This window comes from Eleutherodactylus coqui, chromosome 4, assembly GCF_035609145.1.
Source record: "Eleutherodactylus coqui strain aEleCoq1 chromosome 4, aEleCoq1.hap1, whole genome shotgun sequence".
In the NCBI taxonomy this organism is placed as follows: domain Eukaryota; kingdom Metazoa; phylum Chordata; class Amphibia; order Anura; family Eleutherodactylidae; genus Eleutherodactylus; species Eleutherodactylus coqui.
Genome location: NC_089840.1, coordinates 115,115,107 through 115,187,195, shown reverse-complemented (window position 1 = coordinate 115,187,195; position 72,089 = coordinate 115,115,107). Strand labels below are relative to the sequence as shown.

General features: G+C 46.6%; 1 long non-coding RNA gene across 1 annotated transcript; it reads left to right on the top strand.

Moving 5' to 3' along the window:
* The first annotated feature begins 46,580 nt into the window (after positions 1-46,580).
* On the top strand, positions 46,581-52,377 carry LOC136624709 (uncharacterized). The gene is made up of 3 exons (XR_010792396.1): positions 46,581-46,618; positions 47,793-47,873; positions 52,160-52,377. It is a non-coding gene; the product is annotated as an uncharacterized lncRNA (long non-coding RNA).
* Positions 52,378-72,089: the final 19,712 nt, after the last annotated feature.

Here is a 72,089-nt window from a genome sequence, read left to right as displayed (position 1 = left end):
GTACTGCAAAGTACACTTTATTAATGCTGCTATACAGGACACATACATCCTTCAATTCCAAAAGCCTTTTAAAAGACCTAATATTCTAGACGCCAGCACTTTCCTCAAAGTCAGAACTCTTGTCTGGGCAGAGATAGTTAAGGGTGACATACTCATAGGTCTTTTACACCCGTGGATCCAACTACCTTCAGCCTATCAAGAAAAAAAAAACATACATCAGTTATAAAAACAATAAAAATATCGATAAAACCTACATGCATCAAAAAAAGGCGTTGTTATACTCACATCCCTATGTCTAATACCACCACTGGTAACCCTCTCTTCAGAGAAATGGGATAACATTATACTCGAGGTTCAAAACACTAAGCCTCAACGCATCCAACTTGTAGATCCATCTGAGTTCAAGTAGACCCAACTTACCTTCCCTGTTACCTCCCCTAATGTTAGCAGGAACACTGTTAATCACCTGAAACCTCAGCTGACTGACAAAGTGTCCTGCCTCCACAAAGTGCTTAGCAACCGGTAAATCATTTTTTTTTGTTCGGATCGTGCTCTTGTGGTTCATAATTCTGATTCTCACTTCCGTGGTGGTCTCTTCCATGTATAATAACCCACATAGTGAAGAAACATTGGCCTATTTTGGAACTGGGTCATCCAGAGATCCCAGGGTTTAGGGAACCACCTCTAATGGCATATAGGAGGTGTCATAACTTGAAGGACAAAGTTGTGTTCACCTCTGGGAGAACAACTGATCGATCATGACAGCATGGATCTGCCATATCTAAGAAGGGGTGCTTCCCATGCATGGTCTGCACTTGCTGCCATAATCTATTTAGAGGGGATAGATTCATACATCCTAGGGCGGGAAAAGAATATTGGATCCACCGAAGATTTACATGTCGCTCTACATATGTGGTGTATTTGATTTGTTGCCCATGTGGGTTATTATACGTGGGAGAGGTCCTTTTACATGGGACGAATGACTGGCAGACAATGCCTGACATTCGTCCCTGTGTCTCCACGCTCCTGCACGGGAGCTAGCAGAGCTGGCTCGCACATGGAGCGGCCAACAGGGGGGGCGGGGCAGTGCAGGAGATTTCTCTCCTCTCGCTTCCCCGCCCACTCTCCATTGAGATAATACAGTGGCCGTTCGCTACTGACTGGCTGCTGTTTAAACTTCACGATGAGCGATGAGCTTCATCGCTAATCTTTTATGCTGCATAAAAGATGCGGCGGTTTGTTTTATTCCCCTGCATCTCGTGTGACATTTATTTTTTGTTCGTGAATACACTTGAAAAGAAACTAATGGATTTGCCTTCCTCCCATCGTCTTCTATGATTTCTCCTGCATTATTTGTTAATGGGCCAGTGCTCTCAGTGCAAATCCTTTTGTTGTTAATATAATGCAAGAATAGTTTAGGGTTGTTTTTGCTCTTTTTGGCGATCAGTCTTTCTGTGTCTTCCTTAGCAATTTTGATCTTTTCTTTACATATTTAGTTTTTCTCATGCTTCGCCCTTGGTGACGTCATTGCTCTGCTCCCTGGTGACATCATCACAGGTCCTACAAATATAAAACATAGAGCCTGACAGACAGAAGAACAACAAGGTTAAGGCTCTTGGAGGGCAAAAATAAGAAAATGAAAATACAACTAAGCGGCTATCCAAATCTGGTTACTAATCCCCGAAGTAACTCTCACACCAACAATACTGTCCCCATGTAGCCCTTCGCTATCCATCTAAAGCTTGCCCTGCCTGCTAATCATTAGTAAGGCCCCCTGTCCAAGGCTGGGACAGAATATCTCTAGCGATATTCCGACGGGGGTGGGGGTGGAGGGGGGAGCACTGACAGGTTTCCTTTAATAGATAGGCTTACCGCAGAAAATCACGGCAAATCGTAGCATGCCACAATTTAAATCCCCCGAGCAGAGAATCGCTATGATTCTCTCCTTGTGGACGTCAGGCTGCACTTTCCATTGTTAGCCTATGGAAAGCGTGTCATGTGAGGTCCATGGGCAATTTATCGCCGAGAATCTCGCAATGACAACTCACCCATAGACAGGGGGCCTTACAGTAAGTGCTACTTCACAAGATGATTGGAATCGGTTGGCTTGGCCCATGATTACTGTAATGAATTATACCACAAATAACAAACAGCTATTTGTTATAAGCATGCTATACATCTAACAAAGAAAGGAATGGAGAAAGACTGTTACTTGTACTTAAAATGTTTTTTCTTTTAATAGAGGCATTGTAATATAAAAGAGATGCCAGAGATGGTATAGGACAATAAGGCTTTCTATCAGACTAATTATTAGTATTATTTATAGTACCAGTGTTTCTGGTGGCACAATGCACCACTTACTACTGTGTTTCCCCGGTAATAAGCCCTACCATGATAATAAGACCTACCCAATTTTCAGGGGGTGGGGAGGGTGTCTTATAATATATATGCCCTTTCCCCGAAAATAAGCCATAGCTAGGCTACATGTAAAAAATAAAAACAATACTCACCTAGCAGCCGGTGTTCGGGACCTCAAGCTGGGCTGTGGCACTGCTGCAGGCGGCCATGTCCTCCTTTACGCCGACAGAGCAGTTCTTCATGGAAGCAGGGCTTGAATACCCTGCCTCCAGCAAGCTAATGCTCTGATTGGTTAATCCAGTCAGCCAATGAAAGCTAGCACTCAATTAACCAATTACAGCCATTCAGTTACATAATTTGACCAATTTGAAAAGAGGGGCATCATGTTACGTCCATGTGGGCAAGTGGCATCGGGCTCACACGAACGTTACCGAAGAGAATGACTGCCAACAGAACCAAAACACTAACCTTGCATACCAGCACACATAACAGATGGAAAAGCTATGAAAGTACAAGGTATTGGTTTGTGGATTAGCCAAGTCACTTAAGCCCGCAAGCCACATCTTGCGGGACCCTACACTAGCAAGACAACTGACCCCAAGCTGCAGAGAGAGCAGCAGAACCCTACCTGTAAGCAAGGCGATCGCCTTGATAAAGGCAGCCCCATGCTGGAACCTCGAACCTTACTATCCCTAAGGGAGTAATACATAGAACCAGACAGAACTCGCACGCAAACAAATGCTGGACAGAACGAGGGCAAACTGACATGAAACTGACAGAAAATAAACCTAAGAACAGATGCAGATATGCAGGAAGCCTCATACAGGACAGAAGGTCATGAAATAGACCCAAGACACAGGCAGATAGGATACAGAGCAGATATAGCAAGCATGAAGGGAAACCAAACCAACAAGGCAGAAGGTGGATATTCATCTGCAAACAGACTAGTGTTGATTGGCTAGCAGGAGAACACCACACCCAGCCAACTCAATCATTCCACACCTGTGGGGCTGTGCTGCTAGAAACCTGTGGTACAACAGATCCCAGCCAGCACAACCCTAACCCAACTCATATAAATTGTCATTACTCCAGCTTCTTTACTCAAGTCGTAGACGATAGTCGTCAATCATGCAGAGCTTGTAGTTATTCCAGAATACCTCTCCATTGTGAATTGTGTATGACAGAAACATTGTTGCCTATAGTCGAAATAAAGCTCTGGGCGTACGTAAATCCTTCACACTCTGAAACGCATTGATAAAAACCTAATCTTTGCATTTGAGATTGAGTGCTTGGGCGGCTTCACAGAATGTGTGGAACAGTTCTACATTGAAGACTTTCAGTGCATCGAAGCTGGTTGGTCCTCTTATGTGCAACAGTAGGAGGTGAAGTGCAAATTTTTAGAAGCAGTTTGGACTAACATCTTAAATTCTTGCCAGCATTCGATCTCTGGTATCCATCTATGCTGACGCGGATTGAATACAAAATTCTGAGGAAAGTCAGCATAGAAATATTGACATTTTAGTGCAAATTCAGGATAAGATGCCATAAGATTGAAAAAAAGACGTCAACATTGTTTTTGCCTGATCTGCTTCCCTTTCTGGTTGAACGTCAAAACCATCTTCAAAGAGATACTCAGGGGGACTGGGGAGGTGGATAGGAAGTCATGTTACTGCATGAGAGTAATAATGCATCTGGAACTCAGTGATTCTCCAGTGAGCCTCACGTGCATTGACATATCGACATGAAATGATGAAGTTTTGAATTTCATCATGCATGACTTGACCATCTCGCATGAATACCAAGCAAGCAATATCAAATCCCTTGAAGATGTACTTATAGATGTATTTGATTGCCGACTTCATATTAGCCACACATTCAACGTTAATATGAGCACTGTATTTCAATGCCAGGTAGGAATTGTATGGAACAACATACTTGTTACCAGTAGAACTCCTACTAAACTATATTTGTGGATGATCACGACAATGGTACAGAGGATAATCGTTTAATACCAACATGGTTTCATTACCAGTGATCTTGGGAAATCGTTTCTTGCAATCCCTTTCGGTAGTGTCTTTATAAAGTCCTACTTTGCAGGGTCCGAGAATATACAACTTTGTCACAATTTCATATAGTAGGGGATTGTGTAGTAGATCTGCAATTTCAGCACAGATGTAATGATCGATGACCTGAGGAAGGACATCATGGGGAAAATTGCTGTTCAACAGCGATTAAAATATGAGCATGGGGCAAACCACACTTTTGGGACTCAATGGTGTACATGTGCACAACGCATGTACCAAAGAGTCCATCTTTGATCTTATTTAAGAAGTTGTGGAGCTTGATGCTGAAGATGTGATTAATGATGTCTGGTCTTTGCCAATGATGTTTCAATTGTAGTGCCGCCAAGTGAAATTTGGGCCAGTTTGGATTTGCAGTGAATGTGATGAAATAATGTGGCGCTCCCTTTTGTCCAAATATTGCATTTGCATCAAGACACATCTGGGACGTGTCTTGGTGACCCAGTGAATGTAGATGGCAATACAATAGCTGGTGCAGCAGTATGTCCTTTAGCTTCAGCCTATCGTTTAATGTGTGATAGTACTGAGCCTTGATGTCTCCTTGATGGAACTTGACCCATTGCAATCTTTGTGACTCAATCTTCGTATAGGCATCCACAAGCCATAGAAGAAACAGTGCAGCAGAATAAACATGTGGCCTCTATGCCGGAGCAAAAGGATCATCATCTGGATTCCATGAATTTGCTGGACCATTGCGAACCCGCATATGGCGCTGTACCACTCCTGCATAGAAAGACGTGGTTTGTTTGGCAAATGTCCTCCTCCAGTATATGGCTCAGGGTTAGAGATGAGCGAGCACACTCGTCCGAGCTTGATGCTCGTTCGAGTATTAGGGTATTCAAGATGCTCGGTACTCGAGACGAACACCACGCAGTACTCGAGTCAATTTCATTTCCCTTCCCCGCATGTTTAGCACCATTTTTTAGCCAATAAACATGCAGGGAAGGCATTACCACTTCCTGCTGTGACGTGCCAGCCATCTGCCTGCCAACAGCAGTGAGTGGCTGTCGGGATCAGGTGACCGCCGAGTACTTAAACTGGTCCCACCTGCGGCTTGCCTCAGACGCATGCTGGCAAAGGTTAGGGAAAGTGCTGCTGCTGATATAGAGAAAGTGTTAGAGTAGGATCCTTTCATCAAGAACCCTAGCAGTCCTTCTTAGGGCTACTCCTCATTGTATGCATTACTGTTGTGGCTGGCTGGGAGCAGTAGTGCACCAATTTTTTTTTAAGCATCTAGGCCGGTTCAGAGCATTTTAGCTATACTGTTCCATGTGTGCAGTGCATTAGGCAAAGGTCTCATCACTAAACAGTACTCTAATATTTCCTGGACCACTGCAGACCATTTCAGCTATACCGTTCTATGTGTACAGTGCATTAGGCAGAGGTCTCATCGCTAAACAGTACTGTAATATTTCCTGGGCCACTGCAGACCATTTCAGCTATACTGTTTTATGTGTGCAGTGCATTAGGCAGAGGTCTCATCGCTAAACAGTACTTTAATATTTCCTGGGCCACTGCAGACCATTTCACAGATACCATTCTCTGTGTTGGGTGAAGTATCTGCAGTTACCAGCACTATCCACTGGCTTAAGAGTTTTCTGCCCTGTGCAGAGCGTCTCACAATACCCTTTCCTTGGGTGCGGTGAAGTAGCTGCAAGTATTAGCACTGTCCACTGCCTGTATAGCTTTCTGCCCCTGTGCAGAGTGTTTCACAATACCCTTTCCTTGGGTGTGGTGAAGTAGCCGCAGTTATTAGCACTATCCACTGGCTTTAGAGTTTTCTGCCCTGTGCAGAGCGTCTCACAATACCCTTTCCTTGGGTGCGGTGAAGTAGCTGCAAGTATTAGCACTGTCCACTGGCTGTATAGCTTTCTGCCCCTGTGCAGAGTGTTTCACAATACCCTTTCCTTGGGTGTGGTGAAGTAGCCGCAGTTATTAGCACTATCCACTGGCTTTAGAGTTTTCTGCCCCTGTGCAGAGTGTCTCACAATACCCTTTCCTTGGGTACGGTGAAGTAGCCGCAGTTATTAGCACTATCCACTGGCTTTAGAGTTTTCTGCCCGTGTGCAGAGCGTCTCACAATACCCTTTCCTTGGGGGGTTGAGTTAGCCACAGTTACCAGCACTATCCACTGGCTTTCTAGTTTTCTCCCACTCCATACAGCCACTCTATTATATACGAGTCTCTGTGAGCGGTAAATGACCCCTCGGTATCAGCGCAAGACAGCAGTTACATTTTTTCCGCTCACAGCATATAGCCTCCGGTATCTACAAGTCTTTGTGTGCGGTGAATTAGTCACAGTTCTCAGCGCTATACGGTGGGGTAATTTATTTGGGCCCTGCTCTATCCTTAATCCGACATGATGAGGAGTAGAGGTAAAGGTCGTGGACGCGGGCGTCCAAGTGAGGGTGTGTGCACAGGCCGAGGTCCTGAGCTGCTAAGGGATTAGAAGAGCGCCAAGTCCATACGCTCCCCAGCTTCATATCACAATTTGCAAGTCCGCATGGTAGACCTTTCTTTCAAGCAGAGCAGCGCGAGAAGGTCCTGTCGTGGATGGCAGATAACGCATCCAGCAATGTATCAAACCCCCAGTCTTGTACGCAGTCCACTACTCCCGGCCTAGGGACTGCACCTCTGAATCCTCTGGCTGCTTCTCCTTCCTCCCAGCCTCATCACTCCTGGAAAATGACAGATTCTGAGCAGGCAGACTCCCAGGAACTGTTCTCGGGTCCCTACCTTGAGTGGGAAAAAACGTTTCCTCTCTCACCTGAGGAGTTTGTCGTGACCGATGCCCAACCTTTGGAAAGTTCCCGGAGTCTGGGTAATGAGGCTGGGGACTTCTGGCAACTGTCTCAAGAGCTTTTTGTGGATGAGGATGATGAGACACAGTTGTCTGTCAGTGAGGTAGTAGTAAGGGCAGTAAGTCCGAGGGAGGAGCGCACAGAGGATTCGGAGGATGAGCTGACTGACCCCACCTGGATTGTTAAGCCTACTGAAGACAGGGCTTCAGAGGGGGAGGCAAGTGCAGCAGCAGGACAGGTTGGAAGAGGCAGTGGGGTGGCCAGAGGGAGAGGCAGGCCCAGAGCAAAGAATTCCCCAACTGTTTCCCACAGCACCGCCTCGCGGCAAGCCTCCGTGCAAAGGGTTAGATGTTCAAAGGTGTGGATGTTTTTTAATATCAATAATTTTTATTGTGCATCTTGGTAATAACATAATAACATGCAAATCTTCATACATTGTTCATACACAGTGTATTGGTTTACAATTAGAGATGAGCGAACACCAAAATGTTCGGGTGTTCGTTATTCGTAACGAACTTCCCGTGATGCTCGAGGGTTCGTTTCGAACAACGAACCCCATTGAAGTCAATGGGCGACCAGAACATTTTTGTATTTCGCCGATGCTCGCTAAGGTTTTCATGTGTGAAAATCTGGGCAATTCAGGAAAGTGATGGGAATGACACAGTGACGGATAGGGCAGGCGAGGGGCTACATGTTGGGCTGCATCCTAAGTTCACAGGTCCCACTATTAAGCCACAATAGCGGCAAGAGTGGCCCCCCCCCCCCCTCCCAACAACTTTTACTTCTGAAAACCGCTCATTAGCATGGCATACCTTTGCTAAGCACCACACTACCTCCAACAAAGCACAATCACTGCCTGCATGACACTCCACTGCCACTTCTCCTGAGTTACATGCTGCCCAACCGCACCCCCTCCCCCCCACAGCGCACACCAAACTGTCCCTGCGCAGCCTTCAGCTGCCCTCATGCCACACCACCCTCATGTCTATTTAGAAGTGCGTCTGCCACGACGAGGGACCGCAGGCACACACTGCACAGGGTTGGCACGGCTAGGTAGCGACCCTCTTTAATAGGGGCGGGGCGATAGCCCACAATGCTGTACAGAAGCAATGAGAAATACAATCCTGTGCCACCGCCATCAGGAGCTGCACACGTGGGCATAGCAATGGGGAACCTATGTGCCACACACTATTCATTCTGTCAAGGTGTCTGCATGCCCCAGTCAGACTGGTTATATGCACCTTAACAGTAACCGCGTTGGTGGTAATGTGGTGGTGACTGCGGACCTAGTACCACGGTTGTATTTTGTTGGTTTTCGGAATGTGGCCAGGATTAAGTGGGCCGTGGCGGGGGGATGGTGGGGGGGCTGTCTTGTAGTGTCGGTAAAGGTGAAATTCTTGGACTGCCACCAGACGAACCAATGCAAAGGCATTTGCCAACAATGTTTTCCCTGTTGGAGGAGGAGGGGGATGTTTTTGAGGCACTACGTGTCCTCTCCACGTGTCCGTGGTTATATGCACCTTAACAGTAACCGCGTTGGTGGTAATGTGGTGGTGACTGCGGACCTAGTACCACGGTTGTATTTTGTTGGTTTTCGGAATGTGGCCAGGATTAAGTGGGCCGTGGCGGGGGGATGGTGGGGGGGCTGTCTTGTAGTGTCGGTAAAGGTGAAATTCTTGGACTGCCACCAGACGAACCAATGCAAAGGCATTTGCCAACAATGTTTTCCCTGTTGGAGGAGGAGGGGGATGTTTTTGAGGCACTACGTGTCCTCTCCACGTGTCCGTGGTTATATGCACCTTAACAGTAACCGCGTTGGTGGTAATGTGGTGGTGACTGCGGACCTAGTACCACGGTTGTATTTTGTTGGTTTTCGGAATGTGGCCAGGATTAAGTGGGCCGTGGCGGGGGGATGGTGGGGGGGCTCTCTTGTAGTGTCGGTAAAGGTGAAATTCTTGAACTGCCGCCAGACGAACCAATGCAAAGGCATTTGCCAACAATGTTTTCCCTGTTGGAGGAGGAGGGGGATGTTTTTGAGGCACTACGTGTCCTCTCCACGTGTCCGTTCCATGTAAGCAATAGTAGCACTCAAGACAGGCCCCAGTAACAATTCTGAAGCAGCAGTATAGCGGGAGCGCAGTCTTCGTTCCATGTAAGCAATAGTAGCACTCAAGACAGGCCCCAGTAACAATTCTGAAGCAGCAGTATAGCGGGAGCGCAGTCTTCGTTCCATGTAAGCAATAGTAGCACTCAAGACAGGCCCCAGTAACAATTCTGAAGCAGCAGTATAGCGGGAGCGCAGTCTTCGTTCCATGTAAGCAATAGTAGCACTCAAGACAGGCCCCAGTAACAATTCTGAAGCAGCAGTATAGCGGGAGCGCAGTCTTCGTTCCATTTCAGTAGCCTTAGTATAGCCAAGGCACAAGTGACATTTATGTAGCTAAACTGTAGGCCAACCCCACACACCTTTCTGTACCATGAGTGCAGGCGAAGAACATAGAAATTACTATGATTACACTGTAGGTGAGGGCCCCAAAAAATTGGTGTACCAACAGTACTAATGTACCTCAGTAAAAATTGGCCATGCCCAACCAAGATGGCAGGTGAATCGCTTTGGTTAATGTGGCTTAAGTGGTAACTAGGCCTGGAGGCAGCCCAGTGTAACGAAAAATTGGTTCAAGTTAAAGTTCCAACGCTTTTAAGCTAATTGAAACTTATAAAAATTGTTCTGAAAAATTATTTGAGTGAGCCTTGTGGCCCTAAGAAAAATTGCCCGTTCAGCGTGATTACGTGAGGTTTCAGGAGGAGGAGCAGGAGGAGGAGGAGGAATATTAGACACAGATTGATGAAGCAGAAATGTCCCCGTTTTGGATGGTGAGAGAGAACGTAGCTTCCATCCGCGGGTGCAGCCTACGTATTGCTTACGTATCGCTGCTGTCCGCTGGTGGAGAACAGAAGTCTGGCGAAATCCAGCCTTTGTTCATCTTGATGAGTGTTAGCCTGTCGGCACTGTCGGTTGACAAGCGGCTACGCTTATCGGTGATGATTCCCCCAGCCGCACTAAACACCCTCTCCGACAACACGCTAGCCGCAGGACAAGCAAGCACCTCAAGGGCATACAGGGCTAGTTCAGGCCACGTGTCCAGCTTCGACACCCAGTAGTTGTAGGGGGCAGAGGCGTCACCAAGGATGGTCGTGCGATCCGCTACGTACTCCCTCACCATCCTTTTGCAGTGCTCCCGCCGACTCAGCCGTGACTGGGGAGCGGTGACACAGTCTTGGTGGGGAGCCATAAAGCTGGCCAGGCCCTTAAAGACTGTTGCACTGCCTGGGATGTACATGCTGCTCGATCTACGCACATCCCCTGCAACATGGCCCTCGGAACTGCGCCTTCTGCCACTAGCGCTGTCGGCTGGGAATTTTACCATCAGCTTGTCCGCAAGGGTCCTGTGGTATAGCAACACTCTCGAACCCCTTTCCTCTTCGGGAATCAGAGTGGGCAGGTTCTCCTTATACCGTGGATCGAGCAGTGTGTACACCCAGTAATCCGTAGTGGCCAGAATGCGTGCAACGCGAGGGTCACGAGAAAGGCATCCTAACATGAAGTCAGCCATGTGTGCCAGGGTACCTGTACGCAACACATGGCTGTCTTCACTAGGAAGATCACTTTCAGGATCCTCCTCCTCCTCCTCCTCCTCAGGCCATACACGCTGAAAGGATGACAGGCAATCAGCCGGTGTACCGTCAGCAGCGGGCCAAGCTGTCTCTTCCCCCTCCTCCTCATCCTCCTCATGCTCCTCCTCCTCCTCCTGTACGCGCTGAGAAATAGACAGGAGGGTGCCCTGACTATCCAGCGGCATACTGTCTTCCCCCGCCCCCGTTTCCGAGCGCAAAGCAGCTGCCTTTATGGTTTGCAGGGAATTTCTCAAGATGCATAGCAGAGGAATGGTGACGCTAATGATTGTAGCATCGCCGCTCACCACCTGGGTAGACTCCTCAAAATTACCAAGGACATGGCAGATGTCTGCCAACCAGGCCCACTCTTCTGAAAGGAATTGAGGAGGCTGACTCCCACTGCGCCGCCCATGTTGGAGTTGGTATTCGACTATAGCTCTACGCTGTTCATAGAGCCTGGCCAACATGTGGAGCGTAGAGTTCCACCGTGTGGGCACGTCGCACAGCAGTCGGTGCACTGGCAGCTTAAAGTGATGTTGCAGGGTGCGCAGGGTGGCAGCGTCCGTGTGGGACTTGCGGAAATGTGCGCAGAGCCGGCGCGCCTTTACGAGCAGGTCTGACAAGCGTGGGTAGCTTTTCAGAAACCGCTGAACCACCAAATTAAAGACGTGGGCCAGGCATGGCACGTGCGTGAGGCTGCCGAGCTGCAGAGCCGCCACCAGGTTACGGCCGTTGTCACACACGACCATGCCCGGTTGGAGGCTCAGCGGCGCAAGCCAGCGGTCGGTCTGCTGTGTCAGACCCTGCAGCAGTTCGTGGGCCGTGTGCCTCTTATCGCCTAAGCTGAGTAGTTTCAGCACGGCCTGCTGACGCTTGCCCACCGCTGTGCTGCCACACCGCGCGACACCGACTGCTGGCGACATGCTGCTGCTAACACATCTTGATTGTGAGACAGAGGAGGAGGAGGAGGAGGAGGGTGCTTTAGTGGAGGAAGCATACACCTCCGCAGATACCACCACCGAGCTGGGGCCCGCAATTCTGGGGGTGGGTAGGACGTGAGCGGTCCCAGGCTCTGACTCTGTCCCAGCCTCCACTAAATTCACCCAATGTGCCGTCAGGGAGATGTAGTGGCCCTGCCCGCCTGTGCTTGTCCACGTGTCCGTAGTTAAGTGGACCGTGGCAGTAACCGCGTTGGTGAGGGCGCGCACAATGTTGCGGGAGACGTGGTCGTGCAGGGCTGGGACGGCACATCGGGAAAAGTAGTGGCGACTGGGAACTGAGTAGCGCGGGGCCGCCGCCTCCATGATACTTTTGAAGGACTCCGTTTCCACAACCCTATACGGCAGCATCTCAAGGCTGATGAATTTTGCGATGCGGACGGTTAACGTTTGAGCGTGCGGGTGCGTGGCGGCGTACTTGCGCTTGCGCTCGAACACTTGCGCAAGCGACGGCTGAACGGTGCGCTGAACTACACTGCTGGATGGGGCCGAGGACAGCGGAGATGAGGGTGTGGGTGCAGGCCATGAGGCGGTAGTGCCTGTGTCCTGAGAGGGGGGTTGCATCTCAGTGGCAGGTTGGGGCACAGGGGGAGAGGCAGGGGTGCAAACCGGAGGCGGTGAACGGCCTTTGTCCCACCTTGCGGGGTGCTTGGCCATCATATGTCTGCGCATGGTGGTGGTGGTGAGGCTGTTGGTGTTGGCTCCCCGGCTGAGCTTTGCGCGACAAAGGTTGCACACCACTGTTCGTCGGTCGTCAGGCGTCTCTGTGAAAAACTGCCAGACCTTAGAGCACCTCGGCCTACGCAGGGTGGCATGGCGCGAGGGGGCGCTTTGGGAAACACTTGGTGGATTATTCGGTCTGGCCCTGCCTCTACCCCTGGCCACTGCACTGCCTCTTGCAACCTGCCCTGCTGATGCCCTTGACTCCCCCTCTGAAGACCTGTCCTCCTGAGTAAGCGTTGCACACCAGGTGGGGTCAGTCACCTCATCGTCCTGCTGCTCTTCCTCCGAATCCTCTGTGCGCTGCTCCCTGGGACTTACTGCCCTTACTACTACCTCACTGCAAGACAACTGTGTCTGATCGTCATCGTCCTCCTCACCCACAGAAAGTTGTTGAGACAGTTGGCGGAAGTCCCCAGCCTCTTCCCCCGGACCCCGGGAACTTTCGAATGGTTGGGCATCAGTGACGATAAACTCCTCTGGTGGGAGAGGAACCGCTGCTGCCCAATCTAAGCAGGGGCCCGAGAACAGTTCCTGGGAGTGTTCCCGCTCCTGAGCAGGTGTCATTGTAGTGGAGTGAGGAGGCTGGGAGGAAGGAGGAGCAGCAGACAGAGGATTCGGATTGGCAGCAGTGGACGGCGCAGAACTGCGGGTAGACGATAGGTTGCTCGAAGCACTTTCTGCCATCCAGGACAGGACCTGCTCACACTGCTCATTTTCTAATAACCGTCTCCCGCGTGGACCCATTAATTGGGCGATGAATGTGGGGACGCCAGAAACGTGCCTCTCTCCTAATCGCGCAGCAGACAGCTGCGACACACCTGGATCAGGAGCTTGGCCTGTGCCCACACCCTCACTTGGCCCTCCGCGTCCTCGGCCACGTCCACGTCCACGTCCTCTAGGCTTACCCCTACCCCTCAGCATGCTGTATTACCAGTGATTAGATTTCCCAGGCAGGAAATAAATTGGCGCAAGACTGCAGGCCAAATATAATTTTTGCCCTTTTTGGAAAACGAAAGGCCCCACTGCCTCTAGTGAATGAATTATCTAAGTTTAATAACTGTGCTGTGTCCCTGCTTATGTGTCACAGAACGTGAGGGTAGCAGAGTTATTATAACTCTTGGAGAGCAGGTATTTTTTTTCCCAATTAAGGAAAGCAAATGGCGAAGCCAGCAGTAAAGCGTAGCTGGCTGCGTATGATTTAGCAATGTTTTTCACGCAGCTCACACGTCTCCACAGGCGTAAGGACGGACACAGGCTGGACAAATAGATTTCTTTTCAGTTTTTTCCCACCAACAGGCAGCACTGCGTATATTCAATGAACCTGAGAAGTTTAATAACTGTGCTGTGTCCCTGCTTATGTGTCACAGAACGTGAGGGTAGCAGAGTTATTATAACTCTTGGAGAGCAGGTATTTTTTTTCCCAATTAAGGAAAGCAAATGGCGAAGCCAGCAGTAAAGCGTAGCTGGCTGCGTATGATTTAGCAATGTTTTTCACGCAGCTCACACGTCTCCACAGGCGTAAGGACGGACACAGGCTGGACAAATAGATTTCTTTTCAGTTTTTTCCCACCAACAGGCAGCACTGCGTATATTCAATGAACCTGAGAAGTTTAATAACTGTGCTGTGTCCCTGCTTATGTGTCACAGAACGTGAGGGTAGCAGAGTTATTATAACTCTGGCAGAGCAGGTATTTTTTTTCCCAATTAAGGAAAGCAAATGGCGAAGCCAGCAGTAAAGCGTAGCTGGCTGCGTATGATTTAGCAATGTTTTTCACGCAGCTCACACGTCTCCACAGGCGTAAGGACGGACACAGGCTGGACAAATAGATTTCTTTTCAGTTTTTTCCCACCAACAGGCAGCACTGCGTATATTCAACGAACCTGAGAAGTTTAATAACTGTGCTGTGTCCCTGCTTATGTGTCACAGAACGTGAGGGTAGCAGAGTTATTATAACTCTGGCAGAGCAGGTATTTTTTTTCCCAATTAAGGAAAGCAAATGGCGAAGCCAGCAGTAAAGCGTAGCTGGCTGCGTATGATTTAGCAATGTTTTTCACGCAGCTCACACGTCTCCACAGGCGTAAGGACGGACACAGGCTGGACAAATAGATTTCTTTTCAGTTTTTTCCCACCAACAGGCAGCACTGCGTATATTCAATGAACCTGAGAAGTTTAATAACTGTGCTGTGTCCCTGCTTATGTGTCACAGAACGTGAGGGTAGCAGAGTTATTATAACTCTTGGAGAGCAGGTATTTTTTTTCCCAATTAAGGAAAGCAAATGGCGAAGCCAGCAGTAAAGCGTAGCTGGCTGCGTATGATTTAGCAATGTTTTTCACGCAGCTCACACGTCTCCACAGGCGTAAGGACGGACACAGGCTGGACAAATAGATTTCTTTTCAGTTTTTTCCCACCAACAGGCAGCACTGCGTATATTCAATGAACCTGAGAAGTTTAATAACTGTGCTGTGTCCCTGCTTATGTGTCACAGAACGTGAGGGTAGCAGAGTTATTATAACTCTTGGAGAGCAGGTATTTTTTTTCCCAATTAAGGAAAGCAAATGGCGAAGCCAGCAGTAAAGCGTAGCTGGCTGCGTATGATTTAGCAATGTTTTTCACGCAGCTCACACGTCTCCACAGGCGTAAGGACGGACACAGGCTGGACAAATAGATTTCTTTTCAGTTTTTTCCCACCAACAGGCAGCACTGCGTATATTCAATGAACCTGAGAAGTTTAATAACTGTGCTGTGTCCCTGCTTATGTGTCACAGAACGTGAGGGTAGCAGAGTTATTATAACTCTTGGAGAGCAGGTATTTTTTTTCCCAATTAAGGAAAGCAAATGGCGAAGCCAGCAGTAAAGCGTAGCTGGCTGCGTATGATTTAGCAATGTTTTTCACGCAGCTCACACGTCTCCACAGGCGTAAGGACGGACACAGGCTGGACAAATAGATTTCTTTTCAGTTTTTTCCCACCAACAGGCAGCACTGCGTATATTCAATGAACCTGAGAAGTTTAATAACTGTGCTGTGTCCCTGCTTATGTGTCACAGAACGTGAGGGTAGCAGAGTTATTATAACTCTTGGAGAGCAGGTATTTTTTTTCCCAATTAAGGAAAGCAAATGGCGAAGCCAGCAGTAAAGCGTAGCTGGCTGCGTATGATTTAGCAATGTTTTTCACGCAGCTCACACGTCTCCACAGGCGTAAGGACGGACACAGGCTGGACAAATAGATTTCTTTTCAGTTTTTTCCCACCAACAGGCAGCACTGCGTATATTCAATGAACCTGAGAAGTTTAATAACTGTGCTGTGTCCCTGCTTATGTGTCACAGAACGTGAGGGTAGCAGAGTTATTATAACTCTGGCAGAGCAGGTATTTTTTTTCCCAATTAAGGAAAGCAAATGGCGAAGCCAGCAGTAAAGCGTAGCTGGCTGCGTATGATTTAGCAATGTTTTTCACGCAGCTCACACGTCTCCACAGGCGTAAGGACGGACACAGGCTGGACAAATAGATTTCTTTTCAGTTTTTTCCCACCAACAGGCAGCACTGCGTATATTCAATGAACCTGAGAAGTTTAATAACTGTGCTGTGTCCCTGCTTATGTGTCACAGAACGTGAGGGTAGCAGAGTTATTATAACTCTTGGAGAGCAGGTATTTTTTTTCCCAATTAAGGAAAGCAAATGGCGAAGCCAGCAGTAAAGCGTAGCTGGCTGCGTATGATTTAGCAATGTTTTTCACGCAGCTCACACGTCTCCACAGGCGTAAGGACGGACACAGGCTGGACAAATAGATTTCTTTTCAGTTTTTTCCCACCAACAGGCAGCACTGCGTATATTCTATGAATAATAACTGTGTTGTGGCCCTGCCTATACAATTCTTTCCCTGCAGTATCAATGGAGGGTGGAATGCTCTGCAGAGGCGATTTTGAGAAGCCCAAAAAAAATGCAGCACAGCCAACAGCAGCCTGGACAGTACTGCACACGGATAAATATGGCCCTAGAAAGGACCGTTGAGGTTCTTGAAGGCTACACTCACTCCTAACACTCTCCCTGCCTATGCAGCACTTCTGTCCCTAATGCCAGGTGCAACGGTCTGCAGAGGCGATTTTGAGAAAAAAAAATCCCACTGCTAACAGCAGCCAACACACAGCTATCAGTGGCCCTAATAAGGACCTTTGGGGGGTCTTGAAGCCTACACTAACTACCAATTCTTTCCCTACAGCAGCTCCGGTATAAACAGCACTGTCCCTCATCTAACTCACACCGCATCTGAGGCGAGCCGCGGGAGGGGCCGACTTTTATATTAGGCGAACACCTGATCTCGCCAGCCACTCACAGCAGGGGGGTGGTATAGGGCTTAAACGTTGCAGGGGGAAGTTGTAATGCCTTCCCTGTCTTTCAATTGGCCAGAAAAGCGCGCTAACGTCTCAGGGAAGGAAGTGAAAGTAACCAGAACACCGCATGGTGTTCGTCACGAATAACGAACATCCCGAACACCCTAATATTCGCACGAATATCAAGCTCGGACGAACGCGTTCGCTCATCTCTATTTACAATATAACTGACATGTATTTCTTCATACATTTGTTGTACACAAACTATCAATTTACATTTTATTTGTCTAACTTAACAGTGTGCCTTTACCTATTTCTTTATTTCTTTATTTATTTTTAATTAAACTTCGGGGGTTGAGGTGGGGGGGTGGGGGGTGAGGGGTATGGGGGGAGGTAACGGAGGAAGTAACGGAGGAGATTGGGGAGGAGGGGAAATACTAGGAGTGCGGAGGTGTTGTATTAGCTTTCAACCACAACCTTTTTGTCATTATATTCTTTTCTTAATGGGCCGCCTCTCTGTCCCCCTGGGTATCCTTGCTGTATTTACTCTGGGATTAATCCTTTTTTTCTGCTGTCTGTCCAAGGTTGCCAGATTTCTTTATACTTGTTCATTTTATTTTGTTTTATTGCGTATAGTTTTTCTAGTGTGTTGTGTTCTTCTAGCAACTTTGTGAGATTTTGTATTGTTGGTATTTTTGTAGTTTTCCAGTTTTTGACTATCAGGAATTTCACACACAGGAGCATATGAGTTATAAATTTTCTACTCTGAGGTGGGAACTTTTCGACCTCTAGCAATAGAATCGCTGTTTGGGGTTTTATTTTGATTCTGGTGCCCCAAATTATTTGGGTGATTGCAGGAATCGCGTCCCATAATGGTCTGAGGTGCGGGCAGTCCCATATTATATGCCGTAGAGATCCTTTTCCTTCACATCCTCTCCAGCAGTTTTCCGGGGCACCCGGAAACATCTGGGCCAACTTTAGAGGGGAATAATACCACCTTGTTATTGTTTTTTGGTGAACCTCCAGCAGTTTAGCGCTTAAGGTGCACTTAAATGCCCAGTTGCATGTTTTTTCCCAGTAATCTAGTTCATATGAGGTTTTTAGGTCCTTTTCCCAATTGAGTATGTGTATTTTTTTTTGTTTGTTTGGGTCCCCTTTCGCTTCTCCATTGTGGATTTCATACCATTGTTTGAGTTTATTTTGTGGTAGGTTCTGAGCGCAAAGTAAATTATAGAGACTGAGGGGTAGCGTCAGTGTGAGGTCTTTGTTTCCCGATAAATAACTTTTTATTTGTCTATATTGGAATGAGTCTGCTTGAGTGAGCTGTGTTTTTTCGCACAGTTCGTCGAAGGGCAAAATTTTGTCATCTCTCTGGATGTCTGATATAAATTTTATTCCTTTTTGCCTCCAGCTTCTCAGTGAGACGTTGGGGATTAAGATTTCCATAACTTCTATCGGAATTGGTATTTGCCTTCTCGGGATGTGTGGTTTCGTAATTTCAAGGGAGGCTCGCCATATTCCTATTGATGCTTTAATAGAAGGATGTTCTGGGATTTTTATGTTAGGCTCTATTGCCGCCCCGAGTAGCAATGTGCTAAGGTCCCCCCCCCCATATGTTTCTCTATCTCTGGCCAACTGATGCTTTGTGGTGTAGTCCAGGCTCTCAGTTGTTGTGTAATTGTGGCTCTGTAGTATGCTGTGAGGTTGGGGACTCCCATCCCTACTTTTCCCCTAGAGGTGTAGAGTATTGATGCTGCTATTCTTGGCCTCTTTTTTTTCCAGATGAAGGTCAGCATTTGCCTTTGTAGGGTGTTTAGGAGATTTTGGGGGATGGGCAGTGTCATTGTCCTGAAAATATATAAGATCTTCGGTAAAACCATCATTTTGTAAAGCACAACTCTACCCAGCCATGTGGGTTCTGCTTTTTCATAATTATCTAATTCTTTTTGAAGAGAGGTGGTCAGTGGGCCCAAGTTGGTTATTGGCATTTTGCTTAACGGGGTCGCAAGTTTAAGCCCCAAGTATGGGACTTCCTCAGTGTCCCATGAGTATGGGAACTCTGCCTGTATTGTTTGTTTTGTGCTTTTGTTTATGTTTATTCCCAATATTTGGGATTTGTGTGGGTTGATTTTATAATATGATACTTGTCCAAAGTTTTTAATATTTTTTGTAATGGCTCTGAGGGAGGTAATTGGGTGGGTCATAATTAGTGCCACGTCGTCGGCAAAGAGGCCGATCTTATGTTGGCGCATCGGGAGGGGGATACCTCTTATCTCTAGGTCCGTTCTTATTTTTTCGGCAAAGGGCTCCATTGTTAGGACGAACAACAATGGAGATAGGGGACACCCCTGTCGTGTGCCATTAGTTATAGTGAAGCTGTTGGATAGGGATTCATTAGTCAACACTTTCGCTGATGGGGATGAGTATAACGCTTGTATGGCTCTAAGTATGTTCCCCTGAAATCCAAATTTCTCAAGTGTTGCAAACGCGTAGCCCCAATGTATTCTGTCGAACGCCTTCTCTGCATCCAAAGTTAGGAGCAGAGAAGGCGTACGCATCCCCTCCGCCACCGTCAAGAGATCCATAATTCTTCTCGTGCCATCTGATGCCTGTCGGCCCAGAGTGAAGCCGACTTGATCGCTGTGTACCAGGTGGGGAACAAATTTCATTATTCTCTGGGCCAGGATTTTCGCGTATATTTTAGTGTCGCTGTTAAGTAGGGATATTGGTCTGTAATTAGCCGGGAGGGAGTGGTCCTTGTCTGGTTTTGGGATTGTGACCACTGTCGCTTGTAGCATTTCTGTGGGGCGTTTTCCTGTTTCCATGGCTGTGTTAAATGTCTTAGCTAAGTATATGGACAATTCTTTTCCAAAGAGTTGGTAGTACTCATTAGAGTACCCGTCGGGTCCCGGGGCTTTTTCTTTTTTTAGGGTTTTAATTGTTTGGAGTATTTCCTGGGTGGAGATTGGGATATTAAGTTTTTCTAGGTGTTCTGTGTTGAGTGTTGGGAGGCTGATATCCTTTAGGTAGTTTTTTATATTTGCTATTTCTGGTTGTATGGTTTTGCTATCTTCTTTTAAGTTATAGAGTTTTGCGTAAAATTTTGCAAATTCCTCTGCTATGCCTTGTGGGCTGTTAATTCTTTGTTTTGTGTCTGAGTTTATGATATAGGGGATTCTAGCTTTTATTCGTTTTTGTTTGACTTTGCAGGCCATGTATTTGCTGAGTTTGTTGTTGTCTGTGTAATAAGTAGTTTGAAGTGTTCTGAGATGTTTTTCGTGATCTAGCATTAAGTGGTCCCTAAGTTCCTGTCTAGTTCTTAGAAGTTTTCGATGTTTTTCTTCTGTTGGGTTTTGCTGGATAGAGCTCTCTAATTCCCTTGCTTGGGTGAGTAGTTCCTCTAATTTTTTCTTTTTTTCTTTTTTATGGCGAGAACCTTGCTGAATCATCGGTCCCCTTATTACTGATTTATGCGCGGTCCAGAGTGTATGTGGAGTCACCTCTTGTGTGTCATTTATTGCAAAATATTCATGTATTGCATTGCGGATCTACATATTGTAAGGGTCAACTTTCATTAGGTAGCTGTTGTTTTTCCAAATTTTTTGGAGATGTTCTTGTTTGGATAATCTCAGGTTTAGGAACACTGGCGCATGATCTGACCATGACGTAGTGCCTACCATGGCTGACCTTGCCCTCGGGAGGAGAAAAAAGCCTGCCAAGAACATATCTATTCTAGTGAATATTTTATGTGTTGTAGAGTAAAACGTGTACTCTCTTGAATTTGCATTTAGACATCTATATACATCATATAATTCTTCTCTTAGGATCCATGGGGATAGTGTGGGGGCATTTGCTCTCACTTTACTGTTGGTATCTAATGTTTTGTCGATAATTATGTCGCCACATAATAAAAGCTGACCCCTTTGACATTTCTTTACCTTGCGCATAATTTTGTTTAGAAAATTTATTTGGGAGGAATTTGGTGCATATATATTAACCAGCGTCATTGGGCATCCATTAATATCACATACTAGTATAATATATCTCCCTTTTTCATCTATCACTGATTCATGCAATTTGAAATCTATTGAGTCCCCTATTGCTATAAGGGCCCCTGCCTTCTTCTTTTCTATGTTGGACATAAATATTTCTGGGTACTTGGGGTGCGTAAATTTAGGGTGTTTTCCTTTTACAAAATGAGTCTCCTGGAGACAGAGAATATCTGCCAGAGCTTCCATAGCATCTTTCCACAGTGAGGCTCTCTTGTAAGGGGAATTAAGACCTTTAACATTAAGGGACATTAGTTTTGTGTCCATTGTGGAGGTTTTTTACCGTGCTTCAGCAGGGTAGACGTGTTCGTCCTTCCTTTCTTCTTGTGGTCGGATGAGGTGTGGGTTTCTTTTCTGGGTTTGTCTTCTTCTGTTTGTTGTGGTAGTGGTTGGGTCAAATTCTGTTTTGAGACGTTCCTCCGTTTCTTGGGGTGCTGGTGAAGAGGGGAGGAAAAACCTAAACAGGGGGGAAGAAAACTTGTGAAAGTTAGAGCATCGGCTGCCCCTCCTGGACGCAACGTTGTCCACATGGGGGAGCCGTTTTTTCTTGTGGGGGTAAACAGTCCAGCCATTCTTTGGTCTCGGCTAGCGTCGGGTTGTCATGAAGAGATTCTGTGGGTTATCAAAAACATTTCAACATGTCAAGACACAGTTCTCAGAAGTTATCTCATCTTCTGTTTCAAGGGAGGAAGTGGTCCCTGACGTATTCAGCGATTGGGCACTCTTTCCCATTCTGTATTTAGATGAGTTGGTGCGGTCAGGTTTTGTGGCGTGGTGCCCCATCTGCTCAACAGTTGCTGACCTTCTTCTGGCCTTTGTATGATGTGGGTTTTCCCGTCTCTTATAATGATCAGTTTGGGCGGGAAGCCCTATTTGTATAAGATCTTGTTTTCTCGTAGTGTTTGTGTGGTACTTCTAAATTTTCTTCTGTTTTGCAGGGTAGCTTGAGAGAGGTCTGTGAACATTTTTATCTGTTCATATGGCGCAGGGAGATTTGCATTCTTCCTCACTGTGTAGAGTAGAGCTTCTTTTACGTGGAAGAAATTAATTCTTATGATTGTGTCCCTGGGCAGGTGGACAGGGATCGCTTTCGGGCGGGGGAGTCTGTGCGCCCTGTCTATGATTCTTTCCTCTTCTGAGGTGTTTGGAAGGATGTGTTTTATTACCTTCTGGATATATTCTTTCAGTTTGGACTGGGGAACTGTTTCAGCTATTCCTCTTATTTTCAAATTATTTCGCCGGTTCCTGTCCTCAATGTCTGCTACTTTGCTTTTTAAGGCTTCAATTTCCTCTTCTACGCTGTAGTGCGCATCTATGAGGTCGTTGTGGGAAGAGGTGAACTCGGCAAATTTATTTTCAATGTGGTCTACTCTTGTACCCAGGTCAGATATTGAGGAGTTAAGGGCTGCTGTTACAGATAGTAAGTCCTTTTGCAGGGACCCCCTTAGTGCTACTATCATCTGCTTTATGAATATTTCAGATGCTGCTTGTTCTGTGCAGCTCATGCTCTGAATAGGGTCTTCAGCATCTCCAGGGTCTGAGGCTGATTCACTGTTATGTATGGACTGGGGCTCTTGTTCTGGGGAATGCAGGGTGCTGTGAGCATCTGGCTCTGCTGCCCCTTGTTGTTTATGCTTTGGGGGCGCGGGAAGTCTCTTCCCTGTGGGCGCCTCAGGCGCCATCTTGGCATGTCCTGCCTGCCTTTCTGCAGCTCTAGTGAGGGGGCTTGATGGTGAGGGGGTGACGGGGGGTCCCTTACCTCTTCCCCTTTGCAGCCCGGTCTCCTTGTTCGCCGCTTCGGCGGGGGTCCGCTGCTCCTGCTTGTCGGCGTCTCCTTCCTTTCCTGCTGTGTCGCTCGTGCGGGTCGTGAAGAAGGCGGTAAGCCACTGCGGCCCCGTTTTTGTCTTCCTCCGTGCTGCCATCTGTGTCAGACCTTTTTCTTTTGTGCTTGACTTCTCGTCTCTCTTCTTTTTGTAGCTTGCTGTCGCTTGTAATAGCCGGGACCTGCGGAGCTCAGAGAAGTGCGACTGCTCCGGTCTCCATCTAGGCCACGCCCCCAAGGTGTGGATGTTTTTTAGTGAGAGCGTGGATGACCGACGAACAGTGGTGTGCAACCTGTGCCGCACCAAGATCAGCCGGGAAGCCACCACTACCAGTCTCACCACACCAGCATGCGCAGGCATATGATGGCCAAGCACCCCACAAGGTGGGACGAAGGCCATTCACCGCCTCCGGGTCACACTACTGCCTCTTCCCCTGTGCCACAACCTGCCACACGGATCCAATCCCCCTCCCAGGATGCAGGCACGAACGCCTACCGGCCTGTACCCACACCCTCACCTCCACAGTCCTCCACTCCATCCAGCAATGTCTCTCAGCGCAGTGTTCAGCTGTCGCTAACACAAGCGTTGGAGCGAAAGCAGAAATACACCGCCACTCACCCGCATGCACAAGCTTTAAACGTTTACATTGCCAAATTAATCAGCCTGGAGATGCTGGTGTACAGTTTTGTGGAAACGGAGGCTTTCAAAAACATGATGGCGGCAGCGGTCCCGCGCTACTCGTTCCCCAGTCACCACTATTTTTCCCGGTGTGCCATCCCCGCCCTACACCAGCACGTCTCCCGCAACATTACCCATGCCCTCACCAATGCAGTTACTGGGAAGCTCCACTTAACAATGGACACGTGGTGGGCAGGGACACTATATCTCCCTGACGGCACATTGGGATAACTTCGTGGAGGCTGGGTCTGAGTCAGAGCCAGGGACCACTCACGTGCTACCCACACCAAGAATAGCGGGTCCTACCTCGGTGCTGGTATCTGCAGTGTATTATGCCACCTCCTCCAAACCCTCCTCCTCCGCCACCTCCACCTTTCAATTACGAAGTGTGAGCACGTCGCCAGCAGTTGGTAGCACGCGGTGCGGCAGAACGGTGGTGGGCAAGTGTCAGCAAGCCGTGCTGAAACTAATCAGCTTAGGCGACAAGAGGCACACGGCCCCCGAGCTGTTACAGGGTCTGACAGAGCAGACCGGCCTCTGGCTTTCGCCGCTGAGCCTCCAACCGGGCATGGTTGTGTGTGACAACGGCCATAACCTGGGGGCCTCTGCATGTAACTCACACAACACACACGGACTGATGGACAAGTGGTTGTTAGCACTTTGACTAGAAAAATTGCCTAAAAGAGGCAAAAAATTCCCTTAGTGTATTACGTCTGAAGATTGTCTTTGATGTACTCTGCTGTAGCTTGGGTCTCAGGGAGGGACAGAGGGTATACCCTGCCTCAAGAAGGTAAGAAACCTGGCAGCAGTTCAATTGGGCAGTCATAAGGACGATGTAGTGGCAGACAGTCTGCCTTTTTCTTGTTGAAGACATCAGCCAAACCATAGTAGGCCTCCGGCAGTCCCTGGGGTTTTTGAGGCACCGGAAGGCATAGAACAGGTTGTATAGGAAGCAGGCACTTGGAATGACAGCATTACCCCTAACATTAAACCTCCCCAGACTTCGAATCCAAGGTGGGATTATGAAGATGAAGCCAGGGCAGACCCAACAATAGGGAGCTGGTGGACCTCGGAAGGACCAGCAAGGAAATCCTTTCTGAGTGGAGAAAATCCAATTTAAGACCCAGAGGCTCTGAAACAAACTGAATGGTCTCAAAAAGGGAACTCCCATCAACAGATGCCACCACGAAAGGTCTCTCAAGATGTTGAATAGGGATTTGGAAGCGATCCACAACAGCCATATGTAAGAAGTTCCCTGCCAAACCAGGGTCCAGGAAGCCCGCACAGTGACATGAAATGGGAGTAGCAACAGGATAAAGAGTTTTGTGTAGGAAGGGAAAATGATGAAGGTGTGCTCAAAACGTGGAAAAGTCATAATTAAAACACTAGTACAAGGAGAAGGGAGAAGAGTTGTATTTATTTATCCATTTTTTTAACCCCTTAAGGACATGGCCTATTTTGGCGTTGAGGACCATGCAATTTTTGGTATTTTTCCATCTCCATTTTTCAAAAGCCATAACTTTTTTATTTTCCCGTCGACGCGGCCGTATAAGGGCTTGTTTTTTTGTGTGGTCAACTGTAGTTTTTATCGGTGCCACTTTTGGGTACATAGACTATATCGTAAAACTTTTTTTTTATGATAACAGGGAGAGAAAACGCATCAATTCTGCCATAGATTTTTTTTTTTACAGCGTTAATTATGCAGCATAAATGACACACTAAATTTTTTCTGCGGGTCGGCACGGTTACAACGATACCAAAGTTCTTATATTTTTTTAGGTTTTTACTAGAGATGAGCGAACGTGTTCTTCCGAGCTTGATATTCGTGCGAATATTAGGGTGTTCGTGATGTTCGTTATTCGTAACGAACACCATGCGGTGTTCGGGTTACTTTCACTTCCTTCCCTGAGACGTTAGCGCGCTTTTCTGGCCAATTGAAAGACAGGGAAGGCATTACAACTTCCCCCTGTGACGTTCAAGCCCTATACCACCCCCCTGCAGTGAGTGGCTGGGAAGATCAGGTGTCCGCCGAATATAAAAGTCGGCCCCTCCCGCGGCTCGCCTCAGATGCCGTGTGAGTTAGATGAGGGACAGTGCTGTTTGTACCGGAGCTGCTGTAGGGAAAGAATTGGTAGTTAGTGTAGGCTTCAAGACCCCCCAAAGGTCCTTATTAGGGCCACTGATAGCTGTGTGTTGGCTGCTGTTAGCAGTGGCAATTTTTTTTTTCTCAAAATCGCCTCTGCAGAGCGTTGCACCCGGCATTAGGGACAGAAGTGCTGCATAGGCAGGGAGAGTGTTAGGAGTGAGTGTAGCCTTCAAGAACCTCAACGGTCCTTTCTAGGGCCATATTTAACCGTGTGCAGTACTGTGCTGGCTGCTGTTAGCTGTGCTGCATTTTTTTTTACTTCTCAAAATCGCCTCTGCAGAGCATTGCACCCTCCATTGATACTGCAGGGAAAGAATTGTGTAGGCAGGGCCACAACACAGTTATTATTCATTGAATATACGCAGTGCTGCCTTTTGGTGCAAAAAAACGGAAAATAATTCTATTTGTCCTGCCTCTGTCTGTCCTAAGGGCGGTGGACACGTGTCGGCTGCGTGTGCAACCTTTAAAAATCAGACGCACCCAGCTACGGTTTACTGCTGGCTTCGCCATTTGCTTTCCTTAATTGGGAAAAAAAATACCTGCTCTGCCACAGTTAATAACTCTGCTACCCTCACGTTCTGTGACACATTAGCAGGAAAACAGCACAGTTATTAAACTTCTCATGTTCATTGAATATACGCAGTGCTGCCTTTTGGTGCAAAAAAACGGAAAATAATTCTATTTGTCCTGCCTCTGTCCGTCCTAAGGGCGGTGGACACGTGTCGGCTGCGTGTGCAACCTTTAAAAATCAGACGCACCCAGCTACGGTTTACTGCTGGCTTCGCCATTTGCTTTCCTTAATTGGGAAAAAAAATACCTGCTCTGCCACAGTTAATAACTCTGCTACCCTCACGTTCTGTGACACATTAGCAGGAAAACAGCACAGTTATTAAACTTCTCATGTTCATTGAATATACGCAGTGCTGCCTTTTGGTGCAAAAAAACGGAAAATAATTCTATTTGTCCTGCCTCTGTCCGTCCTAAGGGCGGTGGACACGTGTCGGCTGCGTGTGCAACCTTTAAAAATCAGACGCACCCAGCTACGGTTTACTGCTGGCTTCGCCATTTGCTTTCCTTAATTGGGAAAAAAAATACCTGCTCTGCCACAGTTAATAACTCTGCTACCCTCACGTTCTGTGACACATTAGCAGGAAAACAGCACAGTTATTAAACTTAGATTATACATTCACTAGAGGCAGTGGGGCCTTTCGTTTTCAAAAAAGGGAAACAATTATATTTGGCCTGCAGTCTTGCGCCAATTTATTAGCTGCCTGTGAAATCAAATCACTGGTAATACAGCATGCTGAGGGGTAGGGGTAGGCCTAGAGGACGTGGACGCGGCCGAGGACGCGGAGGGCCAAGTCAGGGTGTGGGCACAGGCCGAGCTCCTGATCCAGGTGTGTCGCAGCCGACTGCTGTGCGATTAGGAGAGAGGCACGTTTCTGGCGTCCCCACATTCATCGCCCAATTAATGGGTCCACGCGGGAGATGGTTATTAGAAAATGAGCAGTGTGAGCAGGTCCTGTCCTGGATGGCAGAAAGTGCTTCGAGCAACCTATCGTCAACCCGCAGTTCTGCGCCGTCCACTGCTGCAAATCCGAATCCTCTGTCTGCTGCTCCTCCTTCCTCCCAGCCTCCTCACTCCACTACAATGACACCTGCTCAGGAGCGGGAACACTCCCAGGAACTGTTCTCGGGCCCCTGCTTAGATTGGGCAGCAGCGGTTCCTCTCCCACCAGAGGAGTTTATCGTCACTGATGCCCAACCATTGGAAAGTTCCCGGGGTCCGGGGGAAGAGGCTGGGGACTTCCGCCAACTGTCTCAACAACTTTCTGTGGGTGAGGAGGACGATGACGATCAGACACAGTTGTCTATCAGTGAGGTAGTAGTAAGGGCAGTAAGTCCGAGGGAGCAGCGCACAGAGGATTCGGAGGAAGAGCAGCAGGACGATGAGGTGACTGACCCCACCTGGTGTGCAACGCTTACTCAGGAGGACAGGTCTTCAGAGGGGGAGTCAAGGGCATCAGCAGGGCAGGTTGCAAGAGGCAGTCCGGTGGCCAGGGGTAGAGGCAGGGCCAGACCGAATAATCCACCAACTGTTTCCCAAAGCGCCCCCTCGCGCCATGCCACCCTGCAGAGGCCGAGGTGCTCTAAGGTCTGGCAGTTTTTCACAGAGACGCCTGACGACCGACGAACAGTGGTGTGCAACCTTTGTCGCGCAAAGCTCAGCCGGGGAGCCAACACCAACAGCCTCACCACCACCACCATGCGCAGACATATGATGGCCAAGCACCCCACAAGGTGGGACGAAGGCCGTTCAGCGCCTCCGGTTTGCACCCCTGCCTCTCCCCCTGTGCCCCAACCTGCCACTGAGATGCAACCCCCCTCTCAGGACACAGGCACTACCGTCTCCTGGCCTGCACCCTCACCCTCACCTCCGCTGTCCTCGGCCCCATCCAGCAGTGTAGTTCAGCGCACCGTCCAGCCGTCGCTTGCGCAAATGTTGGAGCGCAAGCGCAAGTACGCCGCCACGCACCCGCACGCTCAAACGTTAACCGTCCGCATAGCAAAATTCATCAGCCTTGAGATGCTGCCGTATAGGGTTGTGGAAACGGAGTCCTTCAAAAGTATCATGGAGGCGGCGGCGTGCTACTCAGTTCCCAGTCGCCACTACTTTTCCCGATGTGCCGTCCCAGCCCTGCACGACCACGTCTCCCGCAACATTGTACGCGCCCTCACCAACGCGGTTACTGCCACGGTCCACTTAACTACGGACACGTGGACAAGCACAGGCGGGCAGGGCCACTACATCTCCCTGACGGCACATTGGGTGAATTTAGTGGAGGCTGGGACAGAGTCAGAGCCCGGGACCGCTCACGTCCTACCCACCCCCAGAATTGCGGGCCCCAGCTCGGTGGTGGTATCTGCGGAGGTGTATGCTTCCTCCACTAAAGCACCCTCCTCCTCCTCCTCCTCCTCTGTCTCGCAATCAAGATGTGTTAGCAGCAGCATGTCGCCAGCAGTCGGTGTCGCGCGGTGTGGCAGCACAGCGGTGGGCAAGCGTCAGCAGGCCGTGCTGAAACTACTCAGCTTAGGCGATAAGAGGCACACGGCCCACGAACTGCTGCAGGGTCTGACAGAGCAGACCGACCGCTGGCTTGCGCCGCTGAACCTCCAACCGGGCATGGTCGTGTGTGACAACGGCCGTAACTTGGTGGCGGCTCTGCAGCTCGGCAGCCTCACGCACGTGCCATGCCTGGCCCACGTCTTTAATTTGGTGGTTCAGCGCTTTCTGAAAAGCCACCCACGCTTGTCAGACCTGCTCGTAAAGGCGCGCCGGCTCTGCGCACATTTCCGCAAGTCCCACACGGACGCTGCCACCCTGCGCACCCTGCAACATCACTTTAAGCTGCCAGTGCACCGACTGCTGTGCGACGTGCCCACACGGTGGAACTCTACGCTCCACATGTTGGCCAGGCTCTATGAACAGCGTAGAGCTATAGTCGAATACCAACTCCAACATGGGCGGCGCAGTGGGAGTCAGCCTCCTCAATTCCTTTCAGAAGAGTGGGCCTGGTTGGCAGACATCTGCCATGTCCTTGGTAATTTTGAGGAGTCTACCCAGGTGGTGAGCGGCGATGCTACAATCATTAGCGTCACCATTCCTCTGCTATGCATCTTGAGAAATTCCCTGCAAACCATAAAGGCAGCTGCTTTGCGCTCGGAAACGGGGGCGGGGGAAGACAGTATGCCGCTGGATAGTCAGGGCACCCTCCTGTCTATTTCTCAGCGCGTACAGGAGGAGGAGGAGGAGCATGAGGAGGATGAGGAGGAGGGGGAAGAGACAGCTTGGCCCGCTGCTGACGGTACACCGGCTGATTGCCTGTCATCCTTTCAGCGTGTATGGCCTGAGGAGGAGGAGGAGGAGGAGGAGGAGGAGGATCCTGAAAGTGATCTTCCTAGTGAAGACAGCCATGTGTTGCGTACAGGTACCCTGGCACACATGGCTGACTTCATGTTAGGATGCCTTTCTCGTGACCCTCGCGTTGCACGCATTCTGGCCACGACGGATTACTGGGTGTACACACTGCTCGATCCACTGTATAAGGAGAACCTGCCCACTCTGATTCCTGAAGAGGAAAGGGGTTCGAGAGTGTTGCTATACCACAGGACCCTTGCGGACAAGCTGATGGTAAAATTCCCAGCCGACAGCGCTAGTGGCAGAAGGCGCAGTTCCGAGGGCAAGGTAGCAGGGGATGTGCGTAGATCGAGCAGCATGTACATCCCAGGCAGTGCAACAGTCTTTAAGGGCCTGGCCAGCTTTATGGCTCCCCACCAAGACTGTGTCACCGCTCCCCAGTCACGGCTGAGTCGGCGGGAGCACTGTAAAAGGATGGTGAGGGAGTACGTAGCGGATCGCACGACCATCCTCGGTGACGCCTCTGCCCCCTACAACTACTGGGTGTCGAAGCTGGACACGTGGCCTGAACTAGCGCTGTATGCCCTGGAGGTGCTTGCTTGTCCTGCGGCTAGCGTCTTGTCGGAGAGGGTGTTTAGTGTGGCTGGGGGAATCATCACAGATAAGCGTAGCCGCTTGTCAACCGACAGTGCCGACAGGCTAACACTCATCAAGATGAACAAAGGCTGGATTTCCCCAGACTTCTGTTCTCCACCAGCGGACAGCAGCGATACGTAAGCAATACGTAGGCTGCACCCGCGGATGGAAACTACGTTCTCTCTCACCATCCAAAACGGGGACATTTCTGCTTCATCAATCTGTGTCTAATATTCCTCCTCCTCCTCCTCCTGCTCCTACTCCTGAAACCTCACGTAATCACGCTGAACGGGCAATTTTTCTTAGGGCCACAAGGCTCACTCAAATAATTTTTCTGAACAATTTTTATAAGTTTCAATGCGCTTAAAAGCGTTGGAACTTTAACTTGAACCAATTTTTCGTTACACTGGGCTGCCTCCAGGCCTAGTTACCACTTAAGCCACATTAACCAAAGCGATTCACCTGCCATCTTGGTTGGGCATGGCCAATTTTTACTGAGGTACATTAGTACTGTTGGTACACCAAATTTTTGGGGCCCTCACCTACAGTGTAATCATAGCAATTTGTATGTTCTTCGCCTGCACTCATGGTACAGAAAGGTGTGTGGGGTTGGCCTACACTTTAGCTACATAAATGTAACTTGGGCCTTGGCTATACTAAGGCTACTGAAATAGAACTAAGACTGCGCTCCCGCTATACTGCTGCTTCGGAATTGTTACTGGGGCCTGTCTTGAGTGCTACTATTGCTGACATGGAACGAAGACTGCGCTCCCGCTATACTGCTGCTTCGGAATTGTTACTGGGGCCTGTCTTGAGTGCTACTATTGCTGACATGGAACGAAGACTGCGCTCCCGCTATACTGCTGCTTCGGAATTGTTACTGGGGCCTGTCTTGAGTGCTACTATTGCTGACATGGAACGAAGACTGCGCTCCCGCTATACTGCTGCTTCGGAATTGTTACTGGGGCCTGTCTTGAGTGCTACTATTGCTGACATGGAACGAAGACTGCGCTCCTCCTATAATGCTGCTAGTGATATGTTAGTGGGGCCTGTCTTGAGTGCTACTATTGCTGACATGGAACGAAGACTGCGCTCCTGCTATACTGCTGCTTCGGAATTGTTACTGGGGCCTGTCTTGAGTGCTACTATTGCTGACATGGAACGAAGACTGCGCTCCTCCTATAATGCTGCTAGTGATATGTTAGTGGGGCCTGTCTTGAGTGCTACTATTGCTGACATGGAACGAAGACTGCGCTCCCGCTATACTGCTGCTTCGGAATTGTTACTGGGGCCTGTCTTGAGTGCTACTATTGCTGACATGGAACGAAGACTGCGCTCCTCCTATAATGCTGCTAGTGATATGTTAGTGGGGCCTGTCCTAATGCTACGGCTGAAATGTTACGAATTCTGGCCTCTGCCTATACCGCTGCTAATGGTATGTCTCTGGGGTGTGGAAACAGAGGCTTCCCAAAGACATGATAGCGGCGAGGCCATTTCCCACCAACGCGGTTACTGTAAAGGTGCATATAACCACGGACACGTGGAGAGGACACGTAGTGCCTCAAAAACATCCCCCTCCTCCTCCAACAGGGAAAACATTCTTGGCAAATGTCTTTGCATTGGTTCGTCTGGTGGCAGTCCAAGAATTTCACCTTTACCGACACAACGAGAGCCCCCACACCATCCCCCCGCCACGGCCCACTTAATCCTGGCCGCATTCCGAAAACCAACAAAATACAACCGTGCTACTAGGTCCGCAGTCACCACCACATTACCACCAACGCGGTTACTGTAAAGGTGCATATAACCACGGACACGTGGAGAGGACACGTAGTGCCTCAAAAACATCCCCCTCCTCCTCCAACAGGGAAAACATTCTTGGCAAATGTCTTTGCATTGGTTCGTCTGGTGGCAGTCCAAGAATTTCACCTTTACTGACACAACGAGAGCCCCCACACCATCCCCCCGCCACGGCCCACTTAATCCTGGCCGCATTCCGAAAACCAACAAAATACAACCGTGCTACTAGGTCCGCAGTCACCACCACATTACCACCAACGCGGTTACTGTTAAGGTACATATTACCAGTCTGACTGGGGCATGCAGACACCTTGACAGAATGAATAGTGTGTGGCACATAGGTTCCCCATTGCTATGCCCACGTGTGCAGCTCCTGATGGCGGTGGCACAGGATTCTATTTCTCATTGCTTCTGTACAGCATTGTGGGCTATCGCCCCGCCCCTTTTAAAGAGGGCCGCTGCCTAGCCATGCCAACCCTCTGCAGTGTGTGCCTGCGGTTCCTCCTCATGGCAGACGCACTTCTAAATAGACATGAGTGTGGCGTGGCATGAGGGCAGCTGAAGGCTGCGCAGGGACACTTTGGTGTGCGCTGTGGGGGGGAGGGGGGGCGGTTGGTCAGCATGTAACCCAGGAGAAGTGGCAGCGGAGTGTCATCCAGGCAGTGATTGTGCTTTGTTGTAGCTAGTGTGGTGCTTAGCAAAGGTATGCCATGCTAATGAGGGCTTTTCAGAAGTAAAAGTTGTTGGGAGGGGGGGGGGGGGGGCCCACTCTTGCCGGTATTGTGGCTTAATAGTGGGACCTGGGAACTTGAGATGCAGCCCAACATGTAGCCCCTCGCCTGCCCTATCCGTTTCTGTGTCATTCCCATCACTTTCTTGAATTGCCCAGATTTTCACACATGAAAACCTTAGCGAGCATCGGCGAAATACAAAAATGCTCTGGTCGCCCATTGACTTCAATGGGGTTCGTTGTTCGAAACGAACCCTCGAACATCGCGGGAAGTTCGTTCCGAATAACGAACACCCGAACATTTTGGTGTTCGCTCATCTCTAGTTTTTACACTTTTTTGCAATAAAAACCCTTTTTATTTGGAATTCTTTTTTTTCTCTATAGCTGCATTCAAAGTCCTGTAACTTTTTTATTTTTCAATGTACGCAGCTCTGTGAGGGCTTATTTTTTGCGAGGCGAGCTGTAGTTTTTATTGGTACCATTTTGGGGAATGTACGGCTTTTTTTTATTACTTTTATTGCATTTTTAAGGAGGCAAAATGCTAAAAATTAGCATTTTGCCTCTGTTTTTTAGCGTTTCTTTTTACGCTTTTTGCCGTACAAAATAAAAAGCATTTTCAACTATTTGTACACATTGTTACAGACGTGTCAATACCAAATATGTGTGGTTTTAATTTTTTTTTACCTTTTTTTATGCTAATATTAAAAAAAGCACAAAAAAGGGGTTTTTTTACATTTTTTAAATCTTTTTTTTTACACAATTTGAGTCCCTCTGTGGGACTTGCAGCACTGTACCTATGATCGCTGTGATAAGGCATGGCAGAGCTACTGCCCTGCCATGCCTTATTGCTTATACAGCGATCATAGGCATTGGCACTACAGGACGCCAGTGTCTGGCGTCCTGTTGCCATGGCAACAGGCCGGGCTCTCGCGATAACATCGCGAGAGCCGGCCGGAGACACAGAGGGAGCGCGCTGCCCCTGTGAACTCTTTCCCTGCCGCGATCTACTTAGATCGCGGCAGGAAAGGGGTTAACAGCGGGGGGCGCATCTCCGATGCCCCCCTGCTGTTGCAGCGGGACACCAGGTGTGACTGACAGCCGGCTCCCACTGCGGGATAGCGCGAGGTCAGTCATGATCTCGCGCTATTCCAATGACGTACCGGTACGTCATGTTGCGCGAAGTACCAGGCTCCCATGATGTACCGGTACGTCATGGAGCGGGAAGGGGTTAAATTAAGCCATGTTTCATCTATCAAAAACAATAATATTGAAAGGTCAAAAAATTGTTTTCCTGTAAAAAGCAACTCACCCTGTAAAACATGTCACACTGGGCTTACTTTCTTTATTTACTGTATTAATGTCAGTGTTAAATTTTAATACACTTAAACGTTTGCAAATATTGTTTGCTTTCTCATGTGGGAGCTCAAATGACAGTCATCATGCGTTTGTTAATATATCACAAGTTACTAGAAGCCGGCTCATATAATATAGATAATCTTGTATGGTTTATTCCTACCTTGAGATTCCATTATCAGGTTATTATTGCTAAATTTACTTTATAAGGATTTCCTATGTCGCAAAAGGTTTGCAATTACTACTGTAATTATATAAAATCAGAATGCGCCTCGAGCAATTTTACAAATATAAAAGTGGAAGGTGAATATGTAACTCACCATGGGGTCTTAGTCAAGCCTTACTGCTTGACAAGGGGTCGAAAAGTCGCGAAAATGGGGGAATAAAAAGAAATTTATTTGTGCACCTGGTATGCTGTCACCCTTCTTTGAAATTGTGGACTTTATAATTGAGTCACAGGCTCTGACTCTTCAGGTATGGTGCATACATGGCTTTGGATGCCATTTACTGATTATATGCTGTTTTGAGTGCTGCTGACTAACACCACATTGTTCAAGATCATCACAGGTCCTGTCCACACACGATCTATTGTTGTGTAAATTTGTGAGGTGTCATTTATTGGAGTCTCCACACAGGTGTGCAGCAGTCTCACAACCAGGTACAAACTTCCAGATTTATTACTGCTATATCCATAGCAACTGAGGTCGCAGGAGTTTGTGGGCAATGTGGGCTGCCCATAATCCCTCATTCAGTGCACAAGAAGGACAAAACACCTGTGATTATGTCATGTGATCAGGGGTGGAGCTCAGAGCCGGTAACTCATTACATGATGGTGACATCATCACAGGTGCTGTCAGGCTCTGCATGTAACTCACACAACACACACGGACTGACGGACAAGTGGTCATTAGCACTTTGACTAGAAAAATTGCCTAAAAGAGGCAAAAAATTCCCTCAGTGTATTACGCCTGAAGATTGTCTTTGATGTACTCTGCCGCAGCTTGGGTCTCAGGGAGGGACAGAGGGTATACCCTGCCTCGAGAAGGTAAGAAACCTGGCAGCAGATCAATTGGGCAGTCATAAGGACGATGTAGTGGCAGACAGTCTGCCTTTTTCTTGTTGAAGACATCAGCCAAACCATAGTAGACCTCCGGCAGTCCCTGGGGTTTCTGAGGCACCGGGAGGCATAGAACAGGTTGTATAGGAAGCAGGCACTTGGAATGACAGGATGACCCCTAACGTTAAACCTCCCCAGACTTCAAATCCAAGGTGGGATTATGAAGATGAAGCCAGGGCAGACCTAACAATAGGGAGCTGGCGGACCTCAGAAGGACCAGCAAGGAAATCCTTTCTGAGTGGAGAAAGTCCAATTTCAGACCCAAAGGCTCTGAAACGAACTGAGTGGTCTCAAAAAGGGAACTCCCATCAACAGATGCCACCACGGAAGGTCTCCCAAGATGTTGAATAGGGATTTGGAAGCGATCCACAACAGCCATATGTAAGAAGTTCCCTGCCAAACCAGGGTCCAGGAAGGCCGGCACAGTGAACTGAAATGGGAGTAGCAACAGGATAAAGAGTTTTGTGTAGGTAGGGAAAATGATAAAGGTGTGCTCAAAACATGGAAAAGTCATAATTAAAACACTAGTACAAGGAGAAGAGTTGTATTTATTTATCCATTTTTTTAAATTAAGCCATGTTTCATCTATCAAAATCAATTATATTGAAAGGTCAAAAAAATGTTTTCTTGTAAAAAGCAACTCACCCTGTAAAACATGTCACACTGGGTTTACTTTCTCTATTTACTGTATTAATGTCAGTGTTAAATCTTAATACACTTAAACGTTTGCAAATATTGCTTTCTTTGTCATGTGGGAGTTCAAATGGCATTTATCATGTTTGTTAATATATCACAAGTTACTAGAAGCCAGCTAATATAATATAGATAATCTTGGATGGTTTATTTCTACCTTGAGATTCCATTATCAGGTTATTATTGCTAAATTTACTTTATAAGGATTTCCTATGTCGCAAAAGGTTTGCAATTACTACTGTAATTATATAAAATCAGAATGCGCCTCAAGCAATTTTACAAATATAAAAGTGGAAGGTGAATATGCAACTCACCTGGTGCTTTAAGGATTAACCTGTCTTTCTGGGAAAACCCTCCAGCACCTGTTGTCCACCTCGGCTTTAAGAAGTTTCTCTTCCGTCCACTGTCTTCTCGGTGGAGGAGAGGCGTCCAGGGTAACACAGGCTTTTGCTCTCAGGCAAAGCCAGTTCAGGAATATCACTATGTACTATTTGAAACATACCCACGCCATTATGAACTATAAACTTCTATTAATAAAATCTTTTATTTCACTACTAGAGATGAGCGAGCACCAAAATGCTCGGGTGCTCGTTACTCGAGACGAACTTTTCGCGATGCTCGAGGGTTCGTTTCGAATAACGAACCCCATTGAAGTCAATGGGCGACCCGAGCATTTTTGTATATCGCCGATGCTCGCTAAGGTTTTCGTTTGTGAAAATCTGGGCAATTCAAGAAAGTGATCGGAACGACACAGCAACAGATAGGGCAGGCGAGGGGCTACATGTTGGGCTGCATCTCAAGTTCCCAGGTCCCACTATTAAGCCATAATAGCGGCAAGAGTGGGCCCCCCCTCACTCCCAACAACTTTTACTTCTGAAAAGCCCTCATTAGCAATGCATACCTTAGCTAAGCACCACACTACCTCCAACAAAGCACATTCACTGCCTGCATGACACTCCGCTGCCACTTCTCCTGGGTATCATGCTGCCCAACCCCCCCCCCCCCACGACCCAGTGTCCACAGCGCACACCAAACTGTCCCTGCCCAGCCTTCAGCTGCCCTCATGCCACGCCACCCTCATGTCTATTTATAAGTGCGTCTGCCATGAGGAGCAACCGCAGGCACACACTGCAGAGGGTTGGCACGGCTAGGCAGCGACCCTCTTTAAAAGGGGCGGGGTGATAGTCCACAATGCTGTACAGAAGCAATGAGAAATCCAATCCTGTGCCACCTCCATCTGGAGCTGCACACGTGGGCATAGCAATGGGGAGCCTATGTGCCACACACTATTCATTCTGTCAAGGTGTCTGCATGCCCCAGTCAGACCGCGGTTTTTTATAAATAGTCACAGGCAGGTACAACTCCGCAATGGGAATTCCGTGTGCACCCACAGCATGGGTGGCTCCCTGGAACCCACCGGCGGTACATAAATATATCCCATTGCATTGCTCAACACAGCTGAGGTAATGTCGTGCTTAATGCAGGTGAGCTTCGGCCCACACTGCATGCCCCAGTCAGACTGGGGTTCTTTAGAAGTGGACACATGCAGTTACAACTCCCTGTGGACCCACAGCATGGGTGGGTGCCAGGAAGCCACCGGCGGTACATAAATATATCCCATTGCATTGCCCAACACAGCTGAGGTAATGTCGTGCTTAATGCAGGTGGGCTTCGGCCCACTCTGCATGCCCCAGTAAGATTGGGATTCTTTAGAAGTGGACACATGCAGTTACAACTCCCTGTGGACCCACAGCATGGGTGGCTCCCTGGAACCCACCGGCGGTACATAAATACATCCCATTGCAGTGCCCAACACAGCTGATGTAACGTCAGCTGTAATGCAGGTGGGCTAAAAATTAATTTGATTACACTGTAGGCGAGGGCCCCCAAAAATTGGTGTACCAACAGTACTAATGTACCTGAGAAAAATTGCCCATGCCCAACCAAGAGGGCAGGTGAAACCCATTAATCGCTTTGGTTAATGTGGCTTAATTGGTAACTAGGCCTGGAGGCAGCCCAGTTAAAATAAAAATTGGTTCAGGTGAAAGTTTCAACGCTTTAATGAGCATTGAAACGTCTAAAAATTGTTTAGAAAAATTATATGACTGAGCCTTGTGGGCCTAAGAAAAATTGCCCGTTCGCCGTGATTATGTGAGGTTTCAGGAGGAGGAGCAGGAGGAGGAATATTATACACAGATTGATGAAGCAAAAAGGTCCCCGTTTTTGATGGGGATAGAGAACGATGCTTCCATCCGCGGGTGCAGCCTACGTATTGCTTAGGTATCGCTGCTGTCCGCTGGTGGAGAAGAGAAGTCTGGGGAAATCCAGGCTTTGTTCATCTTGATGAGTGTAAGCCTGTCGGCACTGTCGGTTGACAGGCGGGTACGCTTATCTGTGATGATTCCCCCAGCCGCACTAAACACCCTCTCTGACAAGACGCTAGCCGCAGGACAAGCAAGCACCTCCAGGGCACGCAGCACGAGTTCAGGCCACGTGTCCAGCTTCGACACCCAGTAGTTGTAAGGGGCAGAGGCGTCACCGAGGACGGTCGTGCGATCGGCTACGTACTCCCTCACCATCCTATTACAGTGCTCCCGCCGACTCAGCCTTGACTGGGGAGCGGTGACACAGTCTTGCTGGGGAGCCATAAAGCTGTAAAGGGCATTAGAGAGTGTTGCCCTGCCTGTGCTGTACATGCTGCCTGATCTCCGCGCCTCCCCTGCTACCTGGCCCTCGTAACTGCGCCTTCGGCCACTAGCGCTGTCGTATGGGAATTTTACCATCAGTTTGTCCGCCAGGGTCCTGTGGTATAGCATCACTCTCGAACCCCTTTCCTCTTCGGGTATGAGAGTGGAAAGGTTCTCCTTATACCGTGGGTCAAGCAGTGTGTACACCCAGTAATCCGTAGTGGCCAGAATGCGTGTAACGCGAGGGTCACGAGAAAGGCATCCTAACATGAAGTCAGCCATGTGTGCCAGGGTACCTGTACGCAACACATGGCTGTCCTCACTAGGAAGATCACTTTCAGGATCCTTCTCCTCCTCCTCCTCAGGCCATACATGCTGAAAGGATGACAGGCAAGCAGCATGTGTACCCTCAGCAGTGGGCCAAGCTGTCTCTTCCCCCTCCTCCTCATCTTCCTCCTCCTCCTCCTTCTCACCGCGCTGAGATATAGACAGGAGGGTGCTCTGACTATCCAGCGACATACTGTCTTCCCCCGGCTCTGTTTCCGAGCGCAAAGCGTCTGCCTTTATGCTTTGCAGGGAACTTCTCAAGAGGCATAGCAGAGGAATGGTGACGCTAATGATTGCAGCATCGCCGCTCACCACCTGGGTAGACTCCTCAAACTTTCCAAGGACCTGGCAGATGTCTGCCAACCAGGCCCACTCTTCTGAAAAGAATTGAGGAGGCTGACTCCCACTGCGCCGCCCATGTTGGAGTTGGTATTCCACTATAGCTCTACGCTGCTCATAGAGCCTGGCCAACATGTGGAGCGTAGAGTTCCACCGTGTGGGCACGTCGCACAGCAGTCGGTGCACTGGCAGATTAAACCGATGATGCAGGGTTCGCATGGTGGCAGCGTCCGTGTGGGACTTGCGGAAATGTGCGCAGAGCCGCCGCACCTTTCCGAGCAGGTCTGACAAGCGTGGGTAGTTTTTCAGAAAGCGCTGAACCACCAAATTAAAGACGTGGGCCAGGCATGGCACGTGCGTGAGGCCGCCGAGCTGCAGAGCCGCCACCAGGTTACGGCCGTTGTCACACACGACCATGCCCGGTTGGAGGCTCAGCGGCGCAAGCCAGCGGTCAGTCTGCTCTGTCAGACCCTGCAGCAGTTCGTGGGTCATGTGCCTCTTATCTCCTAAGCTGAGTAGTTTCAGCACGGCCTGCTGACGCTTGCCCACTGCTGTGCTGCCACGCCGCGCGACACCGACTGCTGGCGACGTGCTGCTGCTGCTGACACATCTTGATTGCGAGACAGAGGTTGCGTTAGAGGAGGAGGAGGAGGAGGAGGAGGAGGGTGCTTTAGTGGAGGAAGCATACACCACCGCAGATACCAGCACCGAGCTGGGGCTCGCAATTCTGGGGGTGGGTAGGACGTGAGCGGTCCCAGGCTCTGACTCTGTCCCAGCCTCCACTAAATTCACCCAATGTGCCGTCAGAGAGATATAGTGGCCCTGCCCGCCTGTGCTTGTCCACGTGTCCGTTGTTAAGGGGACCTTGGCAGTAACCGCGTTGGTGAGGGCGCGTACAATGTTGCGGGAGACGTGGTCGTGCAGGGCTGGGACGGCACATCGGGAAAAGTAGTGGCAACTGGGAACTGAGTAGCGCGGGGCCGCCATCATACTTTTGAAGAACTCCGTTTCCACAACCCTATACGGCAGCATCTCCAGGCTGATAAATTCGGCTATGTGCACGTTTAACGCTTGAGCGTGCGGGTGCGTGGCGGCGTACTTGCGCTTGCGCTCAAACACTTGCGCTAGCGACGGCTGGACGGTGCGCTGAGAGACATTGGTGGATGGGGCCGAGGACAGCGGAGGTGAGGGTGAGGGTGCAGGCCAGGAGACGGTAGTGCCTGTGTCCTCAGAGCGGGGTTGGATCTCAGTGGCAGGTTGGGGCACAGGGGGAGAGGCAGCGGTGCAAACCGGAGGCGGTGAACGGCCTTCGTCCCACCTTGTGGGGTGCTTGGCCATCATATGTCTGCGCATGCTGGTGGTGGTGAGGCTGGTGGTGGTGGCTCCCCGGCTGATCTTGGAGCGACAAAGGTTGCACACCACTGTTCGTCGGTCGTCTGCACTCTCAGTGAAAAACTGCCAGACCTTTGAGCACCTCGGCCTCTGCAGGGTGGCATGGCGCGAGGGGGCGCTTTGGGAAACAGTTGGTGGATTATTCGGTCTGGCCCTGCCTCTACCCCTGGACACCGCACTGCCTCTTGCAACCTGCCCTGCTTCTGCCCTTGCCTCCCCCTCTGAAGACCTGTCCTCAGTAGGCGTAGCAAACCAGGTGGGGTCAGTCACCTCATTGTCCTGCTGCTCTTCCTCCGAATCCTCTGTGCGCTCCTCCCTCGGACTTACTGCCCTTACTACTACCTCACTGATAGACAACTGTGTCTCAACGTCATCGTCCTCCTCACCCACTGAAAGGTCTTGAGACAGTTGGCGGAAGTCCCCAGCCTCATCCCCCGGACTCCGGGAACTTTCCAATGGTTGGGCATCAGTCACGATAAACTCCTCTGGTGGGAAAGGAACCACTGCTGCCCAATCTGAGCAGGGGCCCGAGAACAGTTCCTGGGAGTCTGCCCGCTCCTCAGAATGTCTCATTGTAATGGAGTGAGGAGGCTGGGAGGAAGGAGGAGCAGCAGCCAGAGGATTCTGAGTTGCAGCAGTGGACGGCCAGAACTGTGGGTGGACGATAGATTGCTGGAAACACTTTCTGCCATCCATGACAGGACCTGCTCACACTGCTCATTTTCTAATAAAGGTCTACCGCGTGGACCCATTAATTGTGCGATGAATGTGGGGACGCCAGAAACGTGCCTCTCTCCTAATCCCGCAGCAGTCAGCTGCGATATACCTGGATCAGGAGCTCGGCCTGTGCCCACACCCTGACTTGGGCCTCCGCGTCCTCGGCCGCGTCCACGTCCTCTTGGCCTACCCCTACCCCTCAGCATGCTGTATTACCAGTAATGCAGAAAGAGAATGCTGTAATTAAATGTGCCGCTTATTGGCCTGTGGTTGGAGGCTGACTTCGCTTACGGAACGCCAGGAAATAATTTTGCGCAAGCCTGCTGTAACACTTAGCTGGCTGCGTATGAATTTGGAGAACTACTACACCCAGCACAGATCCAGAACACTGAGGACACTCACAGGCAGCCCAAATAGATTTTTTTCCCCAAATTTTTTTGCAAAGGCCCACTGCTTATATTCAATCAATATGTCTTCCGTCCCTGCCTAAGCGCTTCTGGCCCTGGGGTATGTCACAGAACTGCAGAGTGTTGCACTGTGAACTGCAATACAGCGGTGATTTCAGAGCCCAGACAGAGCCAGGAAATAATTTTGCACAAGCCTGCTGTAACACTTAGCTGGCTGCGTATGAATTTGGAGAACTACTACACCCAGCACAGACCCAGAACACTGAGGACACTCACAGGCAGCCCAAATAGATTTTTTTCCCCAAATTTTTTTGCAAAGGCCCACTGCCTATATTCAATCAATAATTCAATATGTCTTCTGTCCCTGCCTAAGCGCTTCTGGCCCTGGGGTATGTCACAGAACTGCAGAGTGTTGCACTGTGAACTGCAATACAGCGGTGATTTCAGAGCCCAGACAGAGCCAGGAAATAATTTTGTGCAAGCCTGCTGTAACACTTAGCTGGCTGCGTATGAATTTGGAGAACTACTACACCCAGCACAGACCCAGAACACTGAGGACACTCACAGGCAGCCCAAATAGATTTTTTTCCACAAATTTTTTTGCAAAGGCCCACTGCCTATATTTAATCAATATGTCTTCTGTCCCTGCCTAAGCGCTTCTGTCCCTGGAGTATTACTGCAGGGCACAATGCTCTGCACGGCCGATATACCAAAAAAAAAAAATGTGCAACACTGCAAAAAGCAGCCTCCACAGTACTGCACACGGTTAGATGTGGCCCTAAGAAGGACCGTTGGGGTTCTTGAAGCCTAAAATACTCCTAACACTCTCCCTATAGCAGCTCCAACAAGATAGCACTTTCCCTCCTCTATGTCGGAACGCATCTGTGGCGAGCCACGGGAGGGGCCGATTTTTATACTCGGGTGACACCTGATCTCGCCAGCCACTCACTGCAGGGGGGTGGTATAGGGCTTGAACGTCGCAGGGGGAAGTTGTAATGCTTTCCCTGTCTTTCAATTGGCCAGAAAAGCGCGCTAACGTCTCAGAGATGAAAGTGAAAGTAACATAAACATCGCGTGGTACTCGTTACAAGTAACGAGCATCTCGAACACGCTAATACTCGAACGAGTATCAAGCTCGGACGAGTACGTTCGCTCATCTCTATTCACTACGCGTTTCAGCACTATTATTTTGCCTTTGTCAAGCTTAAAGGGGTTGTCCCGCGGCAGCAAGTGGGTCTATACACTTCTGTATGGCCATATTAATGCACTTTGTAATGTACATTGTGCATTAATTATGAGCCATACAGAAGTTATAAAAAGTTTTTCACTTACCTGCTCCGTTGCTAGCGTCCTCGTTTCCATGGAGCCGACTAATTTTCGCCGTCTAATGGCCAAATTAGCCGCGCTTGCGCAGTTCGGGTCTTCTTCTGTTCTCAATGGGGCTCCGTGTAGCTCCGTGTAGCTCCGCCCTGTCACGTGCCGATTCCAGCCAATCAGGAGGCTGGAATCGGCAATGGACCGCACAGAAGCCCTGCGGTCCACCGAGGGTGAAGATCCCGGCGGCCATCTTCAACCCGTAAGTAAGAAGTCACCGGAGCGCGGGGATTCAGGTAAGCGCTGTGCGGTTTTTATTTTTAACCCCTGCATCGGGGTTGTCTCGCGCCGAACGGGGGGGGGTTGAAAAAAAAAAAAACCCGTTTCGGCGCGGGACAACCCCTTTAATACATTGTTACAGAATTACATTTTATATATACACTGTCATTCCAATGACTTACGACGAGGTGCAACTTGGCGTCCCCGCGTTCCAATTGACGTTAGAGAGAAAGGAATCCTCCCACATCCATTATGTCATGAATTGGAACGCGGGGATGCCAAGTTGCACCTCGTTGTAAGTAATTGGAATGACAGTGTATATATAAAATGCATGCGCAGTATAGATTTCTTTTTTCTCAAATTATTTTTCCCGTGCCATTATTAAGCGACACCACCAAATCCGCGACCTGTTCGCAATGTTCATTGCAGACGGGCTGCAGATCGGACGGCTTCTATTGACTTCAATGGAAGCAGTCTGCGTGGAATCCGTGGAAAAATGCAGCATGCTGTGAAGTTTCCTCTGCTTGCAGAGACCGCAATTCGTTTCCACAAGTGTGGAGGAAGAATCGATTTCCCACAGCATGCTATGGGTGCTATTTGCTGCGGAGCCACATTGCGATATCCCACCACAGATTCTGCAGTAAATATCTACCCGTGGGCAGGAGCTCTATAAGGAGAGATTCCTTGTTTGCTGAGCAGTGACTCTACCTGTACACTAAATAGTGAAACTTGATATCACAGGAATGCAAATGATCCAATTAGCCTCCAGCTGGACTTCAATGAAATCTATGAAGCACTTATCAATATTGTAATATACAAGGTATACCAACTGTCCCCATTCTGCCTGAAGAGGTTGTTGTGTCTTCAGTTTCTTTGGATTTGGAGGAGCCGATCCGTAAGACACAATATTTTGCCCCTTCAAACCTTCCAGAGGGAAGGTTTTTTTGTTTCAATACATCTAAGACTCCAGTTACTGTGTTAAATGCAAAGTTCTGTTGTAGCAGGTCATCCGGGAATCAACAATTCTAGGAGGTTAATAACCAGGAATGTCCATTAGACTGGATTTTTTTTTCAGCTTTGTCTCTTCCTGCGGGGTTTGTCTCTTCCTTGTGAGTTCCAAGGCTACTCGGAATCTATCGGCTGGGAAGTTATTACCTTTGCCTGTATCGGGCAACATAATGGCTTGGGTAATGGTGGACTGATTTAGCAAGATGTGTAAAGCTAAAACCTTAGCTAGACTGTTCTTGACTCATGTGGTCCGTTATATGGGTTGCCGTCTGATATCGTCTCTGATATCGGGGTGTCCGGTTTGTTCCTAGATTCTAGCGTATCATGTGCCATCGAGTGAAAGTACAACTGACTTTTCCCTCTACTTATCATGCTGACTAATGGTCAAACTGAAAGATGTAATCAGAGTCTTGAGCAACATTTAATGTGTTTTATCTCTGACAATTAGGAGGAACGGTTGTGGTTTTTATTTTTGGCAGAGTTTGCATTGGATAATAGCTATTTGGAGTCAACAGGCACATCACCCTGCTTTGCAATTATGGGTATCATTTGTATTTTGGTTCTTTTTCAAGATTTCTTTCTGAGTTACCAAAAGAGAATGAATTTTCATTTCATCTCAGGAATGTTTGAGTGGAAGTGCAGAGAAACCATAGCAGATCTCTAAGAAAACTACAAGAAGGGGGCAGATAGCAGGCGGTCGGAGGGGATTATTTCTCGAGTTGGTGATTTGCTGGGGTTATCTACTAAAAATATTGAGCTGAAAGTACCCTTTTTTTAAACTGGGCCCCTTTTTTATCGGGCAAGGAGATTATTAACCCTGTTTCATTTTGACTGGAGATGCCTGGTTCTCTTAAGATAACTGATGTTTATCACAAATCACTAATTAGGACGTACAATGATCCAGTGAATATAGAGTCCCACCTCCTCCAGTTCTTTTGGCTGGGAATTTTGCTAAGTTTTGGGAAGTTTGAAGTCAGTCAAATTACTGGCTCTCGCCGTGTAAGGAATTCCTTGCAGTATTTGGTGCACTTGCAGAAGTAAGGACCCGAGGAAAGAATGCGAATTCCAGGCGGCAATCTCAAAGCTGATCAACTTGCTAAGACTTTTCATTGCTGTAATCCTAATAAACCATGTCCTACATGCCCCGTGGCCCTTACGCAGAGGAGGGGCACTGTCACGGTCTGTCGGCTGCAACAGAGTCGTGGCATGGTGATTTCGATGCGTAGACAGACTGGCTGCACTGTTACATGTATTTGTATTCTCACTGATTTTGCTCTTTTGTTTCGTACGTGGATTTTACCCTGATGTTCGTGGAAAGCTGTCTGTCCAATTGCATTGCCTCAGTCAATATTTAAGTTTGCTTTTATGTCTGGTTGTTGCTGATTATTTTCTCAGTCTTTGTGGAAATAATTTGTTTGTGATTGTAGGAATTCTGCTGTAAAGATAAGTGGTGCTTTTATTTATTCATTAGTGTTTTCCTTCTTTTAGTTGCTAGAGTTAGTAGCCAAGTCACAACACATTGAGACAACTTTATCAAGGCAATAACCTGATTTTTAGGCTGGGCGGTTCCTGTCCTGGTAGTCGGGGCGAGGTTGTCTTGTCCCCCTTTTGTTTAGATTATATAGTATGAAACTCTATTCCGAGTTCTGCTCCTTGGGTGAACCTTTGTCCTGGGTATAGTGCATCTTTTGCTCAGGGTGAATGTGATAAGAATGCTGTAAATACAGAACCCTCCAAAAATGGTGCAATTGCATTTTTTTCCATTGTGCCCCACTTAGAAAATTTTATGTTTTCCATTATATTATATGCTACATTAAATGGTAGCATTGAAAAATGCAATTTCTGCAAAAGAAACCCTTTGTGTAGTCATGTTACCTGAAAAGTTAAAAAGTTATGATTTTTTAAAGTAGGGATGTTAAAAAAGGAAAAATATGAAAACAAAAAGAGCTGCAGCAGGAAGGGGTTACAGAATTGAGCCGGCAAACAGTATTTGCAAATGACTCAACATATTAAAATATGTCTCACAATTCTAAATCATGAGAAAAGTTCGTCAAAAATGTGACCCACAATACAAAGAAGTGGATGAGAAAAACAAACAGAGTTCTCTTCCCTGCAGTGTAGTCATTATTGTGGACTTATGATCCCACCCCCAAGTAGCTGCTATATTAACCGGCATGTTCATCCCAAGAAATCAGCGATCCTGCAGTATTCTGCACTCAGTACTTACTGAATCACACGGTATGTATTGTGGCTTTATATTTAAAATATGTTTTATTTTTATGTTATGTATTTTGTACTTTATTTCAGCACAATTCCAAAATTAGGTCAGAAACCATGTAGAATGTTATTAAGATGATCTGTCAGCTGTCCTGATGTAGTTGTTATAGTTTATACTTGTATTCCCATCAAATATAATTCCTGAGTATCTATCCGTATTACTCTGCACTGCACTGTTCCTCTGTTATTCCTACTAGAAGTTAATGCAAAAGTTGACAACAAGAACCTTTCCAACTGTCAACGGTGTGGGTCCATACGCAGATTCCTCTGTCACCACTAACTGGACAGTGACAGACTGTAGTTACATGACTCAGGACCCCAACTGCAATAAGGGAGTGAATCCAGCTAGGGCACTTGCTCTCCCGTCCCCTATGATGTACATCTAGACTGCTGTACTGAGAGCAGGCTGGGTAATCAGGTGATCGCTGGGGATCCTGAGCAGTGGGTCCCCAGTGATTTGCTACTGATTTATCCTTAGGATTAGTCATGAAAAGTGTTTTGCCCAGAAAACCTCTTTCACCTCCAGTTGTCGATGTATTCATGAATTCCTAGTAGGACAACAGAGGAACAGAACAATGTAGAGTTCTCAGGAGAAATGTTCTAGATTTTTGATATTCTCCCTATATATGTCTGAGATAGGACTGTGAGCTCAATGTGGAGTGGGACTGATGTGTATGATGACGAGCGCCGTACAGCAAAATATGTTGGAGATACATAAGTAATATGAATAAATAAATACATTAAAATCTTCTACTCAGCGCTCATTCTTATAGGTATAATTACATACGCCTGTATTTTTTACATGATTTTCACTCACGTGGAAAAATATGCAGCATGTTGTACTTTGGGGTATATTATGCACCAAAATAGGTCAAAGAAATATATGAGTCAGTGCAAATATGCAGTGAACATGCATGCGAAAATACTGCAGAAGGGCCAAAATTCGTAGGAAATAGAACATTTTTGGTCTGTGAGGACATTGCATATTTAGAGAGTGAAAAATATATATGCCCGAGTAAATGAGCCCTAACACTGACAGTACTACTGGAGATAAACTAAGAATAGCGGGAAATATTTTAGACAGTAAGCTGTTTTTTTGTTTTTTTTACATTTCAATTTAAATGTATTTTTACAGATAAAACATGGCTTTCTTGAAGAAGTCTCTTCTCCTTGTTCTCTTCCTTGGATTAGTCTCACTTTCCATCTGTGAGGAAGAGTAAGTACTCATATAATATACAACATATTAGAGGGTTATTCCCATGTCATACAGTGATGGTATATAACTAGGATATGCTATCACATACTGCTTCATGCGGTCCGACCGCTGAGACACCCACAGATCCTGGGAATGAAGGGGCAGATACACTGGTGTAATGTTGCAGCCCCTTGTCTGTTTGTTCCTGCACAGATGTGCTTCCGAAAGCTCCTAGGTTGGGAATGACAGTAGAGCTCCATTTAAGTAAAGGGGTCATGCTGCAGTTCCTGCTCAGTGTAATGAGGGGGCAGCACTGTGCAGGAAGAACCTGGAAGTATCTGCAGCAATAAAGCAGAGTCATTCCCGGGGTCTCAGAGGTCGGAGTCCCACTGACCAATTTACTTTTGGTTCTGATATGGGTTTGAAATGAAAGGGTTCTATTCTCTGCGTATTATATATAATACACCTGTGTAAAGCCGGCCAAACCTGGCTGGTATTTGCTGATGGAATGGGTGGCAACCTTACTTGTGAGTATATTAGAGCAACATTAATATTCTGCCACACTTACCACCCTGTCGTGCCCACCGGGGCAGGTTTTTTAAAATGGTCTACAATCATTGAATTTCAACTAATTTTGCAGTTGCGTCTCAAGAGCCATACCTTTTTCATTTTTCCATTGACATGGCCATATAAGGGCTTGTTTTTTGCTGGAGAAGTTGTGATTTTTTTAAACGGGGGAGGAAAAAAAGAAATGGGGAAAAAAGAAAAAAAGGGGCCATGTCATTAAGGGGTTAAATAATGTATTAGCTTCCTTCTCTGGGTCATTACGACGCATGGATACCACATGTGTGATTGTATTTTTGATTTTTTTTACAAAGTAAAGGGAGACAAGTGTTTTTATAATTTTTTTTTTATTTTTTAATTTTTTTTTTAATTTTAATTTTTTGTCCCTTTAGGGGACTTCCATAGGGACCCATCAGGACCCCTGATCACATTCCGGGGGTCCGATGGTGACAGCCCTTTACATGCTGCAGTGACAGCCCTTTACATGCTGCAGTCACATAGACTGCAGCATGTAAAGGGTTAACACAGCAGAGATCGGAGGTTTTCTCTGATATCTGCTGTAAGAGCTGGTACCTAGCTGTCCTCTGACAGCCAAGCACCAAGCTCTCCCTGCCACAGAGACCATCGGCTAGCTTCTGACAAGCCCATGGTCTCTATGGCAACCTGTAAACAAACCAGTGCAGGAGGTTGCCGGCATATCGGCAATATCTTCTGCTGGTTTTTCAAAGCCCTTGCTTTGTTCTCTGTGGGTCTGTGCAGGCAGAGCACACTGTCACAGCTTGTGGCATTGTGCTCTGCAGCTCCCATAGTGATACATAGCCCGGAAATCTTCCGGGCTATGTTGCTATGAGCAGTGGAGCTCGTCCCGGAAAATTTCCGGACGTGCCACTCAAGGAGTTAAAGGGAGTCTGTCAGCTTGAACATGCTGTCCAAACTGCAGGCAGCAAGTTATAGAGCAGGAGGAGCTGAGCAGACTGATATATAGTTTTATGGGGAAAAATTCAATAAAACTTGCATTTCACACATTTATATTTTTGCTCATTCGGAGCTGAAGAGTCTAGTGGGCGGAGCTCTCAGTGATTGACAATTATCTGTGTATGAGTACACATACAGGGGTAGCTATCAGTCACTAAATAAATAAATAAAAATAAATATATACATATATATATATATATATATGCATTCCTATATATCAGTCTGCTCAGCTCCTCATGCTCTATAACATGGTGCCTGCAGTTTGGACAGCGTGTTCAAGATGACAGAATCCCTTTTTATGCTTGAAGTACAATCTCACTGCTTATCTGTTTATTTTCCTCCATCATTTTCCATTGAATTAGTATGTCCTTACTTTTGTAGCAAAAGGGAACATTGGTCCTAACTTGCGCATAGACAGTAGTGCTGGGAGGGGGGCAAGCGGGGCATGGTGCCCTGGGCGCAGGGGGGAAGGGCTCCTGTCTGCACACTGTAGGCAGAGATTAAGCACTTCTCATCCCTCTGCTCTGAATTAGGATAAAAGCACACAAAAAGTGGAGTTGTGCCCTATTTGGTCAGTCTTCTTGCAGCTCACTATGCACTGGGTGTGATTAAGGAGTGACCATGGCTGGAGCAGCTGTCTATAGGTGAGGGGGAAGAAGGGGGAGGGAAACAAACCGTCTGTATGGAAGGAGGGATGGTGAAACTAATGGTTTTAATGTTGAGAGATTCCCACAGTGACAGTGCCTGCTGGGACTTGTAGGACTGTGACTGTCCAGCAGGTATGGTTTAAAGTTTACCTTGTACCCCTAATCAACATAATCAGGGATAAATGTCTTATTGGTGAGGGTCCAACTACTGGGACATTCACCAATCACAAGATATTTTGTGTCCCCCATATGAAGGTAGCGGTTGTCGAACATGCATGCAGCTGCTCCTTTCATTTTATTCAGACTGCTGGAGAGCCAAGTACAAGCGCTCACCTCCGTCAGTCCCATTAACATGTATAGAGCAGCAGTGCTCCTGACTGACCCCCATTCATTCAGAGGGGTTATACAGGAACCCCATTTTGAAATCCAGGGCAGTGCCAGTGATCAGACCCCACACAATTAGACACTTTATCCCTAACCTGTTGACAAGAGATAAGTATTACAGTTGGTACAACCGCTATGAAGCGGGCCTGTAAGGTCTCACACCCACTTGCGTTTTTTTAACACTGCAATATCGCTGCGTTTTTTTTAACACGATTGTCAATGGGACTTTCTAATGTTACAAGCCCATCGCAGGTTTGTGCTTTGCAATTTTTGTGCGATGCGTTTTCAATATTAGAAATTCCCATTGACAATTGCGTTAAAAAAAAACGCAGTGATATCGCAGCGTTAAAAAAATGCAAGTGTGTGGGAGCCCTAACCAGACTAAGCAGTCCTATACAAGTGCAGCATTCTGTGGGGACAGGTCTGCTCTCCTATTAGGCAAAATGGCACAATAATCATCAATGATTGACAGCTGGTTGCTGTGTATCTGCATGAGAGGCAACAGTGTGTGGAGAGTCCCCGTTAGCAGCTAATATAGAAGGGAAGTCATTATTATACTATCATCTAACTGTATTGCTGTATTACCATCAATAATATAGGAACACATTGCGGGTGTTACATCTAATTGTACCGCCATATTTCTGGTACTGTAACATCGCTCTGTGCTGCTGTATTACTGCTATGTATTATAGCACCAAAGGACACCATGGCTGATACTGTCAGAGCGGATACTGGCATGGATATCACACAACTGAAAGAAGCGGTGCAAAACCGAAAAACATGGAGAGAGCTCGTCTTTAGGCCCAATGTCCATGGGGAAAATAGATTTATTAAATCCGCGCAGGTCTCCCACGCGTGCGATCTGTGCCCATAGGGAATCATTGGGCACCCGCAGATAATTAAATACCTGCGGATGTCATTTTTCCCTGACAGGTGGATCGCACGCGCAGGAAAACACCCACAGCATGCTCCATTTTTGTGCGATTTTCCCGCACGGACGGCTCCCGTGGCTTCCATTGAAGCCAATGGAAGCTGTCTGGATCCACGGTACAGATGCAGCTGTCACTGCGTCCATGCCACAGGACTGTGGGAAAGCAGAAGTTTAAAAGAAAGGAGATGGCACTGCACATGCGCCCAGCGTGCCACCGACGTCCCGAGCCCATCGGCCATGCAGAAGAAAGAAGATATATATATATAGAGCCAGTAAAAAAGTAATTTGGTGCCTACATTTTTCAACCTGGGAGCCAAATACATCTACTTTAATAGGAAATAAAAAGTCAACTGCATTGTATATTGGCATTTTGTTAGGGTTGTTTGGCAAAAATGGTATAGAAGGTCGCTGAACTAAATCTTTGTCTCAGTGAGGAAAAGCCTCGCTACACCTCTGGCACAGAACACAGAAAAGTTGGCCATAACATGTTAAAATTATAACCAAAGGGATGTTTCGGTATTCAGTATGCTGTTTTCCAGAAATGGAGATTACTATCTACAAAATAAGACCCTTTCTTTAAAACCCTGACCTACTCTATAAGTTTTCCTCACAGGACTTTACTAAATCTCCCGTGAATGTCACTTGGTACTTATCTCTATTGTCACCAGATCAGGGCCTACGGAGATCGCTGCACTTCACAGCAGCAGCAGAAGACTAGAAATCAAATAAATACCAATATATTATTAATTGACAATGTAGGAACAATTAGCATAATGTTTTATTAATTGTACACTGTCTCCTAACAGGAAAAGAGAGGAAGAAGCAGAAAACGAAGAAAATATACAAAAAAGGGAGAATGGTAAAGAAAAGAGAATTATTGCGCCTCTAGTACACGCTGTTGAAGGTCTTCTTGGAGGTCTTCTTCCAGGATAAAACCATTAATATAATACAATGCTTCATAACTGTAAAGAGCATAATTATTATTAGTTATGCCAATAATACATTAAAGCATGCTTAACTGAAATGCTGGTCTGTCTTTTTCTGCTCAGTACGCCATGTCTAATCCTGTTTGCAATACGTATTATTTAAGCATTCATTTCAATCATGGTCAATATGAGGATCATGAAGAGCCACACATTTTGTGGAACTTCCCAAAGCTCTGTCGTTTCTGGGTTCAGGTCTACACCCTAATATTCTCCATCACAAACATATCCCTACACAAAACGCCCTGGGAAGCTCTCTTGGGCAGAAGCATGCCTGACACCCCCAGACATATACACAAAATGAGTATCTTAGTGCTTTCTATCAGTATGCTTGGCAATTGCTCGCTCCTGGAGGAAAACTTCAGTTAGCATCAACTTCGTGAAATCTAAAGTTTCTTTAGCTCAAGGTCAATGAGAAGTTGGCAGCTATCTTTATGGACCGTTAAACATTATATGAAAACACATGGGCATCATGGTATCAATATTCTCTTACCATGCACCTGAAGAATTCAACAGCTAGCTTCCTGACCCATCCGGTAGACCCTGGCCTACCTTCTAGTGCATCCTCCCCATCCCCAACAAATGTATGAGAAATATAACCTCGACATGGACAACAAAGAGGCCCATTCCCACTTAGCCATGAGCATAGGAGAAGTATCATAGATTGCCTTCTCTCCCCCACCCCTCCCTTCCCCTATGTGTTTACCCTCCCCTCCCCACCCTCATGACCTCCATTTCCTTCTAATTTTTTTTCTTGCTTTTAGTCCTTTGTTGTTATTACTATTTTATTAGGGGTTACTGTAACAGAAGAAAGGAACCTGAACCTATGCTTCAAAACCGGTTCTATAACTTAGTTAGTTTGAATAATTCTGAAACCACCTGATATTAAATATGACCGTAATGTTGTAAATTCAAATGATCTAAATTGTCTAAAATAATTGCAATCTTTGTAAACCAAAATTGTAGTAAAAAGCAATCCAAAAGTCATAAGTACCTCAAAATGGTAGCAATAAAAACTACAAGTCTTCCTGCAAATAACAGAACCTCAAATTACTCCGTTGCCAGAAATATAAAAATGTTCTGGTTCTTAGATTGCAGTGATGCACATTAAATTGGTTTTCTTCAAAAACATGTTTTTATTGTGCAAAAGTAGTAAAAAACAAACATTTATATAAACTTTCCATCACAGTAATCGTGCTAATCCAGATAAGAAAGTTATATTATTTTTGCTGGATGGTGAACACCGTAAAAACAACCCCTCAAACAACGGCACAATTTTCTTACATTTTTTCTATCTCCCTCCAAAAACTGTAATAAACGTTCTACAACACATTATATGTACTCCAGAGTGGGGTCATTAAAAAATACAACTTGTTCCAAAAAAACAAGCCCTCATACAACTATGTCACTGAGTTATGGCTCTTGCAATGCAATGCTGAAAATTGCTTGGTCCTTATGGCACAAAATAAGCCAGTCACTAAAGGGTTATAGTACGAGTGCATTAAGCATAAGCATTATGCATACATAAACTTCCTCGCCTTCCAACCAATACTAGCAGGAAATTAGGAACACATCCTATTGTATATAACACAGATCACATGTCTCTGAGGGATACTACTTAAAGGATGAACAAGAAAATAGTAGAGGATGTTAAGAGTAACCACAGTGAGAAAGGGATAGTGAAGAGTATTCAGTAAACACATGTAAACAGCCCTAAGTAAAAGTCAGGGAGTATATAATGGTTACAAAGTTCATATCTTAATCTTGAGGACTTCTCAAATCCATTGATCTGCATGGGCTGGTCCCTATGGGTCCCTAACTTATTCGTTAGGAATCCTCTTAGTAAGTGGGAATTGTCCAAGGTGCAGAACCCCTTTAACAAGTGTCTGACTGCCCATGGACTATAGATGCCCAGGTGGCCCATGCCTTGTAAAGAAGGGAGATAAAATATCTGGTCCAGAAGTTCTTAACGTCTTGTATCTTCCTTGTGAGGTTTATCACATGCAGCCTAAACGGCACAACAATTGCATACGCCCGTGTTGGCTGACTGCACAATAAGTCGCTTCTCGCGATTTTACTCACTTCCGAAACACTGTAACGTACTCAGCCTCATGTCCACAGCCGTATTTGTAAAAAGTTGTGGGTCTCCCTGCAGCATTATACCATTGTTTGTAAATAGCGGGTCTGCCGGCAGAGACCACACATGGCTGAGTGTACTGTGCATGCCCGCATATCTCATGCATGCGGTCATGTGCAGTGTGACTATTTTTTAACTCCCAGCTCTGTTTCAGAGCAGAGATGTGCATGAAAAAAACGCGTGTATGCAATGTATTGCATATAGACAGCGTTGCATACGCTGCCTATTCAATATCATAGGGCTCGTGCTGTGTGGTACACAGAGAAATAGAGCATGCTGCAATCTATTTCTCGTGCCTAGCTACACGCAGTGTCTATACGCACATGTGCATGGATTCATGAAAGTCCATTGACTTTCATTGACTCCATTCACTGCGTAACATGCTGCCGTGCATCGCATGAGTAATTTATGGTGAAAAAACACCCATGGACATGAGCCCTTATCCTGTTAACCCCCCACCCCTCCCCACACATACACTCCCTCCCATGCACACATGATACTTCTATACTTTAGAGTGAAATCACTAAGCAGAGAGAAAAATTGTACAAAAGACAAAATTCACAGAAAAAGAAGCCAAATACGCACCAACTGATAAACTGCAGGGACGGCACAATCAACATATACCCTAGTAGCATGCAGAAAGCTAGACTGCAGCATGGAGCGCTAAATGTTCAAGTGCAGACTAATATGTCGCCACTCAACTTAATCCAGATCTTTTTATGAATATGACAGTGGACATGAGGCCTAATTCAAAAAGAACGGTCTAAAAGTAAAGCGGAGTTATTCACATGTCACAGGTGGTTATAATGCAACACAGATTCAGGATATGATGCAGCAGAGCAATCAAAGTTTACAATATTTATGTATGCAGATATTTTTTTCTTCAGTCCCTCTATATTGGAAAGTGCAGTAGATTATGCATTCCTATACAATGACAAGGCAAAAAGGTATTCTGGTATACTAACTCAACATGTGCCAAAAGGACACTCTTTGGCATACACTGGGGGCTTATGGATACATTGGAAGCTGTCCCAGAGCATACTTTTGAACATTAAGAAAAAAATGGAAGTGTTAATAGAGCCTTGGGCCACTCTCACACATGCGCTTTTTACCGTGATTACAACGGCGTTTGGAATGCTGCTGTAATCGAGGTACAAGGCCCCCATTGATTTTATTGGGGCCTCACAGAATCATAGAATGGTAGAGTTGGAAGGGACCTCCAGGCCCATCTGATCCAGCCTCCTGCTCAGTGTAGGATTCACTAAGTCATCGCCGATAGATGTCTGTCCAGCCTTTGCTTGAACACTTCCATTGAAGGAGAACTCACTAGCTTCCGTGGTAACTGCTTCCACTCATTGATCACCCTCACTGTCTAATATCTAATCTGTGTCTCCTCCCTTTTAGTTTCATCCTATTGCTTCTAGTCTTTCCTTGTGCAAATGAGAATAGGGCTGATCCCTCTGCACTGTGTCAACCCCTCAGATATTTGTAAGCAGCTATTAAGTCTCCTCTCAGCCTTCTTTTTGCAAGCTATACATTCCCAGATCCTTTAACCATTCTTCATAGGACATGATTTACAGACCGCTCACTATCTTGGTAACTCTTCTCTGAATTTGCTCCAATTTGTCGATGTCTTTTTTAAAGTTGGGTGCCCAGAACTGGACATAGTATTGCAGATGAGGTCTGACTAAGGAAGAGTAGAGTGGGATAATAACCTCATGTGATCTAGACTCTATGATTCTTTTAATACATCCCAGAATTATGTTTGCCTTTTTGGCTGCTGCATCACATTGTTGACTCATATTCAGTCTATAATCTATTAGTTTATCCAAGTCTTTTTGATATGTGCTGCTGCTTAACTTAATTCCTCCTATTTTGTATGTGCTTTTTTCATTTTGCCCAGATGTAAGATTTTGCATTTCTCCTTGTTAAATACCATTCTGTTAGTCGCCGCCCACTATTCAAGCTTTTCTAGATCTTTTTGAATACTCTCCCTTTCTTCCCTAGTGTTAGCTCTCCCTCTTAGCTTTGTGTCATCAGCAAATTTGATCAGCTTCCCATCAATTCCCTCCTCCAGATCATTTATAAAAATGTTGAACAACACTGGGCCTAGCACAGAGCCTTGTGGTACCTCGCTTAATGCATTCTTCCGCTTGGATGTACAACCACTTATGACCACTCTTTGATTACGATCACTCAGCCAGTTGTGAATAAACCTAACAGTTGCCTTGTCAATTCCATATTTGGTCATTTTTTTCAATAAGTATGGTATGAGATACTTTGTCAAATGCTTTACCAAAGTCAAGATATACTAGATCCACCTCATTTCCCTGATCAACCCAGTCAGTGATTCTGTCATAGAAGGAAATTAAATGTGTCTGGCATCGCTTCTGTCAGGACTAGGGTCCGGGATACTGGAGGTCCCTGAAAAAACCTGCAACCCCTGTTCCTACCTACTTGACCACCTGAGCTAAGCCGCAGGACGACAACTGGGTGACGGTCCCAAGACTCACTAAGGAAGGAGAACATGGGAACTAACAAACAGACAGACACTGGAACAAAACAACAGCAAGGTGGGTCTGACTTTCCGGGTCAGCAATGAGAGGGTACGTGGTACAAGAGGGTCAGGCAGGGCAACGTCAGGTCCAAAAGCAGGGAGTCAAAATCAGGAGATAAGACACTAAGTACGCGGGTGTAGCAGGAAGACCAAACTAACACTGGCACTGGTATGCCGACACAAGCAGGTTTTAATCCTGGCAGAGCTCCCGCCCCAGCACATGATTGGGGCGGGGAGTATGACAGGCGCCAGGTACAGCCAACAGTGCTGGGAAACCTGCCTCCAGCCCTGCAGGAGGCAGAGAAGGAGAGGCATGCCAGGTTGCCATAGTGCCGAGGAGCGGTGTGGGGTGGTCCCCGCCACATCCCTATCAACCCAGCGGCAAAGAGGAGCCTGGCTGCCAGCGGAGGTAACGAGGACTGGGGCTCCCCTGCGCCGCACAGCAGCCACCTGAGTGACAGGACCGACGGCGAGGGCACGGTGGATCCACGAAGCACTGTTCCTGACAATACCCCCCTGAACAAGAGTAGGTGGGGACGGGCTCTGGGCGAGCAGAACTGGGGTAACATATTTCTTCAGTAGCCCCCTGTGGAAGAAATCATGAATTTTCCATGACTGCGAAAGAGATAATCTATATACGACAGGATTCCCCACATGGGAGACGGTGAACGGACCAACGATGTGGGGAGCCAGCTTTAAGGATTTTTTGAGACCAGTACCACCTGCTCCCCAACCACGAACGGTGTAGAGATGGTGTGTATTTTATTAGTTTGACCAAGAAGTTTACCCTGGGAACCCTGAAGGTTCTTATGAACCTGGGCCCATTTGGCTCGGGATGAAAAGCCAACAAAAAGGACAACCCAATATTCAATTTCCTGCAGAAGGCTCGGCAGAAGCAGACGACAAACTGTACACCTCTATCTGGGACCATGTCCTCAGGAACCCCATGCAACCGCACCACCTCCTTGATGAACATCTCAAATAATAGTTTGGAATTTGGTAACTGGGTCAGAGGAACGAAATGTGCCATCTTAGAGAACTGATCCACAATAACCCAAATGACCATATTCCCCTGAGATGGCGACAAATCAGCAATGAAGTCTATGGAGAGATGTGACCAGGGCCTGGACAGAATTGGCAAGGAAAGAAGAGGTCCCTCAGGACGTCTCCTGACAGTCTTCCCCCTGGCGCACAGCAGACAAGCGGTGACAAATGCCCGAATGGGCCTACTCATATGAGGCCACCAATAATTTCTGGAAAGTAATTTCTGAGTTCCCGGGGTGACCAGCAAGGACCGAGGCATGTGTCTCCTCTAACACCTTCAACCTTAATGATAAACGAACAAACAGTTTGCCTTCTGGAAGGGCTTCAGGGGAAGACTGCTGCACAGCTGTGAGAGGTCAGAGGAGATAGTGGCGAGAACCACCCCAGGGAAAATTATAGTCTCAGGCTTCGACTCAGGAGGTTCCGGAGTACCGAAACTCCTAGATAAGGCATCCACCTTAACGTTCTTCGATCCAGGTCGGTAGGTAACCAGAAAGTTAAAACGAGAAAAGAAAAGAGCCCAACGAGCTTGTTGGGTATTCAACCTCTTAGCAAAATCTAAATATATAAGGTTCTTATGGTTTGTGAGTACCATGATCTGATGGCATGCTCCCTCCAAAAAAATGCTTCCACTCCTCAAACACCCATTTCATAGCAAGTAACTCATATCGTAATTCCGTTCTGTAGAGGAAAATTATCTAGAAAAGTAAGCACACGGTCTAAGATTCGTGGGTGTAGACGACCCCTGGGTAAGCCCCTACTCCAAACTCAGAGGCATCCACCTCCACCACAAACGGGCAAGACAGGTCTGGTTGGACTAAAATGGGTGCGGAAGAAAAGGCAGCCTTCAGGGTAGAGACGGCTACCAGAGCATCAGGAGACCAGGTACTCACATCCATCCCCTTTCCTGGTGAGATCCGTTAAGGGCTTAGCCACCACAGAGACGTTTTTTATAAACTTGTGATAATAATTAGCGAACCCCAAAAAGTACTGTAGGGCCTTTAGAGTAACTGGTTGGGCTCACTCCGTGATAGCTTTTACCTTCCCCGGATCCATCTGGATATCCCATGGAGCAATGACATACCCTAAAAAGGATATCTTCTTCACCCCAAACACATACTTTTCAATTTTAGCAAATAGCTAGTTAGCCCTGATTTGAGTTAGGACAGTTTGAGCATGAACCTGGTGTGACTCCCAGTCACGGGAAAAAAATCAGAATATCGTCTAGGTAATAAAAAACGGAGTTCATGAACCCTTGAAAAATGGCAGGGGCATTACACAACCCAAAAGGCATGACTAGGTACTCGAAGTGACCGAGAGGTGTATTGAATGCTGTCTTCCACTTATCCCCCTCCCGAATATGAATGAGGTTGTAAGCTCCCGTTAGGTCGAGTTTAGAGAACCACTGGGCACCGGTGACCTGGTTAAGGAGGTCTGGGATGAGCGGAAGGGCTTACTAGTTTCTGACAGTGATCTTGTTTAGCTCTCTGTAATCAATATAGGGTCTGAGGCCCCCGTCCTTTTTTTGCGCCGCATGGCAGCCGCCTGAGTGACAGGACCGGCGGTGAGGGCATGAAGGATCCACGAACCGCTGGTCCTGACAGCTTGTTTGTTAAAAACCCATGCTGGCTCTGGTTAATTAATCCATTTTTATCCAAGTACCTGCATACATGCTGTTTAATTATTTGTAAACAGATTTTTCGCAGTATAGAAGTCAGGCTCACAGGCCTGTAGTTTCCTGGATGCACCTTCTTCCCTTTTTTTTGAAGATAGGAACAACATTTGCCCTTTTCCAATCTTCTGTGACTTCTCTTATTCTCCAGGAATTTTCAAAGATTATGGCAAGTGGCTCAGCAATTACCTCCATTGCTCCCTTTGGTGTCCTAGGATGTAATTCATTTGGACCTTGAGACTTGAATTCATTTAAGTGTCGCTAAGTGCTCCCTCACCATCTCTCTGCTTATAGATAGCCTGCATTTTTTAATTCCCCCAATAGCACAGGGAAGATCAGTTGATCTTTTATCTACTTTCTGAGAGAAAACAGATCTCTCTGTTGTGCTCAATCACTGCATTTTCAAGCACTGTCTGCTCTATTTTGCCGCGATCAACACACCTCATCACTAATCACAATGGTGGGGTGTATTAAAACCCTCTGTCAGAGGCAATAACCTGCACCCAAAAGTGGCGGTATAATTGCAGCAAAACGCCGCAATCATGTGTGAGAGTGGCCTTAGACACATACATACAGACAAGCCGAGGTCAGTTCAGTGTCTGTGTCTTCAGACTCACTGCATCCCCCTCCCTCTGCTGTACATATTGACTGCTGAGCAGTGTTTATGTATGGATTCCAGCTTGGTTTTCAATTACCAATCTTTGCTAAGACCTGTATCAAGAGTTGGACAGTGATTTGCAGGAATGCTGTCATCCCATAGGTTATGTTGCAAAGGTATTGTTCCATCTTCCTTATTTGCATATGTAATCCTATTTGGGGGAGGGTATACATAGTGACTCTTCTCAGTAGGCCCTGGCGATAACCTGTATGGCACATGGCGACCTGGTACCTTCGCTAATTGGAAGAATGGGTGTAATAGTGAGCTCTCTCTAGTCAGTGCCTCTATTCAGGATAGAAGCTTAGACTAAGAAGGGTTTTCTAATTAGAATACCTATGCATTTATATGAACAGGTATACATTTGTGAATCCAACTTATTCAATACTAGCTTACCCATAGCGCGTTGCTGCAAAGACAGACAGACATACATACATTCGTTTTTATATATCAAGACAACCAATCACAGCGCAGCTTTCATGTTACCTCAGCAGTATAATATATAACAACCAATCACAGCGCAGCTTTCATGTTACCTCAGCAGTAAGAGAAATAACAACCAATCACAGCGCAACTTTTATTCTGTCTCAGCAATATAAATAATAGCAACCAATCACAGCGCAGCATTCATTTTACCTCAGCGGTATTGTGGTGGAAGTCCAGTATTCCTATATTTTGGTTCGGTGGGCCTTGGCAGTAGACAGTTATCAATTTAACATTCTGTATACATATTTTGCTTTCTGTCTTGCTACAAATATAGTTCATGGCAGTTGTGCAATAGGTACTTCCGCTCATATGAAAGTATCTGTTTTATAATTCTGCTGACATGGAAACCTCTGTACTCAAAACGCTGACAAGATAATATATAGTATAAACACGTTACATTTTCCATCTGTTTCGCAATTTTGGAGGACAGTAACCCAGACATGGACAACCGCAGAAATTACCCAAGCAATTTTACTGGAAACGTATGCAAATAACATGGGAGGTTTGTGCAATTTATAGTTCATGATGTAACATCCAATCATATCGAAGGAACCCCACGTGGCTCCAAGACAACCCACTCATTTCATCCACCACCTGATGGCCAATCACAGATGACCGGAGGATGGAAGAATTGCAAGATGCTTATCCAATAATTAAACAATACGTTGTATCTATGTAATCTTTGACCTGCCCAGATGGGCGGATTTGTTAAACTCTTAAAATAGGCTACACGCCGATCATTAAAGTTAGAATTGAGGAAGCTATGCATGCTGAACCTCGTGTCAGTGTGAAAAACTTCTTATGCGCATTATCAATTCAGAATTAATATGGAAGGGTGTAAACATTCCAAATTGAGTAAGCCGTGATTCCGCAAAGGAATTCTACGACAGTGGCACCCCAGATGGGACTGTGATCGATAGGCTCCGAAGAAATCGGACACAAGGCATGGACATAGACAACCTTGGACTTAGCGGGCCCACCAAATACACGGTAGGATAAATTAATTATCTATACCTGTGTGGCTAACTCCGGGCTTGCCTATGTGCCGTGCCAGGCCGATAGATTTGGAGCCGCACGACGACAGGTACTTCTTTAAGTCTCGATCACATGATAAGAACCTGTCATATGATAAAACGGAATGTTTGCATGCCTGTTGTTTTGAGAGTACTGGTCGAGTGGCGAGGTCAGTAGCTGCCTTAAGGGGGGGGGGGTTGACCCTGCGCAGGTGTCCCGATTACTCGGTCCAGGTTTGGTTACAAAACCTAAGAGTAAGGGACCTGTGAGGGTAGTTTGACGGAAAGGCTGTCCTGCTCTGGTCTGGTTTGGTTACAAAGCCTAAGAGTAAGGAAGCCGTCAAACGTCTGGGCAGGTATCGCTACTTCGGTAAAGTCTGGTAAAAGGCTTCCGAAGAAAGGGAACTGACAGACCGGATCCCGAGGGGCAGTAAGACTAAAGCCAGCCGTACTGGTGCTCTGTCTATTTGTGTGTGTCCACAAATATTTGTTTATCGTTTGAATGTCCACGAGTAGATCCCTCCGTCTGAGGGTAGATTGATAAACTGTGTAGCGACAGAAATGCTAGAGACTCTAGGGCGGGGCATACTGTGTCCGGCGTCTGAGGAGACTTCTATAATCATGAATCTGGCAGCCATGATTGAAATTGAAAGGCACCGAGGTTAATTCTTACACCCTCCAGAAAAGTGTGGAAGGGGTGGAGAGTCAAGTTATCATTGATTAATCAAGCAATCTTTCTGTGTGTCCTACCTATATAAAGTTAGTGTGCTTGTTTGTTGTGTAGAGCTAATCCTGCTGAGTTGTTATATAGGAATAGTTTGTTTGTTGGTCATATAGAATTAGTATCAGTCCTGCTAAACTGTAAGAAGGGAGTGTTAGCAATGAGAATGCATTGGCTGGGTTATAGCCAAGATAATGCACCGTACACAGCGGCGCGCTGTGGGTTTGGACTTTATAGGTTAGGTTGCATTATTGGATCCCTTCTAGTAAAAGACAGACTACTAAACTGTGTTGCCTTTGAATTGTTAAACGTTAATAATAGCATAGAAGTATAGGCTTATGCCCGTAAGTGTGTTTGGAGAAAAAAAAAAAAAAAGGCTACTAACTTCATTTAAAAAGAGGAAGTGGAACTCTTAATAGAAGCGGAGCAATTCTTGTGCTGTAACATTTGTTAGTTATTTAACTAATATTGGATGTTAAAACTACTAGTATGTCTTGTTATGTAACCTAATCTTTGTCATACGCCCGTCATAAATGTAAAAAGTTATATGCCACTCACATCCTGAGGGGGCTCTTAAGAATACAGACTGTGTAGCCCACCATGCCCACATGTTTGCCAAGTCCCCCCGTCCCCCGTCCCAAACAGCGTACATGTTAGCAGCCCCCAATTCAATTGTAACCACATACAATGTTAGGTGGTCACCGCTGTGACAGTAGAGTTACAACATAATATATGTGATTTATGCATTAGACGTTAAAATTTCCCTAAGTGTCAGAAAAGAGGAAGTTACTTGCCCTGTAGTCCCAGCATAAGTAACATATATTCACAGACAATATAAAATAAATAAATAAACTACAGGGAGAAAGAGAGACGGTAGAGAAGCCAAGGAATAGGAAACAAGCAGGTAACGATAAGGCCAGGTATCCACAGGAGGAACAGGGGCAGATTGACCCGTAATTTGTAAAATGTAAATTGTGTGGTGCATAAGACTTTATCTTTATTGGGTTGTGATGTGTACCCAAGGACTGCCAAACATTGATTGAGAGAATAAGGAAGTAAGTGATTAGCCACACTCAGAGGGGTGGAGCTTGATGATGCAAGAACACGTCTCTTATCCAAGGAGGGGGTAAGAATCATAGATAGCCAGAAGAAAAAGTTTTTTGTTTTTTCCTCCTGTCTCAAACTCAGCTTTCCACGGTTCCTGACAAATTATGGGACACCCACAAGACAGACATAGGAAAATTGAATGTATCGACCATGATAATATATACGAGACCCAGATACACACCCCTGGGTCAAACAGTATCCCCCTAGTTAAAAAAAAAAAAAAAAAGGGGTGAAGGGTCAGCCACACATGTTAGGTGCTGTGTGCTGATGCTTTGGAAAAACTGCCAACCGGCCACAATTTCACTGTTAATTTCTCTTGCAGAAGGCTGTAAGGCCTCCAAAGACTAACCAAGTTCTGCAGGCCATACCTGTACATACACCCGTTGCCAAATTCCGCACCTTTCTGGGCCTTGTTTCATACTGCCGGCCATATGACAGTATTGACACAAAAGCACGGAGGACAACCACAGCCATGAGGGTGGATCCAGTGACTTGAGGAGCTCCCTCATCTGCTTTTGCGGTGGCAGCAGTACAGGCAATGGTTGACAAATCTTCTAAGATGGTATTGGACTACCCCCTAGTGGTCCACACCCCAAATGACACCCAGAACATACTCATGCAAGTGCAACCCAAGCACTTATCTCTGGCCTATTAGATCCGGCTACAATGTGCCCTTTCCATGCCTCCCCCAATATTTCTTCCCAATGTTGTAATACCTTGAATCCGGCCACTCTTCTTTTAATCAGGTATTCAGGTTCAAACGGGGGAGGGGAGGCATAGGTGATCTGAGTATGGCAGATCAGCTATTTTTTAAATAGCATTATTGTAGTGATGTACACACTGTTAATGATGCGTATTTTGAGTTTTCTTTTGTAGATGGTATCAGGGTGAGGATTGATGATTCCGAACCAGATATGCAGAGGTCACACAACAAGATGTCCTAAACGCAGAAGCTCTGCCTCCGCATGTCTCAGGGCAAGAAGCGGAACCGGAGGCCCTCACTGAGGCGTGTGGAGTGGTAGAAGGTAAGTCGGCAACTTTTTACACTGACTCCTGGAATGCATTTGGCATAGCTCATGATTATGGCCCAATATGGAAGGCCAGACAGCTTGTTATCTCAGTAGGACAGCCAATTAAGAATGGTGCAGCGGTGCAGAGTCTCATGGAAACCCTACTACTACTACCTGGCAGTGGAGAATCCACACCGATTTCTACAACGGAGAAGCGAGAGATGACACCCTCGCCGACAACACAGCAAAGGCAGCGGCCCTCAAGCCGTGGAAGAAAGAAGAATAGATACTGACAGCATGAGTCAGTGATAAGACTTTGGACTTTGATAAAACCTTTGGACTTTGATAAAACCTTTGGACTTTGATATGTCAAGGACTTTACAGTTACAAGTCAACGAGGAAAGCAGATGGGCTAAAATACGGGAGCGACAGCACAGGACGGCGTATGGCGAACAATCAACAGAACTTGCCTACAGAGGTCCCTGTTCCCCATGATGGCCCAGCTGGTATACAGAATCGAAAGCAGCGATGACGGCGACACTGAACAAGAATGGGTGACACCTGGGTTCTCTGTAACTGCTGCATCATTTGTCCAGTTAGCATGATCTTTGCCATATGCGAGTCCGGACAGAAGTAAGGTGGCCATATAACACTTGCCTTGACCACTCTACCCATTTCAGAGATTGCCAATTTGACCACATTCAGCTCACACCTGTTGGGGAGTATGAACATGTGCTTGTTGTTGCTCGAGTCTTTTTCAGGTTGGAGGCCCACCCGGATACTAAGGTAAATGAGCAGATAACCACACAGAAACTCATGAATGAGGTAATCTGCAGATATGGGGTACCAGAAGTAATTGAGTCGAACAAAGGTACACACTTCACAGGTGAAATAATGCAACACATCATGTCTGTTTTGGGTATATTTCAGGCTTTTCACACACCCTACCATCCACGGAGTAGGGGGAAAGTAGATACGAAAGGCAATAGAGAAAATGGGTAAATTTTGAATTGAGTGTTTTCCATTAGTTTTTTTTCCTTACGAGGATACATGCCACAGTAGCTGAATTTGGGGAATGATTTTCTTGTTAATTTTGTCATAGGCCTCTCCAAGGAATTGTTAGTAATGCATTCTGCAGTCTCTGCTTTTCCCCAGGTCCTACAGATGAGTGTCACAATCTAAAACCAGGTGACAGGGTCTATGTGGAAAAGTTTAAGAGAGAAACCCTGTTTGAATGTCCCTACCAGATGTTGTTCACCACCCCAACTGCAGTCAAGCTCAAAGGAAAACCCACTTGGATCCACACTTCGCACTGAAAAAACTAATGATCCTTACATGCTATAATGTGGTACAATTCCTCTAACACACACCTTTGACTACTGTACACTAGCCCCCTGTTTCAGAACAAATTAATACAATCAAATGTGCAATATGAAGCCTACACTGAGGGTGAGAATCTAACACTGCATCGTGCTAAGAGAGACGTTGACGCTCCAGGTGGTAACTTTGATCCACATGTACACATAGATGTAATAGGAGTGCCAAGGGGGAGCGAGATTAATTTAATTCTAGAGATCAGGTTAAAGCAGGTTTTGAGTCCTTATTTTCTATTGTCACTGTTAATAATAATGTAGATTGGATGAATTATATCTATTACAATCAGCAGAGGTTTGTAAACTACACCAGAGATGCTTTGCAAGGGTTAGCTAACCAGTTAGGGCCCACTGCATCCATGGCGTTCCAAAATAGAGTGGCCGTGGATATGATTTTCGCAGAAAGAGGTGGGGTATGTAATTTCCTGTACGTGTATTCTCCCTTTAATGTGACCAATGTTTCCCTTGTTTGAAAAAGATGAAGAGCCAGTTCCTATAATGCCAACCAGGTACGTTACCAGAAGAATGGAGAAATGTACCAGTACTGCGCCTGCCTCAGTCTCATAAGATGGACTGTCAGTGGACTTCCCATTTGCCTAGGGAAAGTGCAGAAGACCTTAGGTTCCGGCGAGGGCACACCCTGTGGGGTGTTAACTCGTACAGATAGAGGGTATGGATGCCCGGAAATAAGCCCAGGGAATCCATGGCCTCCTTCTGAGGTGAGGTAGGGATCCCTCCCCTTTTAGGAGTAGGGACTTATGGGCAGTGGGAAAACCCTGACGCGAGGGTGAGGCGACCTGGACGTGTTCACCATTAGGACTATCTCCAGGAGGGACAATGGTGTGGGTGAAGATTAGGGAGTCCCACGCCGTGCGTACCTGTGCACACTACTAGTATGTACTTCTAGTACAACACATTAGAGTGAGAAGAGAGGCTCCTGGTGATAGTTTTGATCTACACGTATACACTGACATCATAGGATAGCCAAGGGGGGTACCTGACAAGTTTTAAAAATTAGAGACCAAGTTAAAACTAGATTCGAGTCCATTTTCCCGATCATTAGGGTAAATAAATGTTGACTGGATTAATTATGTTTATTACAATTAACAGCGGTTTATAAATTATACTAGAGACGCCTTATAGGGACTAGTCGACCAATAGAACCTACCTCGACTACGACTTTTCAAAATAGAATGGCACTAGGTACGATTTTAGCCAAAAAAGGGAGTGTCTGTAAGATGATAGGGGAGACTTGTACCTACATTCCAGACAAAACGTGACCCACAGGTAAAGACGCAGTTGCCATTAAGAAGCTGACCGCACTAACTAAAAAGAGCTAACCTTAGTCTGTTTTCCTCAGTTAGGTACCTAACAGGAGAAGGGAAAAATATAGAAAAATAAGCTTTGAAACATTGTGTATTTAGAACACTGTGATAGGTTTTCGCTAAGATTTTGCTTTATTTTATCTGCAGTGCACTCTGCTTATGTCCACGCAACATACCGGTGTTACAACGCCCCTGGTCCTGTTACCTTGCCGCCTCTGGAAAAGGGAAGTGGGAATAATCAGCTTGTAGCTCTTTCCTTCCAGACTAATATATATGATAATGCACTTACTAATAAGACAGGGGTTCAGTCATGTTGATCAGTTATTAGATAGTCCTGATTTTGCACTCTTGTTGATGAACCAAGGTAACGTCAAGAAGGCGGGGTCCTATACAAGTTATGCAGTGTTTACCTGAAATAGTGAAAGTCGCACCTCTCCTAACCTCATTATATTTGTCACCTTTATAGTCATCCTAATTTCTGTTTGTCGTTGCATACAGTGTATTCCGACCCTGATGACTGCCTGGTCCACCTGTCCCACTACGACGTCCAACAAAAAGCCCACTGTCAGCGCAACCGTCGTCATCATGGATCCAGAATGTGATGATGTCGAACCATCCTATACCCCCATGGCAGTAGTAGGCCCAGTCGTCTACAAAACAATGCGAGTCTAGGGTCAGCGGTGGGGGATTGGGGTGGGACGGAGCAGGGCGAGTTTAGTGAAACAGATAGTTTCAAGGGGGGTCTGTGGTGGAAGTCCAGTATTCCTATATTTTGGATCGGTGGGCCTTGGCAGTAGACAGTTATCAATTTAACATTCTGTATACATATTTTGCTTTCTGTCTTGCTACAAATATAGTTCATGGCAGTTGTGCAATAGGTACTTCCGCTCATATGAAAGTATCTGTTTTATAATTCTGCTGACATGGAAACTTCTGTACTCAAAACGCTGACAAGATAATATATAGTATAAACACGTTACATTTTCCATCTGTTTCGCAATTTTGGAGGACAGTAACCCAGACATGGACAACCGCAGAAATTACCCAAGCAATTTTACTGGAAACGTATGCAAATAACATGGGAGGTTTGTGCAATTTATAGTTCATGATGTAACATCCAATCATATCGAAGGAACCCCACGTGGCTCCAAGACAACCCACTCATTTCATCCACCACCTGATGGCCAATCACAGATGACCGGAGGATGGAAGAATTGCAAGATGCTTATCCAATAATTAAACAATACGTTGTATCTATGTAATCTTTGACCTGCCCAGATGGGCGGATTTGTTAAACTCTTAAAATAGGCTACACGCCGATCATTAAAGTTAGAATTGAGGAAGCTATGCATGCTGAACCTCGTGTCAGTGTGAAAAACTTCTTATGCGCATTATCAATTCAGAATTAATATGGAAGGGTGTAAACATTCCAAATTGAGTAAGCCGTGATTCCGCAAAGGAATTCTACGACAGTATAATATATAGCAACCAATCACAGCACAGCTTTCATGTAATCTCAGTAGTACAAGAAGTAGAAACCAATCACAGCACAGCTATCATGTTACCTCAGCAGTATAGGAAATAGCAACCAATCACAGCACAGCTTTCATTTTACCTCAGCATTTTCAATATCCAGCAATTATCTTGTGAAACGTTTGGCGGATGCATCATTTTGTAGTTGAACAAAAAAAAATTAGCGTCCAAATTTTAGGTACGGAATCTAATTCTCCCACTTCCCAATGTAAGAGAAACTTGAAATTTGGCACGAGCATTGATTATGTCATAAATAGAAAAAGTTAATGGGTCCCAACTTGATTATTTCATTCTAAGCGCTAAAGAATTAGCGTCCAAATTTTATGTACCGAATCTAATTCTCTCACTTCCCGATGTCATAGAAACTTGAAATTTGGCACGCGCATTAATTATATCATAAATAGGAAAAGTTAATGGGTCCCAACTCGATTATTCAATTCTAAGTGCAAAAAAATTAGCGTCCAATTTTTACGTACGGAATCTAATTCTCTCACTTCCCAATGTCATAGAGACTTGAAATTTGACACGAGCATTGATTATGTCATAAATAAGAAAACGTAATGTGTTCCAAATCAATTATTCAATTCTAAGCGCCAAAGAATTAGCGTCCAAAGTTTACGTACAGAATCTAATTCTCTCACTTCCCGATGTCATAGAAACATGAAATTTGGCATGAGCATTGATTATGTCATAAATAGGAAAAGTTAATGGGTCCCAACTCGATTATTTAATTCTAAGCGCTAAACCATTAGCGTCCAAATTTTACGTATGGAATCTAATTCTCTCGCTTCCTGATTTCATCTATATATATATAAATGAATGTATGTCTGTCTGTCCTTTATGCATTACTACATCATTCATCCAATCGCCATGAAACTTTGGGAAGTTGTTGAGTACATTTCTGGGAAGATTACTGGCATAGTACAACTATCCTACGATAGGTGGCGCACGTGCGAGCATCGTCGACAGTTATGCCCCCCAGACAAAGATCGTTTGATTTCCATCTCAAGCACGAAAGCAAAAGGCATTACGAGCAACGGGATGCGTGTTCAACTACAAAATGACGCATCCGCTGAACGTTTCGCTTGACAATTGCTGGATATTGAGAATGCTGAGGTGAAATGAAAGCTGTGGTGTGATTGGTTGCTATTTCTTATACTGCTGAGGTAACATGAAAGCTGTGCTGTGATTGGTTGCTATATATTATACTGCTTAGGCAACATGAAAGCTGTGCTGTGATTGGTTGCTACTTCTTATACTACTGAGGTTACATGAAAGTTGCGCTGCGATTGGTTGTTATATAGATATATAAAAACGAATGTATGTATGTATGTATGTATGTCTTCGCAGCAATGCGCGACGGGTAAGCTAGTACTATATAAAGCAGTAGTTGATGATACAATCAATGCATACATGTTACAATGAATGATACATACTAAATAAGTAGTTCCAAATAGTCCTGGTTAAATGGTGACTATATAACTTGGTATATGCATATATAGGTGTGCATGGAGTCCCATGCACAATACCTCAGGTGTCAGAAGGCTAAAGAGTCACGATGCAGGGGCCCCTATACCTGGTGGCAGATGCTAGATTCCACAGCACAATGATCAGGCAATGCAGGCTAGGAGAAAGAAGAGGGTGAGAAGGACTAGGAGATGAATCAAACAGTAACAGTGATTCAGCAGAATTGGTATCACCAGCTCTGCACAGGGAGACTGAAAGTAATTAAACAGTACAGTAGCTGTTTAATTCACTATAGATTAGATTCAGCCCAACCCTATAGATAGTATGCTGATAGCCGTTACCTACAGATAGGCCCCAACTTGCGAACGTTGGAGTTAGGAGCTTCGCAAGATGCGAACAATCGTCCTGCACAGTATTATGCAAACAATCTGTCCTGCTATGGCATTACATCATAGTGTGCAGGGACCGGACAGGCTTCTATCAAACCTGTCCGGTCAGACTGCGGGACGCTGTGCGGTTACTAGGCAGCCGGGGGCCTTCCAGGCCCTAGGGCTGTCTATGCATAGCGCTTATCAAGCTGCGTGCTTCATAGGCACTCTGCATAGGCAGCCCTGGGGCCTTTTAGAAGGCCCCCGGCTGCCTAGCAACCGCACAGCTTCCCGCAATCTTATCACGGGACACTGTATGGGCCACCTAAACATCGGATGCCAGCTGTTTCCTACAGCTGGCACCAGGCGGCAGCAGTTACAACGAGCCGCGTCGCTCGATGGAACTGTCAACACTTTAAATGCCACTCTGACAGCGGTATTTAAAGTGTTAACAATCCTGATGAGTGAAGCGGCTCGTCGGAATTGCTGCTGCCGGGTGTCCGCTGTAAGAACAGCCGGCACCCAACGTTGTATGGATCGGGATCCACCTGCGATCCTGCTCCATACAAACATTTGTTTGGACATATGAACAAATGTACTTGTGAACAGGTTCCTGGAACGGAGCCTGCTCGCAAGTAGGGGACTATCTGTACTTGATTCCAGCTAAGGTGAAGCAGCCCTCTGGTATGGAAATGGAATATCTGACTAGCTGCCTGCAGCAGCTCCCCTCTAGAATCCCATGTGCTGTGGAACTGAATGTTTAAACAACCCCCCTCCATTTGATAACAACCTCTTTTATAAATAAGGGGTTTCCTCGTCACTCTCCAGGGATTCAGGACAGAAGCAACTTATCCAGACCTGGGGGATAATTGGGGCAAATCCAATACACAAATAACTTCAAATCAATATAACAGCGATTTCCTACACATATATTTCCCAGAGGAGTATGGATGGCCTTTTAAGTCTCCTCACTCACCTTCTAGGTGCTCTCCTCAAGGAGAGACAATACTCCTCCCATGCATCAAAAACCTACATGCATCAAAAAAAGGTGTTGTTATACTCACATCCCTATGTCTAATACCACCACTGGTAACCCTCTCTTCAGAGCAATGGGATAACATTATACTCCAGGTTCAAAACACTAAGCCTCAACGCATCCAACTTGTAGATCCATCTGAGTTCAAGTACACCCAACTTACCTTCCCTGTTACCTCCCCTAATCTTAGCAGGAACACTGTTAATCACCTGAAACCTCAGCTGGCTGACAAAGTGTCCTGCCTCCACA